The sequence below is a fragment of the Lycium barbarum genome, chromosome 10 (genome assembly GCF_019175385.1).
Source record: "Lycium barbarum isolate Lr01 chromosome 10, ASM1917538v2, whole genome shotgun sequence".
In the NCBI taxonomy this organism is placed as follows: domain Eukaryota; kingdom Viridiplantae; phylum Streptophyta; class Magnoliopsida; order Solanales; family Solanaceae; genus Lycium; species Lycium barbarum.
In genome coordinates this window covers 8,313,252-8,379,487 of record NC_083346.1, presented here as the reverse complement: position 1 = coordinate 8,379,487, position 66,236 = coordinate 8,313,252, and the positions used below count along the sequence as shown (strand labels likewise).

The 66,236-nt window shown below is 37.0% G+C and overlaps 3 protein-coding genes and 1 long non-coding RNA gene across 5 annotated transcripts in view; 2 read left to right on the top strand and 2 right to left on the bottom strand.

Annotated features, from left to right (window-relative positions):
• Positions 1–1,165: 1,165 nt before the first annotated feature.
• LOC132613725 (uncharacterized) lies at positions 1,166–3,608 on the bottom strand. Its single transcript, XM_060327919.1, has 6 exons — positions 3,189–3,608; positions 2,864–3,108; positions 2,312–2,521; positions 2,128–2,220; positions 1,486–2,040; positions 1,166–1,335 (listed from the first exon to the last, which is right to left on the bottom strand). Exons 1-5 carry the CDS (start codon positions 3,517–3,519, stop codon positions 1,897–1,899), a joined length of 1,023 nt encoding a protein of 340 aa, XP_060183902.1. The 5' UTR covers positions 3,520–3,608; the 3' UTR covers positions 1,166–1,335; positions 1,486–1,896.
• Positions 3,609–7,337: 3,729 nt separating this feature from the next.
• Positions 7,338–10,896, top strand: LOC132613723 (uncharacterized). Its single transcript, XM_060327918.1, has 4 exons — positions 7,338–9,638; positions 9,729–10,035; positions 10,414–10,468; positions 10,758–10,896. Exons 1-2 carry the CDS (start codon positions 7,375–7,377, stop codon positions 9,892–9,894), a joined length of 2,430 nt encoding a protein of 809 aa, XP_060183901.1. The 5' UTR covers positions 7,338–7,374; the 3' UTR covers positions 9,895–10,035; positions 10,414–10,468; positions 10,758–10,896.
• A 14,466-nt stretch (positions 10,897–25,362) lies between these two features.
• On the top strand, positions 25,363–52,423 carry LOC132612683 (TATA-binding protein-associated factor BTAF1-like). Its single transcript, XM_060326794.1, has 22 exons — positions 25,363–25,790; positions 26,372–26,504; positions 27,786–27,854; positions 28,736–28,947; positions 29,503–29,728; positions 29,923–30,093; positions 31,260–31,751; positions 31,855–32,191; positions 32,229–32,314; positions 32,444–32,563; positions 32,641–33,123; positions 34,936–35,474; positions 36,780–37,272; positions 37,353–37,421; positions 38,453–38,557; positions 38,641–38,865; positions 38,930–39,190; positions 39,271–39,320; positions 50,124–50,233; positions 50,307–50,389; positions 51,572–51,781; positions 51,883–52,423. The coding sequence occupies exons 1-22, from the start codon at positions 25,399–25,401 to the stop codon at positions 52,051–52,053; spliced, it is 5,037 nt and encodes a 1,678-aa protein (XP_060182777.1). The 5' UTR covers positions 25,363–25,398; the 3' UTR covers positions 52,054–52,423.
• Positions 52,424–59,359: 6,936 nt separating this feature from the next.
• LOC132615701 (uncharacterized) overlaps positions 59,360–66,236 on the bottom strand; it is a 7,526-nt gene continuing 649 nt past the window's right edge. The window contains exons 2-4 of one of the 2 annotated variants that reach the window (XR_009572801.1): positions 65,955–66,001; positions 60,688–64,749; positions 59,360–60,347 (exon numbers count right to left, since the gene is read on the bottom strand). This is a non-coding gene — a long non-coding RNA (uncharacterized LOC132615701). Of the gene's footprint in view, positions 64,750–65,954; positions 66,002–66,236 lie in introns of both variants that reach the window. The other variant, XR_009572800.1, reaches the window with a different exon arrangement.

The following is a 66,236-nucleotide window of genomic DNA, read 5'->3' as shown; positions in this document are numbered from 1 at the left end:
TTACCAGTAAGTACTGCACAATTGTACCCCCTATGGGTAAACATCCTTACTTGGACCTTGAATTACCTGTTCATCTCCTGCGCATTCGAAACGTACGTAATTCGAGAGGAAGAGAAGTTACTTATCGCTCTAAGCTTCATGGCACGATCTAGAGTAGAGAGAAATGAGACAATCCTGAATGTCTTGGTGGTCAACTGTTTATATGTATGGGGCCCTCACACATATAAAAGTGACCCCACTGGACACGGTTTCATAGACTCCCTAAAGACACTTGAACCTAGGCTCTGATACCAAGCTTTGTCACGCCCCGAACACTACAACACAAAGCATCTATTGCTACAGAATACGCTGTAGCTAAAGATGAAATTTTCCGTGGCTAAACACTTTAGCCACGTTTTTTTGTTCCGTAGCATTCGTAGCAAAATGTAGCGTAGCTAAAAGTTAGCTACAAACTTTACATGATCCGTGGCTAAGCACTTGTACTAATTGCTACGAGTTTTTTTGTGTTGTAGCTGCGAAGATAGAAAATTCCTGCCACGGAAAATATACTCATAGCAAGCAACTTTAATCTTTTGCCACGACGAACAAATTTTGTAGTTGTCTTCATACTGTAGCCACAAGGTATTTTATTGTAGCAAAAGATTTAATTTGTTTGCCACCAAACTCAAATTTGATGGCTATTTCTATAGCTTAGTTTCGTGGCAATAGCAGTCATATTTAGTTACGAACTAAACAATTCATAGCTATGAGTTAAAGTATTTGCCACAAATATTAGCATATTGTAGCTATGAAGCCGTACCTTTAGCTATGAAATAAATAGCATTATAGCTAAAAAAAACCTTCATTTGCTACGAAAATTGTAAATTTGTAGCAATGTTAGGAGTATATGTCTAGCTATAAACTCAAAAGTTCATAGCTAAAAGTGTATACTTTTTGTCACAAGAGACAAAATTGTAGCAAAAGATTTTTTTCATTTGCTACGGAAATAAAAATGTGCATCCATATTCTCATTTGTGTGGCAATTATATGTACGTTTAGCTACGAATCCAAAAATTTCATAGCTACTAATTGAAATATTTGCCACGACATTGTTAGCCAATATAATGTAGCTGAGAATTCATTTTCAACATGAAATTTATAGACAATATCGTAGCAATATGTCTTCAATCGTGTATAAATGCAATACATTAGAAAAAAGATGTAACAAAGGTTCAACAATGTCATCCAAAATAGTGAAACATCACTTTATTCAAACATATCAATATACTTTTGCAAGAGAAAAAAATAATTCTTCATGTCCCCATCGATTTTGATGCTTCCATACTACTCCGCAAGCTGCAATAACAATTAAGAAAACAAATAAAAAAATGATACAATAAAGTATTCGTTTAAAAATTAAGCTTTGTTTCTTAATATGAATATTTTATAAAGAGATCACATATTTATTGGATTAGTAATATTAAAATATAAAAATAAGCTACTTACGGTTAGATTTGCATAATTTGATTGTCGGCCTTGAGCTGCAACCAACATTTGAAATTTTGCTGCCCATTGTTTCTCCAACTTTGCTATCCTATTATCCGTTTCTTTCTTCATTTCTTCAATTTGCTCCTTAGCTTCCCTTTTAACTTCTTCCACACGCTCGTTCGATTCTTTTCTTGTCGATTCTAATTGCTTTATGAGTTGTACCTTCGTTGGTCTACCCCCGAAATATTCACTAATATTTTTTCCTGGGCCATATGCACGAAGATATCCATTTTTTTCTGCCCCAAGTACTTTTTCAAAGATATCATCATCATTTAAAGAAATTTCTCCTTTTTCTTGCTGCTTTTTAAATTGGCCAAATTGATCCTACAATAAAAAAAAGTCAATCAAACATCTATGCATATATATATTTTAAGGAGATAAAGAGGAAAGCCAACACGTTGAAATTACAATAGCATCTTGTTGAAAAGCATCAACTTGTTTTCCTTTTTTTCTCTTGCGAGATTCCATGAAAACTTCAACACGAGAAGGAGTTTTTCCATCTTTTTTCTCCGCCTGTGAAAATAATAATCATTATCATTAGTTAAATTTTGATAATGAAATATGATTTTTCTAACTTTGTTCTAAATATTAGATGTGTACCATTTCGTGTCTAAGTCTCACATAGCTTTTAGTTCCAATATATGGAGGCAATGAACGTTTCGATCTATTCGTCTTGTTCTGCATGCTTTTTTTCTGAACAAAAGTTGATAAACAAACAATAATTAATATTAGTTTCTATACCACAAAATAATTTAAAAAACAGTAAACTAATTAATTCAAATACCTGAAAGTCAGCATCACTCCAAAGGTTGACCAAATATTTCCATTCATCAGCGTTAACAAGTTTAGGCTTGTTTCGCAAGCAAAGTTGATAAGTTGTCTTTGAATCGAAATACCTGCTTTTCATCTTGTGCCTATAACCTCTGTAGATGTCACTCATATGACCAAGAATTGCGCCTTTTCTTCCCTCAGAAACATCGAAATTAAATTTTTCCTATAAAAAAAATACAATTTTAGTAATCTCTGGGAACACCATATAGACTTACCTCTGGGATTCGCTAATATTATGTCATAAACATTCCTTGCTTTTAGAACTGTCGGCTTTGCCAATTTGCCAAATGTTTATCAAGTGTATGTTATACTTGCGAAATCATTCAACTATCCTGCTCTACTGCAATTCTACTTCTCACCACACATGAGGATATAGCAAATACCATTTTCATTGTTGAATCAGTAAAACATTCAACAACAACGAACATGGCAACTAATAAGTGGCATGTTCTAACAACTATCAACCATAAAAAATTAAAGAAAAAATATAAATTTTATTTCTTACCAAGATGATGTCCCACATATGGTCGATCTTTTCTTCCTCAATCTCTTTCCAACCACTTACTTTTAAGGGGCAACAAATTCGATTTCTAACTGTTTGCCCCAAAAACCAAGTAAATTGAGTTGCATTCTTGCCAATAGCTTGATCATCATCATCAAATTCTACAGGCAATTTTTCACCCTCCTGTAAGTTGATTATTTTTATGCATCGGGTAGGCCCTCTAGTTTTTCTTTTCACAACGTTTGAGCCTAAAATTGAAGATTAAATAGATAACGTCAAGTAAAAATATTGATAGAAGCAAAAAAAATCAATAAAAAATAAAAGGTACCTGTTGAATTTGCTGATTCGAGCTCTTCCACAAATACTTCATTGACCTCTTCTGATGCATTTTCTCTAGAACTATTTTCTTCGGTACTCATAAAAATATCACAATCTTTTGATAGCGCATAAATCTCGATAGACTTCTCCTTATGCCTTTTATAACTAACTAGCATGTTCCTAACATCCGAATCATCACGACATTCGACTAACCCTTCGTAATCACTAACAACTCTATCACCTCTCAGATAAAAGAACTTATCTCCCTCAAAAACATCGAAGTTGCAATTCTTTTTTAAATCAGCCAATAAATCAAAGTAACTAATAAAATCAATGTCCATGTTTGTTTTTATCAAATTCCCGTTTACATATTTTCTAGAAGGCGAGAATACAAAATAACCACCATAATGGTAGCTAATTTCAATCTCACTTAGCGTGTCCACACTTCCTACAAAATTATTGAACATGAGTTAGCTATATATGATTAAACAAAACGCAAATTCATCTAATTGAAAGGAATAATAATAATAATAATAATAATAATAATAATAATAATAATAATAATAATAATAATGAATTCAATTTGTACCCGGATAAACAAGTTCTTCAACATGTTGTGTGGGCAAATTTTCTTTAACCGGCGCTGTTTGAGCACTTTTAGGAGGTTTCATATTACCATTATCAGTCAACCGACTAGTTTTTTTCCGAAGACCATTCCTACCCATGTCTGGCTGTAAACAAAATTTTGTTAGGCGCAAAAATACTTTGAAGTTTCAGCAAATAATTTCAATGGTAATATGTTTACACTTTGAAGTTCCAGCAAATAATTTCCGGGTGGCAGGATATCAATTTCAATCTCACGTCCCCCACAAACCCATACTTTTTCTTCTATATATTATGGCATATTAAAGACCAAGACATACTTAGTGAGCAGACCCAATGCACCATAGCAGTTATCACCAATTACCACATAAAAAGAATATCAATACGACTTGCATTGATATCAGTATCATAAGGAAAAGAATATCAATGCCACATAAAAAGAATACCATACGACTTATATCAATATCATAAGGAAAAAGAAACCAACAAAGAAAAGGATATCTTTTTTTTCGAAATCGTCATGTGTTAATACGACTTACATTGATGGAGGACTTTGTGATCTTACTTCCAAAGCATCGTATTAACTTGATTCGAAAGATGGATGGTTATTATGATGAGACTATTAATCTACTACTCTAGATTCAAAATTGATAGAGACGGCGAAAGCTATGACTTAGATTTCTTTCTGTAATCTGTTGCCTACATATTATGCTATGGAATCATTATTTTCACTTGGAAAAAAAAAAACAAAGAAAAGGATATACAATTACCTTACTGTGCCTTGAAAACAAAAGTTGAAACTAGGAAAATTGGAGATGGAGAAGTGACGTGATTTTCTTTCTTTCTATCTCTAAAGTGCTTAATCTTTTAGGGTTTTGGCGTCTCTAATAAAAAAAGAAATCTATAATTTAGGCATAAAAATTAAGAGGGAAATAATTTGGAGGGAACTTTTTTGTTTTTGTTTTTGTTTTTGTTTTCAAAATTTCACCACAACTCTTTTAATTTTTAATTTCGTAAATTAGAGAAAATTATTGTGAATTCATCATGTTTCCCTTATAATAGACAGAACACTTAAAAAAACGTTAGCCAAAAAATTTCTTAATAAAAAATATATTGTTGTTTAGACACAATTGCCTATTTATTTAAATACTATTTTAAACTTACAATTACAATAAAATCTCGTTAAAGTAAGTCGAATCGAACTAAATATGAGCATCTAATCGATAAAGTTAATGTTCCAAATTCCAATAATAGAGTTAATGTTAAATTGAATTAAATAGGACGATCAACACCTAATTACACTAGATCGATAAAGTATTGTCTTGATCGAACAGGTCTGACTCAATAATAATTCTCGAAGCACTTGATCAAGATGAACTCGAGTGAGACCATCCCACAACCACCCAAACAAAAATTTAAAACTCTTTTAAAAAAAAAAACTCTTTTTTTTAAGGGGCTAAAGAAAATATTTTCCAAATTTGGAATTGCCAGGGAGGGGAGGGGGGGGGGGGGGTGATGTAAAAAGTCAAAGAAAAAATTAATTCTTTTCGAGGGTGGGCACGCGGTGGGGGGGGGGGGGGTGTGGTGCGGGTTGGTAGGAATGGTTGGTAGAATGTCATTTGCAGGATTGGTTTCCATACTTTCATTAGGGAAGTAATTTTCCTCGTTCTTAAAAAACTTGTTTTCTTAGAGAAAATATTTCCCAAATTTGGGGGGAAGGGTGGTGTTGTGGGTGGGGTGAGTTGGGTGATGGGGGAGTTTGGCGGTGGGAATGGTTGGTACAATGCCACTTGTAGGACTTGGTTTTCCTACTTTCTTTAGGGAACGATGCATGTATATGCATCAAACGATGAACAACTCTAATTACACTAAAATGTATTATTTCGAGTCAAATAACAATTTTTGGAGTACATGAGTATGAAGCTTGAGCTGGATTTAGCTAATATTTAGATATTATCTATTTAAATATTTAAAACTTACACTTACAAGTATGGTTGTGTAAAGTTAAATCGAATCGAACTATATATGAACATTTAATTACATTAGATCGATAAAGATATTATTCCAATAACAGAGGTCCGAGTCAAATAACATGAATTCTTGAAGCACTTGTTCCAGATGAAGTTTGAGCAACCTTAGTGAAGTTAATTTGTTGCTTAAATCCAATATAAGTAGTCAGTTAAATATATTAGATATAATCTAACTATTTATTGAATTATATTTAAAATTTACAAGTAAACCATGTAAATTGAATTAAATAAAACGATCGACACCCAATTACACTAGATCGATAAATGTATTGTCCACGTCGAATATGTGCGAGTCAAATAAGAATTCTCGAAGCACTTTATGAAGATGAACTTGAGCAAGACTTATAGTTTGTTTGGCTAAACTTCTAAAATTAGCTTATTTTGAAATGTGCTTTTCAAAAATGTACATTTGGCGAAAAGTAGTTTGTGTTTGACCAATTAATTTAAAAACACTTTTGAGGAGCAATTAGTGTTTGACCAAGCTTTTAAAAAGTGTTTCTAAGTATATTTTTCTCAAAAATGCTTTTCGAAAAAAGTGTTTTTGGGCAGAAGCTATTTTTTTAGCTTCTGAAAATTAGTTTCTGCTACTCTTTAGAAGCAGTTATTTTCTTCCAAAAGCGTGGCCAAACACCTCACTTTTTAAAAATAAGCACTTAAGGGAAAAAAAAATTAGCTTGGTCAAATAGGCTCTTAGTGAAATTCAATATAATTACTTAATCAAAGATAATTAAATATAATTACTATTTATTTAAATTATATTTGAAACTTATGAGTATGCAAAAATTGAGTTGAATGGCATCGAACAATGAACACCAATAATTACACTAAAAATGTACTTTTCAATAGAATTGGTTCAAGTCAAATAAGTAACTAATTGAGGACCCAACCCTTCTCCCTTATTTTAATTTACTCTCTCACCCAGAATCCCCAAAACATATTTGTGCGCTCTCCCTCACCTCTGCGGACCACACTTCTCACCAACAATCCCCAAAGCCATTAAGGTATGTATTCCTCCAGCTTTCTCTCTATTTGTTTTGCTTTGTCTTATCACACTTGCTGATAATTTTATTCCCTTGGCACAAATTCCACTCCCTATTTTCCCATGAACCCCTTCTAATGTATCCTTTCTCGTCGATGTCTAGTACTATTTTTTATTGTTGTTTGGTGTCTAAGATTGGTGATATTAGAATCCTCAATCAGAAAAGCAGAAAGTAAAAGGTTCGCTATTAGCCATGATTGGAGTTCTGTCAATAAGGTGTTTGGGATAATGCCTGAGCTTTCATTCTGGTTATATGACTATGTTTAGGTGCCTAATATATTGAACACTTGTTAGAACCATTTATAAGTAATTCAAAACCATAATACACTTGGTAGAACGACATCTAAGGTATGATAAGTAAATACAGATATAGCACCAAGATGTGAAATTTAGTGAATTGGGTTGAAATACTAGGATGTTTGAGGCAATCATGTTCTGCTTTGCTGAACTCTTGAAAGTTCGTGAGTTTTTTATGCATCTTGATCTTAATCTTAATCTTTTTTTTCTTTGTAGGAAATTTGAAAATGGACAAAACTTGGATGCGTTGTGAAGATAGATTGAGCGATACTTATGTAAACGGAGTTGACAGTTTTCTGGAATTTGCTTTTAAGCACTCGGAACTAGAAGGTGCAATTCCTTGTCCTTGTAAGAAATGCAACAATGTTTTCCACTGTCCTAGAGGTGAAGTCAGGGATCATTTAATAATTAATGGGATAGTCAAGGGATACACGCGGTGGCTTTATCATGGAGAATTTGCACCTAAAGAGAAAAACACTAACAGTGAAGTAAGACCAGAAAAAGTAAGAAAAGAGCGAGGTGATGATATATTTGAAATGATTTACGATGTTGCTGGCCCTGAAATCATGGATGATTCCAGTGGGAAGTTTCAACATGGTGATGCTTCCGAGCCTACTTCAAAATTTTTCAAATTATTGGAGGATGCTGCACAACAACTTTATCCTGGTTGTGAGACATTCTCCAAGCTGTCACTGATTGTGGAACTATTCCAAATCAAGTGTCTTTTTGGGATAAGTGATAAAGCAACTGATAGCATACTGAAGTTAATTAAGCGAGCACTTCCTTCTGGTGAAACTTTACCAGAGACATTCTATGGAGCAAAGCAATTGATTAGAAATTTAGGCCTTCGTTATGAAAAAATACATGCTTGCGAGAATGACTGCATGTTATTCTGGAAACATAATGCAAAAGCTGAATCTTGCTCGGTTTGTGGTGAGTCTAGGTGGAAATCAGTTGAAGGTCAAAAAACTAATGGCGGTGCTCAAGGAAAGACCAAGAACAAAGTTCCTCAAAATTTTTTACGTTACTTCCCCTTGAAACCAAGATTGCAAAGGTTGTTTCTGTCATCAGAAATTGCTTCAGACATGAGATGGCATCATGATCAGCGTTTGAAAGATGGGGTTCTTAGACATCCAGCAGACTCAGAGGCGTGGAAACATTTCGATTCATCTAATCCAGGCTTTGCTAGAGATCCTCGTAATGTTAGACTTGGATTAGCATCTGACGGGATAAATCCTTTTGGTAACTTAAGTGTTTCTCATAGCACTTGGCCAGTGATTATTACTGTATATAACTTACCCCCTTGGATGTGCATGAAGCCACCATATTGCTTCTTGTCTTTGTTGATACCTGGCCCTAAAGCTCCTGGAAATGATATCGATGTGTACTTAGAACCATTGGTAGAAGAGTTGCGAGAGTTATGGTATTATGGAGTCGATACATATGATGCTTCGAGAAGAGAGAATTTTTGTATGCGGGCAGCACTCTTATGGACTATAAATGATTTTCCAGCTTATGCCTACTTGTCTGGATGGAGTACGAAGGGAGCTTTGGCTTGTCCTTCATGCAACAAAGAGACTCCTTCTACTCGATTAAAGTATGGTCGTAAGTTTTCTTACATGGGTGCTCGTAGGTTTCTATCATCTAATCATAAATGGCGGCGGAATAAACGTGATTTTAATGGAGAAGTAGAAAAACGATCTGCTCCTAAAGCTCTCTCTGGAGATGATGTTTTAAACCAGTTGTCCAGTTTGGAAGACGTGAAATTTGGTAAGACCCAAAAAAAACAAAAATACGAAAAAAGTAAAGGGATTCATAACTGGAGGAAGAAAAGCATTTTTTTCAAACTTCCTTACTGGAAAAATAATTTAATACGCCACAATTTAGATGTGATGCATATTGAAAAAAATGTTTGTGATAATATCATTGGGACATTATTAGATATAGAAGGAAAGGCAAAAGATAATTTGAATGCTCGTCGTGATTTGAAGGAAATGGGTATAAGGAAAGATTTGCACGCAACTCAAAAGGATGGAAAATGGTATTATCCAGCGGCATGCTATTCTTTATCACCAGATAAGAAGTCTAAAGTATGCAAGTTCTTGAAAATGGTTAAGGTTCCAGATGGTTATTCTTCCAATGTATCACGGTGGGTGAAGTTAAAGGATCGTAAAGTTTATGGAATGAAGAGTCACGATTCTCATATTCTGTTGGAACAGTTGCTTCCTCTTGCAATTCGCGGAGTCGTGCCAAACAATGTCTATGATGCTATCACCGAGTTAAGTATTTTCTTCAGAGAGTTGTGTTCAAAAACATTAAGGGTTGATGTTTTGGATCAACTTGCAGCTCAAATTCCAATAACATTATCCAAATTAGAAAAAATATTTCTACCAACATTTTTTGACGTGATGGTGCACTTGGTCATTCATCTCCCAACAGAAGCTAAGGTTGCTGGACCTGTACAAAACAGGTGGATGTACCCAATGGAGCGGTATGTTTTTAATATTATAATTTTAATTTAAAGTTATGTGACTTGTTAATTTATCATGCTAAGCAATTTAACTGTGTGTTTATCATGTAGATTAATGGGCAAATGGAAATGTTACGTTCGTAATAGAAATCAGCCTGAAGGATCTATTGCAGAGGGGTATATTGTTGAAGAAAGTCTAATATTTTGTTCAAGATATTTACATTGTGGCGCGAATGGATATAATCGAATGGACAAAAATTACGAAGGATCATGTTGAGTCATACAGTGGATTATCAATATTTGAACAAAAGGGTTGTCCGTTATTAAGAGATACATCCAAAAATCTTGAAGAGTTTGAGCAAAAACAAGCTCATCTTTATGTCTTGAGAAATTGTGAAGAAGTTCAACCATTTCTACGGTATGTTTCATTATATTATTGTGTTCACTAGTCTCCCGTCTCAAATTATTTGTTATGTTTCTTTTCCACACGCCATAATATTAATTTTGGGATGTTTTGACTATTTTACCCTTATTTATGTCTTAAGAGGGGTAATCTCTTTTCATTGAATATTTATTCTATTTATATGTCATCTCCCCATAACTGAGGTGTTTGTGTTTGTAATCTTCAAAAACAATTACTATTAACGGTAAAATGGGAAAAAATAATAATTTTTGTCTTGAACTTCTAAAATGACAAATAATTTGAGACAACTATTTTTAGAAATCACGACAAATAATTTGAGACGGAGGGAGTATTTGTTAGCTTTTCTCAAGTCTTATGGTTATGTTTAAACAGAGAGTATGAGCAGAACAATCGGGACATGAACTTCGATGATTGGCTTTCCAATCGAGTAAGTTTTTATTTTTACTTTGAATTCAATCTTTTTTTTTTTTGGTAAATACCTTTCTGGACAAAGTCCCGAACTTAGTGCAACATATGAACTCTCAAGACCCAAGGTCTTTCTACTCTTTCAGCTAATCTACTTAGTCAACTAGGAGATACATCAAAGTGTTGGACATAAACTTCTTTGGATACCCATGCCATGAATTTCTTCCAGATAGCTCCAGCTACTAAATACTCAAAGAACAGGTGTTGAATTCAATTTGTAATACTTATTTATTCATTTATTTTTTGTACAGATTGTACAAATGCGCAGAGAAGGGAATTCACTTGCAAGTTGTGAATTGTATTCTTTGGCTAGAGGCCCTTTTAATGGAGTTCAAAGATTCAAGGGTTATGAAATAAATGGTTTCAGGTTTCACACTAAACTACTTGAGGAAAATAGGGTGAAGCAAAATAGTGGGGTTTTAGTAAGAGGAGTAGTGAATGGTCAAAATATTAATTACTATGGTGTTCTAACTGAAATAGTAGAACTTCAATACTTCAAAAGTAAGCGGGTTGTTTTGTTTAAATGTGACTGGTGGGACGCTGATCACATAGGAAGAGGAGTGAAAATAGATAAACATGGTGTTGTTAGTGTCAATACTAAGCGAAAACTAGCAACAAATGAACCATTTGTGCTTGCATCTCAAGCAGAACAAGTTTTTTATATCAAGGATAATCTTCATCCAAATTGGTCAATTGTCTTGAGTGGTCATTCTACTTATTTTACTGGAGCTGTTGTAGGTGAAGATACTTTTCAACAAGATGCTTGTAATGATTTCTTGTGTACATTTGAGGAAGATGAAGACTTTATAAACTGGGGAAGAAATGATCTTGATGTTATCAGCACTGATGTTGCTTTAGCTGATGATATTATTGACGACATCGAATCGGAGCCTGAAACCGATGATGAAGATTTGTTATTGTGAACATTTGAAAATCTTATATGGATATGGCTTATACTAAATTGATGTTAACAAGTTAACTTGTTTCTTGAGGGATGATGTTTATTTCTTTATTATATTGAGTTATTCTGATTGAATATGAGTTAATATTTAGTAATGTTGAGTTGATAATTTTGATTGGATTGAGTTGAAATGTTATTTTCTACCGGGTGTATGTTGATGGATTATTCAGTTACAGGGGAAACTTTGTCGATTTTTTTGTCAGATCAATAGACTAAAGTAATAGCCAGTCTGACATTATCCGTTTGTTGAATTGAATGACGTTCGAGTCTTGATAATGATATTGATTTTTGGTGAGGCTAGTTATTCATGTCATCTCGTGTTGGCATTTTGTCATTTTAACAATGTATTTTGTGCTTCCTTATGTAATGTGCAGGTATATATGGTGATAATTTTTTTTCAAAATAATTTTGGTAATGACATTGATTTTTGGTGATTGTTGTAATTCATTTTGCCATGTATTGACATCTTTTCATTTAAAAAGACAATGTATTATTTTCTTCCTTGTGTAATGTGAAGGTATAATTTTTTGAAAATGGTAACAGAATGTGCATGTATTATATCTGTAACTTCTGGAGAATGGTGAATGAAAAAGCTAATAGAAACATTGAAAATTCTAAGCTACAAGTATATTTCTGCAGCCATTTAATTTAATGTGTTTATTATGATTGTATTCATACTATTTTTATGGTAACTACAAGTGTAGGAAATCAAATTATTTAATTTGGCTAAAAGATTAGTATTGCTACAACAAAATTCAATTCGTGCTAAATAATACTAATTATTAGCTATGAAATTTTATCATAACAATAAATCTGTGGCTATATGATTCTGTCATGACAAGTAACTATATCTATTAAGCCAATTATTGTCACGAATTTTAGTACTCAAAGTAAAAATATTTATCTTGTTGGAATATTTTATTTTAAGTATTTTTTTATGGCTAAAAGGTTACAATTGCTACAATAAATTTCAACACGTGGCGAAAATTAATAATTAGCTACGAAATTTTACTATAACAAAAATTCTATAGCTATATTGTGTAACTATTGCCACAATCTTTTATAACTTGAAGCAACTATATTTATTTAGCTACAACATTTTGTTTCAAATAATTTGTTGTGGCTAAAAGGTTACTATTACTACAGTAAGTTTCAATCCGTAGCAAAAATTTATAATTAGCTACGAAATTTCTTTTTAGCAAAATATTCGTGGTTATATCATTTAGCTATTGCCACAAATTTTATAGCATGAAGCAAAATTATTGATTTAGCTACAATATTTTGTTTCAAATAATTTATTGTGGCTAAAAGGTTACTATTGCTACAGTAACCTTTATCGCGTGGCAAAAACTTATGATTAGCTATAAGAGTTTATCGTAGCAATAAAGTTGTAGCTATTTCGGTAACTATTGCCACGATAGTTAGCAATTATGGCAAAAATGAGAAATTAGCTTTGTCAATTTGATTTTCGTGGCAAAGAAATTTTACGAATTTGTAAATAGCTACGGAATTCAAATTTTTGTGGCTATTAATAGGCAATAGCTACGCTTTTTAAATACGTAGCTTAGATTTCGTAGCTATAGATACACTGTGTTGTAGTGGAACCATGGCCTGGACGTAACACGGCACTCGGTGCCTGACTGCATGTGACCGAGCGAACCACATGGCTTGCTGAATCATCATGATACATAACATATGCGGAATATAACGTGAATGCATAATGAGCCTTTATAAAAACATGGTAAGTCATAATACTTAATAAAATACTTGTTTAAGCATGAGTGAGCCAAAATGGCTATACGACTCCAAATGTCTGACATGACATAACTGACTTGTCTAGTCTATGAAACTTCTATCATGAGTCTAACTGGAAAACATACTTACTGGAACAAGGCCCCCAGCATACCTTTAGATGCATAATTAATCATAAAACAAAAGTTGACTAAACCCCGAATGAGATGGGGCTCACCAATAAGCTGATACGAATGTTGTCCTACGGAGCACATGTGTCGTCCTGTATATCAGTACCTGCATCGTGAAATGCAGGCCCCCGAGCAATAAAATGGGACGTCAGCACATTGAATGTACTGGTATGTAAAGCAACCGAAAGAAACAACATGGGATATGGAAAAACATGATAAGAGCTGAAACTGAAAAACTTGGACATGAACATGAGTGCATACATATACATATAAAACATGGTAAAAATATCATAAGTAGGGAGAGCAATAACTTATAACCGATCCATGGTCTGGTGCTTGCGTCCCGCCAGCAGAACACTCAGTCCTTGCCAGGGAACATGAGATTTAATAAAATATGAAAGGATCCAGTCATTATGAGAGATCGTCCGGGACATGGGTGGAGCGATCCTCATCCTACGGTGGCTACGTAGTTTCAGGCTATCTGAAGCCCTCCTCGGTAATTAATGCAACTCCCAAAACATGAACATGTAAAATAGTGGCACTTGCTGCCCATGGTATATCATGAATCGTAACTTGCTTGTACATAGTATTCATGATCATAACTTGCTTGTACATGGTTTTCATGAATCATAACTTGCTTGTACATGGTTTTCATGAATCATAACTTGCTTGTACATGGTTTTCATAAATCATAACTTGCTTGTACATGGTTTTCATGAATCATAACTTGCTTGTACATGGTTTTCATAAATCGTAACTTGCTTGTACATGGTTTTCATAAATCATAACTTGCTTGTACATGGTTTTCATAAATCATAACTTGTAAATATAGTTTCATAAGATAACTTGTCATCGTCTTGCAAAACATGTTTTTGATGCATGAGTAATAACAATAGTTCATAATCATATATTTGTAATTGACTTGGAAACACGCTTGTAACTTGCAAACTAAAATCATTAAGTTTCATATGAACATAATGAGAACACATGAGGAAGAATTCATGATTTATGAATTCAGCTAGGGTTCCTAATAACCGTAATGGAAGATTAGGAATACAACAACGAATATAGATACAAAATTCATGTACATAAATACTTAAATACGGGCTACCAATATGTTGGATTTAGTGCCCTAAGATTTGAACTTCATGGATATCAAGGAAACGAAGCATAGGGAAGAACATAGAGATTCCCTCATGTGGATGGAAGTTCTACATACCTTAGTTGCTCCAAAACTTGAATTAAAGACTTGGATTTTGAAAAAGATTTCCTAAATCTTGATTCTTGAATCTTGAGATGGGTTTTCTTGAAAACCCTAGATTAGGAATGATTATTTCTTGTTTAGATTACAAGGATATATGTTAGAATTGAGTTGGAATAATTGGAATGGACTTACCTTGGTGTTCTTCATGTTGGAGGAGAGTAGGAGGTCGTTCTAGGGTTTGAGGGAATGAAAAATAATGACTTGAACTGATATAAACGAACATATAATGTTTTGGAAAATGCAGTTTACGTCCAGCACTGTGCTGGCCGTATTTCAAGTTTACGGGCCGTAAACTGCAATACGGTCCGTATTCTGCCATATGGACTGCACTGTCTCTCTTCAGTAAAATGGCCATAACTCTTTGCACAAATGTCCGTTTGACCCCCGTAAGATACCGTTGGAAAGGTATTTCAATGCTCTACAACTTTTATCAAGGAAGTTTTCCCAAATTCCAAACACGTTTTGAAATACGGGCCGTAAAGTGAAATACGGTCCGTATTTAACCATATGACCTCAAAATGTCAAATTCCAGAATGTTCAGAAATTCTTGGTTTCAGTTTACGGGCACTGTTCATGGTCGTAAATTGAAATACGACCACTGTTCATGGGCGTAAACCACCATATCACAACTTAACGGAAAAATTTCAATTCCCACATTCTTTATCTGATGTTCTAAGTCTAGGATCGTGGTAAAAACTTTCATTAAAAGTACGGGGTGTTACAATAACTTGTAAATATAGTTTCATAAGATAACTTGTCATAGTCTTGCAAAACATGTTTTTGATGCATGAGTAATAACAATAGTTCATAATCATATATATATACTTGACTTGAAAACATGTGTCACGACCCAGCCCCGTGGGCCGCGACTGGTGCCCTATCTGGACACCCAAACAGACTTACGTACCAGATTGACATATCAAAGGTTTGTTCAAACTTAACATACATCATTTTAATCAAATACTGAAAACAAATATCATCTTAAGCGGTCGCCCGTACGGACACATTATATCAAATCCAGTAGGCTGGCGGAATGGACATCGCCCAGATACACACACATGTATAACAAATGGGCCGTTTTGGCCATAATAGTAAACGGGGCTGCATTAAGACGCAGATCATAATCACAAACAAACAAACATGACCCATGACCCACATAGATGACTACAGGCCTCTACAAACCATAACAGAAACATATGACGGGACAGGGCCCTGCCGTACCCCTGAACAAATATATACATATGTAACAAACTAAGATATATACCAAAAGGTAGGCTCCGAAATAAGAGAAGCACTCCAAACAGCAGAAGAGGGTGTCCTAAACTGGTGGGTCACCAAACTGTGCTTCTGTACCTGCGGGCATGAAACGCAGCCCCCCGAAGAAAGGGGGTCAGTACGAAATATGTACTGAGTATGCAAAGCAGAAACTACAAAATCAAACCTGAGGCATAAACGAAATAGTAGTACAGAACATAAGTAAAAAATCCAACATATCAAAATGTTTACTTTTAAAATATAAGTCATGCATAAGGTACAGAAGAATATGGTCGCCCGCCCGTCAATGGCGCCATAACACAGCATAACACCAGAAGGTTTCAAATCTCCGTATCCCCGTCACATATCACAACACAGCATAACGCCATACACAGCATAACACCAAATATAAGTGGAACCCGACCCTCTTTAGCGAGTAGCTCGGTGAACCATGAACACAGCATAACACCGGAGTATATCAAAGTGCGCACGACAACAGAACCGGCCCGGGAACCGGCGAAAGATATAACAGAACGCACGAGCAGAGTCATGAGTAACCATATGCATAAAATCATTATCATAGACTCAAATATAAGTAAATGACCATACTTGAAATTCGAAATGATAATCATACCAAATTCTTTCAAAAGTCGTCCGAATTACATAAAGGAAAGTCGCGGGACCCACGGACGGGTATTGACCCGAGCCAGGCCCGCCTATGGAAAACATACTTATCATACGCCATACAAACTTCTACGAACATATCAAAGCAATCCGAGCCTTTATGTGGAAGATACGGCGTTTCGTAGTTACAGAATTTCTTAAAACAACTTTTTGTACAACATATGGAATTCAATTACTTTGAAGACATAATGGTTCATATTTCATCACATCATACATAAGAGTGCCAAGAAATATATATGGATCATAACGTGCTCGGATTTCGAATTTGGAATTTCCTCGAGGCTCGTGATATAGCCTATTGAAAACTAAGACATGCCAAAAGAAAGAAGGGTTGCGCTTTACATACCTTACGTCGTTCAAGAGCTTAGTCCAGCCAAGAACTTCCACAATTAATATGATAAACCTTATATGCCAAGAAATGATCTTCTTCCACCTTACTTTTCTTCGAAGAAAGTCCGAATTCATTAACACGACAAAATAAAACCAACCTCCGTGCTTGAATTTACAAAAAAAAAACTAAGCTGATCCACTGGAACAACATTGCTATTTCTCATTCCTCTTATGAAACCAATATATGTAATTAACGTAAAACGTGGGATCCCAAATATTTGTTGCACTTCATTGCTGCTTCCCAAAGGAGAAAGAGAAAAGAAATTCCTGGATCATTCTTGTTTATTACAGAAGGTAGCTAAGATATATATATATATATATATATATATATCGATATCTTATCAAAAAAGATAAGATGGACATGAATTAAATAATATAGGTTTGGTGGTGGATACATATTCATTGTTCTGATAACAATACATATTTCAAGGAAAGTTAGGCACCTTGCACTTAATAAAATATGCTAATAAAAGTTACTTCATGAACAAAGGACACCTAAGCTCCTCTAATATCTCCCCACTAAATAATATGATCATGGTTAATTAATTTCCCACTTCGCTAATGTTTCCACACTAATTGCAATTAATTAGTAAACTGAGTACTAATAAAATCGGGATTAAAAATCCTTGTCTCATATCTCAAAATTAATCTTGTCCTTAAACTTATTTACGAATAATTAAATGTATAAAAATACGGGATGTTATGGAGTCAGATGGAAACTTATCAGAAAAAGATTATTGCTGGCCAAATTTCTTAATTATAAAGAATGAATAAGTAGTGATGATGTCTAATACATGTCCAAAATCCATGTGGTAACGTGGATGATATGCCACCCCTCCAATTATTTTAATATAAAAGTAAGATCATAAGATGTAATCTCATACACTAATATTTTAATATTTCTTTGAAATACATAAACTTTCAAAACTTTTGTTATTGAAATATCATATCAACTTAAGACATACAGGTATTTCACAAAAACTAATACATCTAGAAATTATGTTTGTCAAATTATAATCTTTTCTCAACCTAATATCAAGAGTACAAATTTTGTACTATCAATTCTCATAATGGAAAAAAATAACTTTCTATAAGAGAAAATAATTTATATTCTCATAACAAATAAAATCTCATTTATAAATGTCCTCACTCAGCACATATAATCTAAAACGTATTCGAGAAGTAGTAACAGTAATAGCTATAGAAAATCATACTTTTCAAATATTTATTAAAATGAGTTTACTTAAAAAAAAATACCAAAGGCAAATGAGCTTAAAACTTTAACTGATCTTTTACCCTTTACACGTGCCACTTGTTGGCCAAACTTTTATAGTATTCACGCCTAGGCTGCCACAATAGCACTTTGTGCATGCCACAATTGAAGATACGACCCACTCCATAATAATATAGTGTAATAGGATTACACATAAGGCCCACTTCATGCTTACTATACATTTAATTCTCAAAACGTGTCCTAGGTCTAAGTAAAAATAATAATTTGTGTCTATATGTAATAGGATGTCACATAGACCTTCACTTGTCCACTTTGTTTCCCAACATGATTAGATGTTAATATCTTGTCCCCAATTTACTTAAATATCAACCACTTTTAACATAATTTATATACTCATTATCATAATTATGTGGTAGAATTTTAGTCCATAGCCTCTTTGTACATGCACCGAGTATTATTCTCAATCACCGTCGTTACACTTGTTAAGTCCTAATTTATTTCCGCACTCCACTTCTTGTATATACTGAATTCTTAATTTTCCTGCTTCAATATGACTAAATTCTCCAGGTTTGGGTAAATGTGCTCATGTTGGACGGTTAAATTTCCTGATCCAAAATTCAGGATATTATGGCTTGGATCGTATTTTATTCAAATAAATTTTCAAACCTCGACGAAACTTATTTTCTTCGATTTGTTTAACCTCAAATCCTTACGGTACATGCGTACCGTCACTTTAACCACCTATAAGCTTGGGGGATAACCTCGTGTCCGTTACTAATATCATTTAACTCGCACGCTTTCCGACGTACGAAAATACAGGATATAACATTCTTCCCTCCTTTAGAACATTCGTCCTCGAATGTTAAACTAGTCCAGCATAAGTATACTGGTTATGACGATTTTATAACAAATCAATTACTCTGAGGAAGATCTAAACCCATGGCAGACCAAAGATATGTCTTTGCTCGAAAACCAACCCTAAACAACTTTATTTTATTACTTTATCTTTGTTTATTTATCATGTACCCTGAACTAACTTTATTAATTTAACCTAATGTTCTTCCAAAATCATACGTTCCTATACTGGATCTGGGAGTGTTTAATTATTTGGAAAAGGGTCAAACATATCCCTCAATTCTTTATCTTATTCTCTGTATATTTACAACCTTTTGACTACACTACACATTATGTTCATACTAATAACATCATTTATTACCCACTAATATACAACAAACGTATTTTATATTATTTCATTTTAACACACATCCATTATCATGTCACAATAATTTGTCATACTTTTCATTACTTCCTTTGTTATTCTTCTACGTGCGGCATCATTATATTATAATCTCTATATTGTATTTCTTCTGTGCAACATCTCTTTTTATCCTTATTCCTGCATGCGCCACTATTGTACTCATACTCTTTCATTTCTTGTCATCTTTTCATATATTAACCTTCAAAACATATTATGAACTTATATCCCATTCTCTTCCTTTTTTCTATTTCTGGAAAAATTTGGGCAGAGTTTCCTCTGTACTTCTTACTATCCCAGAACCTGCACGCAGGAAATACCAACAATGCCTCACAGGGCCAACATATATACGTATATATCGTATCGTATCATAGCCACACAGGGCTAACAATTTCAAGGAAAAGTATGAAGATGTCGAGACTTACCTCACATGTCCAACTCAAACGGCACCTATTACACTTTCCTATTTACTTTCCCTTTCAATCTTCAACTTTATATTTCAATCGTACTTCAAATACCTTACTCGACATACATCTTTCATACCATTGCTTACTCGTGTACTGTGTAGCTTCCAATATCATCAGTCATTTTCTTCTGTCGATGCCGTGCTTCAGCTGAAATCAAGGGTTAGTAAAAGGAATTTCATTTCCTATGGCTGGGCTCTATCGCACGGTCTAAGATCGAAAGAAAGGTAACACCCTAAATGTCCTGTAGCCTCCTGTTTATAGATGTGGTGCACAACACACCGATAAACAAGACTCTACTAGACACGGCCTGTAGACATTCCGAGGACAAACCGCTCTGATACCACTTCTGTCACGACCCAGCCCCGTGGGCCGCGACTGGTGCCCTATCTGGACACCCAAACAGACTTACGTACCAGATTGACATATCAAAGGTTTGTTCAAACTTAACATACATCATTTTAATCAAATACTGAAAACAAATATCATCTTAAGCGGTCGCCCGTACGGACACATTATATCAAATCCAGTAGGCTGGCGGAATGGACATCGCCCAGATACACACACATGTATAACAAATGGGCCGTTTTGGCCATAATAGTAAACGGGGCTGCATTAAGACGCAGATCATAATCACAAACAAACAAACATGACCCATGACCCACATAGATGACTACAGGCCTCTACAAACCATAACAGAAACATATGACGGGACAGGGCCCTGCCGTACCCCTGAACAAATATATACATATGTAACAAACTAAGATATATACCAAAAGGTAGGCTCCGAAATAAGAGAAGCACTCCAAACAGCAGAAGAGGGTGTCCTAAACTGGTGGGTCACCAAACTGTGCTTCTGTACCTGCGGGCATGAAACGCAGCCCCCCGAAGAAAGGGGGTCAGTACGAAATATGTACTGAGTATGCAAAGCAGAAACTACAAAATCAAACCTGAGGCATAAACGAAATAGTAGTACAGAACATAAGTAAAAAATCCAACATATCAAAATGTTTACTTTTAAAATATAAGTCATGCATAAGGTACAGAAGAATATGGTCGCCCGCCCGTCAATGGCGCCATAACACAGCATAACACCAGAAGGTTTCAAATCTCCGTATCCCCGTCACATATCACAACACAGCATAACGCCATACACAGCATAACACCAAATATAAGTGGAACCCGACCCTCTTTAGCGAGTAGCTCGGTGAACCATGAACACAGCATAACACCGGAGTATATCAAAGTGCGCACGACAACAGAACCGGCCCGGGAACCGGCGAAAGATATAACAGAACGCACGAGCAGAGTCATGAGTAACCATATGCATAAAATCATTATCATAGACTCAAATATAAGTAAATGACCATACTTGAAATTCGAAATGATAATCATACCAAATTCTTTCAAAAGTCGTCCGAATTACATAAAGGAAAGTCGCGGGACCCACGGACGGGTATTGACCCGAGCCAGGCCCGCCTATGGAAAACATACTTATCATACGCCATACAAACTTCTACGAACATATCAAAGCAATCCGAGCCTTTATGTGGAAGATACGGCGTTTCGTAGTTACAGAATTTCTTAAAACAACTTTTTGTACAACATATGGAATTCAATTACTTTGAAGACATAATGGTTCATATTTCATCACATCATACATAAGAGTGCCAAGAAATATATATGGATCATAACGTGCTCGGATTTCGAATTTGGAATTTCCTCGAGGCTCGTGATATAGCCTATTGAAAACTAAGACATGCCAAAAGAAAGAAGGGTTGCGCTTTACATACCTTACGTCGTTCAAGAGCTTAGTCCAGCCAAGAACTTCCACAATTAATATGATAAACCTTATATGCCAAGAAATGATCTTCTTCCACCTTACTTTTCTTCGAAGAAAGTCCGAATTCATTAACACGACAAAATAAAACCAACCTCCGTGCTTGAATTTACAAAAAAAAAACTAAGCTGATCCACTGGAACAACATTGCTATTTCTCATTCCTCTTATGAAACCAATATATGTAATTAACGTAAAACGTGGGATCCCAAATATTTGTTGCACTTCATTGCTGCTTCCCAAAGGAGAAAGAGAAAAGAAATTCCTGGATCATTCTTGTTTATTACAGAAGGTAGCTAAGATATATATATATATATATATATATATATATATATCGATATCTTATCAAAAAAGATAAGATGGACATGAATTAAATAATATAGGTTTGGTGGTGGATACATATTCATTGTTCTGATAACAATACATATTTCAAGGAAAGTTAGGCACCTTGCACTTAATAAAATATGCTAATAAAAGTTACTTCATGAACAAAGGACACCTAAGCTCCTCTAATATCTCCCCACTAAATAATATGATCATGGTTAATTAATTTCCCACTTCGCTAATGTTTCCACACTAATTGCAATTAATTAGTAAACTGAGTACTAATAAAATCGGGATTAAAAATCCTTGTCTCATATCTCAAAATTAATCTTGTCCTTAAACTTATTTACGAATAATTAAATGTATAAAAATACGGGATGTTATGGAGTCAGATGGAAACTTATCAGAAAAAGATTATTGCTGGCCAAATTTCTTAATTATAAAGAATGAATAAGTAGTGATGATGTCTAATACATGTCCAAAATCCATGTGGTAACGTGGATGATATGCCACCCCTCCAATTATTTTAATATAAAAGTAAGATCATAAGATGTAATCTCATACACTAATATTTTAATATTTCTTTGAAATACATAAACTTTCAAAACTTTTGTTATTGAAATATCATATCAACTTAAGACATACAGGTATTTCACAAAAACTAATACATCTAGAAATTATGTTTGTCAAATTATAATCTTTTCTCAACCTAATATCAAGAGTACAAATTTTGTACTATCAATTCTCATAATGGAAAAAAATAACTTTCTATAAGAGAAAATAATTTATATTCTCATAACAAATAAAATCTCATTTATAAATGTCCTCACTCAGCACATATAATCTAAAACGTATTCGAGAAGTAGTAACAGTAATAGCTATAGAAAATCATACTTTTCAAATATTTATTAAAATGAGTTTACTTAAAAAAAAATACCAAAGGCAAATGAGCTTAAAACTTTAACTGATCTTTTACCCTTTACACGTGCCACTTGTTGGCCAAACTTTTATAGTATTCACGCCTAGGCTGCCACAATAGCACTTTGTGCATGCCACAATTGAAGATACGACCCACTCCATAATAATATAGTGTAATAGGATTACACATAAGGCCCACTTCATGCTTACTATACATTTAATTCTCAAAACGTGTCCTAGGTCTAAGTAAAAATAATAATTTGTGTCTATATGTAATAGGATGTCACATAGACCTTCACTTGTCCACTTTGTTTCCCAACATGATTAGATGTTAATATCTTGTCCCCAATTTACTTAAATATCAACCACTTTTAACATAATTTATATACTCATTATCATAATTATGTGGTAGAATTTTAGTCCATAGCCTCTTTGTACATGCACCGAGTATTATTCTCAATCACCGTCGTTACACTTGTTAAGTCCTAATTTATTTCCGCACTCCACTTCTTGTATATACTGAATTCTTAATTTTCCTGCTTCAATATGACTAAATTCTCCAGGTTTGGGTAAATGTGCTCATGTTGGACGGTTAAATTTCCTGATCCAAAATTCAGGATATTATGGCTTGGATCGTATTTTATTCAAATAAATTTTCAAACCTCGACGAAACTTATTTTCTTCGATTTGTTTAACCTCAAATCCTTACGGTACATGCGTACCGTCACTTTAACCACCTATAAGCTTGGGGGATAACCTCGTGTCCGTTACTAATATCATTTAACTCGCACGCTTTCCGACGTACGAAAATACAGGATATAACAACATGCTTGTAACTTGCTGGATGAAATCATAAAGTTTCATATAAACATAATGAGAACACATGAGGAAGAATTCATGATTCATGGATTTAGCTAAGATTCCTAATATCCGTAATGGAAGATTAGGAATACAATAACGAACATAGATACAAAATTCATGTACATACATACATAATTACGGGCTACCAATATGTTGGGTTTAATGCCCTAGGATTTGAACTTCATATATTTTACGAAGCGAATCATGGGGAAGAACGTAGAGATTCCCACATGTGGATGGAAGTTCTACATACCTTAACTTTCCGTTTTTGAGCGTATCACAATGTCCTTCAACCCCTTCAACTTCAATCTATAGCAATACAAGTCATAGGGATCCTATATTAGCAACAATATCCATGTTTTGTTCATCTAAGCATTTTATCAAACACTTAGTGGGCATGAAGCTCTATAACCCTCATTAATGGTGTTTTCTTCACCCAATCTCCATTCTTTTACTTCTAGCTAATGCTAAAATCTCAATTAGATGTAATTAACATCATTCTTCATCACCCATATGAATACAACAATCCCAAATCAACAATTCAACAACTCTAGCATAGTTCATATAATTCTCTTCATCCAACCCAAATATTATTCTCCCAAGAATTCATCAATTCACAACTATAAATGATTAGGGATAAAAACATTACCTTTTTGAAGTCCAATCCTCTTGAATTCGGGTTCTAGGGTTTCCACATCCAACAAAAATGTTCCAATCCTAACTCTATGGATTAGAAGAGTTTTACTCAAGTTAGAAAGGGATTAGGGACTTAAATTCAACTTAGAATCATGATAAAAACTTACCTTGGAAGATCTTGAGGTTTGGGATTTGTTGTCTCTGAGTTTAGAGAGAATTTTCGTGAATGGGGTGTTGGGGAAATAAACCCCAACCCCAAATATAACAAGAAAACGCGTAAACCCGACTTTTGACCCGAAAACGTACTTAACGGACCAAACGACGGTTCAAACGACGAACCGTCGATCAGATCGACGGAGCGTCGATATGCTCCGTCGAATTGGTCAAATTTCCAGTGAACAATGCACAATCGACGGTTCAAAGGACGAACCGTCGATCAGATCGACGAACCGTCGATCAGATCGACGAAACGTCGATCTTCCCGTCGAAGTCACCTATTTTCCAGCGAAGACAGGCTTCAGTAAAACGGGCATAACTCTTTGCAAAGATGTCCGTTTGACCTCCATAATATACCGTTGGAAAGCTATTTCAAAGGACTACAACTTTAATCAAGGATGTTTTCCCAAATTCCAAATTAATAATGGGGTTATAATCGTTGGAAGTATGACCTTCTATAAACTCTCTTACAAACATGTTCCGTAGAGTGGTTTTCAACTTTGCTTTGCCCAAAGACATTTCTTATGACTTAATTGGTTTTCAAAACACTTCCTATAATCCTCATATTGGTTCCATTATATTATCATCTTATGAGTCAAACTTTCGTCCGAAGTTACGAGGTGTTACAATGCAAGTTCCACCTGATGAGTTAGAGTCAGTTTCCAAGAAAATGAAGTTTGAACCTGAAGTTGCATCGTATTTGGCAATGGATCCAATGGTCTGTACCAGCATGGATGGTGATCCTGGCAGTGTTAGTGTAAAAGTGGAAGGTGCTGGATTGAGTTTGGCGGTTGAACAGGCAAATGGTGAATTTAGCATTGGTTCTGTTAAGCCGGAGACTCAATCTCATCTCAGTGGTGGAAGCCTGGGTAATGATATGTCAGAGGAGAAGGGAGGTGGCGTGGATAAGACTTCGATGGAAAAGATGGGTAATCTAGAAAATCTTCCTGACAATTGTGAGCTGGTGAACTTGGTTAAATTGGCTAGGCACTCTTGGCTCAAGAATTGTGAATTTCTTCAGGATTGTGCTATTCGTTTCTTGTGTGTCTTATCATTGGATCGGTATGGTCTCCTCTCTTTGGTTTGATATCTTTGAGTTTAGCTTTGTTCTCAATCCCCCATCCAAAAGAAATAAAAATGAAAGAGAGAAAAATAATCCAGAAGAAAAAGAAAAGGAAGACAGCATTTAATTAATCTACAGACATTGAGAAATGTTTTGGAATACCAAACAGGAACAAAAGCTGCCTAACGATTACACTATTGTACTCTTTCTGGTAGACTGCTCTTGGTTCAATTTTCTGAGGCTTATAGCAATGTGCTTTCCCTTTTCAATTTTTTGTATTCTCCCCTTTTCTGCCTTTTCCAAGATATTTCTTTAGCTGTCTGTATCTCAACTTTATTTTATTACTGGTTGCCCTGCCTGATTCCATAATTCCTGATGTGAAGGTTTTTTTTCTCTTTAGGTTACTGACCCCCCATTTCACTTCTTTTGCCGTTGACTGTTAAGGAATGGAACTTTGTTGTATTACTGCTTGCCTTTCATCTGTTGATTCCATAGTTTTCGATATGAATGGTTATTTTTCTGTAGGTTACTGATATACCCCACCCATCCTCCACTTTTTTGCTTTTTCTGTCATTGACAGTTTTGGAGACTATGTATCGGATCAAGTTGTGGCTCCTGTTCGTGAGACTTGCGCACAAGCTTTAGGCGCTGTGCTTAAGTACATGCATCCTACTCTAGTTCACGAGACACTGAATATCTTGTTACAGATGCAGGTAAATATGACCCGAGCGCAGCCTTTTGTGGTATGGCTTTTAAGATTTTTAACTTCCATCACAAGTTGATACTCTCCTTTCCCTCTAGCTAGTAGTCTCCAGTTGAGATGGATTAGTATGGTTGCTGTACTTCTTACAATTCACTTTCATTTGAACGAATTAATGAGCATTGTAAATCCTTACCATATCTTGCATTACTTCCTTTGCTTCGTTTATCCAATTCACTGTGTCTTGGAATGCTAGTAAGTGTTTGATTTAGGTAAAAAGATAGTTTCTCCTATTGTATTAACTTCTAACTGGAAATCTCAATTATTCCTTCTGCCATGTCTGATAGTGCAAGTAAAGCAATAGCATCTGCAAAACTTAACGTCATGGTCTCTTCTGTCAAATAGTGTAAAGATAGAACTGCGTGAAGAGAGTGGGCTAATATAAAAATTTCGGTCTTCTTTTGCACAGTGACGACCTCTCTCTTTTCTATTCCTCAACCAAAAAGCTTCAGCCCAACATGTGGGCCCATCTAGTATTAGACAACACGCAATTTGATCTTCGTTGATCATGCTAAGTTTGCTATAGACCTTAACTTTTAGAGGTTAATCGTATGTACCTCCCTTGAGGTTTGCCTAATTAAAGGTGTTGTGGAGTCAATAGTTCAACGGCATAGAGAGGAATTTTGAGTCTTTGCTGCCACTTGCCACCCACACAAGTATTTTTTTTTGATGTACTTGGTTCTGGAAAGAAATCTGGCTTGCTTGAGGGTGTGCTAAAAGACCTCAGTTAATATAAGTCTCTTCTCTATTAACCAGTTTAAGACTTTTTTTGATCAAGAAAGTGTATTTTCATTCATAAAAATGGCCATATACAAGGGGTATACCAAAAAGGTAAAGGATCTACAAAAATACATGATTCTCTACAAACTCCACCCAGTCATCTATACAATAAGGGACTTTCTGAGTGCACCAAAAGAAAATAATGGAACGGAGACTACTCAACTGAGAAAAGCTCGACTCTACCCCTTTCAAACGTTCTCCTATTTCTATCTCCCCAAACAACCCGCATTAGCGCAAGAGGGACAATGTTCCAAGCCCTTCGGCTTCTCCTTCTTCTTCCGCTCTTCCAACTGAACATCAACCAGTTTAAGACTTTAAAAGTTTAATATCATCCGAAGTTTCATATTTTAAGTTCAACAATGGTATTCAATTTGGGACAGGCACGTTGTTGATTTGTGTCCCTTTCAGAATAGGTTTTGACAACTGTTTTAATTAGCTGTTCTGGGATTTTCAGCGTAGACCGGAATGGGAGATTCGTCATGGGAGTCTTTTGGGGATCAAGTATCTAGTTGCCGTGCGGCAGGTAAACCTTATTTTATTGGATGGTTTGCGTAGCTGGATTTTTCTGCTGGATTCTTGCCTTAAATAATCTAATCTGATTGTTATATGCAATTTGATTTTAAACTATTTGTGTAGTGAAGTTGTTCGTGCTCGAGTTTTGAGTCATTGGAATTTCTTTTCTTGAACTGTCACCTAGTAACATTGTTAGCTTACGAACAGAAAAACAAGGCTAGTGGGAAAATCTTGTGTTTGAGTGAGTAGACGAACAAAAGGTTGAAGTTGGGTTGTTGGTTGCTACTTGTAGCTGTAGTTAGTCTTATCTTGGTCGATGAAATAACTAGGAATAGGATGATTATGAAATTATTTCTTCCTATTAATTTTCTTCTGATCTTTTTTAACAGGAATTATGATTTGTCTAAAGAAGATGTATAATGCTATTTTTTACGTCCTTTAAGAGAATCAGAAAATGAACTAACTCAATCTCCAGCATGTTACTTTTGTCTTCTATTTATTGGATCTAAAGTTGCTTTGGTGATGTGGACTGCATGGTATTTTCCCTGGATTGATAATACAGGGTCTTTCAGAAACAACCTCTCTACCTCCCAAGGTAGGGGTAAGGTCTGCGTACAATCTACCCTCCCCAGACCCCACTTGTGGGATTACACTAGGTATGTTGTTGTTGTTGTTGTTGTTGTTGTTTTCCTTAGAATACAATCAAGGGTTGAAGAAGTATTACTTGTTAGCTGGTTTTAGTCCTGCAGAGTTGGCAGTGTGGTCTCATATGTTATCCACAGAAGTTTCCAGTTCAACTCCTTTTGTTTACTCATTTTAGTATTCTTGTTGCATGTACATTCTACCGACTATGCTGTTTTTGTTCCTAATTTGATTCTCCCATGAGAACAGGAGATGCTTACTGAGTTGCTTGGCTGTGTTCTCCCGGCATGTAAAGCTGGGCTCGAAGATCCTGATGATGATGTGAGAGCTGTTGCAGCAGATGCATTATTACCCACTGCAGCGTCTGTTGTTGCTTTAAACGGTCAGCTGTTGCATTCTATAGTCATGTTGCTTTGGGATATTTTGCTTGACTTGGATGATCTAAGTCCATCTACGAGCAGGTAATTTTTATTTTTTCACAAGGTCCCTTCAACTTTGAGTTACAAACTTGCTCAACTTGGTGAATTTTATTCCTCACGTGCAATTGTTTCTTCTCTGCAAGCTTTTAGCCTTCAATATCTCATATCAGTCGTTCACTTTATTGTTTGGTCAAGATATTATTCCAACTATGTAAAAAAGGAAGAAGAAGATAACTTGTATTTAATTGGTCGTAGGCAATAACAGGAGTGCTCCTAACACCTAGTTTGATGATGGCCTTTTTGTTTGGGTCATTCATTCCCCTCAAATTCCAACTGATGATTTTAGAATCCTTCAACACATTTCTTTTTCCCCTCCCATTTGCCCCGACCTGTGTCTCATATCCCTGCTGTCCGCTTCCTTATTTCTCCTCCCCCTTCCTTAATGATTGTGGTTAATGATGAGCTGCCTTGTGTGGCAGGATCTTTAGGCAGTAGAGTTTCTCAGCCTTTCCCACTATCTCATTTGTTCATAAATTTGAATTTCCAGATCACCCCCAAAAGTTTATCTTGATCTTCTCTGTGCCTTTGATAATGCAGTGTGATGAATCTGTTGGCAGAGATCTACTCTCAGGAGCAAATGATTCCCAAAGCTTTTGGGGAGAAAAAAATTTTTGATCTCAATGAAATTGATCGACAAGATGACCTTGGGGAAGGGATATGGTCTTCAGAAAATCCTTATATGCTATCAACATTGGCGCCAAGATTATGGCCTTTCATGAGACATAGTATCACTTCAGTCCGTTATTCAGCTATCCGGACTTTGGTAATCTTCCCTGTTTGATCCTTTTTTTATTTGCTATTAAAATATTGGACTGTTATTAGTTGTATACATCGCCGTAGGAAGGTCTTATCTGTTTGTATTTTGATAGATTTGTTTTTGCATAAATTGGTTTTATATAGTGCAAGTGCGCCCGAGTATAGAAGATATATAGCTGATATTTAAATTTTCTTTTACAGGAGCGATTGCTTGAAGCCGAATATAAGAGGAGCATTGCTGAGTCATCTAGCTCTTTCTGGCCTCCATTTATTTTGGGTGATACACTCAGGATTGTTTTCCAGAATTTGCTGCTTGAATCAAATGAGGAGATCGTGCAGTGCTCAGGCAGGGTTTGGAGGATCCTTCTCCAGGTTTGTTATGTATACCTGTTCGTCCCAAGTAAACCCAAGATCAGCATTTCACTTTTCACAGTGCTATATTGTATTGCGTCAACACAAAAATTCTGTAAATGAATATGATTGTGCATTATTGTCTTAATTGATATCTGATATTTGAATCAGAGATGTTCTAGCAGATTGTACCATGAAAAGAATCCTTATAATTTTTCTTATTATATCATGAAAATAATAGGAGCATTCTCTAAGATGACATGTCTGGAGGTGATTGGGATTTGGGATACAGAGGGATACTATCCTATGTTGGTAGAACAGATTTTTCTAAGATGACATATCTGGAGGTGATTATAAGTCTGGTATTCAGCTATTTAGTTAGTTGCTAGAGATTCTGGTAGGTTGTATTTAGTTGGATGGAAGAATTGAGGTGGCTGGATATTTAATTTCCTTATCTAGAAAGTGGAGTCATTCATTTGATGGTTTTAATCCGATTTCATCTGAAAATGAATTCCTGTCTCTACAAAGTTTCTGACCCTCTTCCCTTATATTCTCTTGGTGTAAACAGAAAATCCCTAGTTGTATAGCTGATTGGGTGGAGCTTGTAGAGAATCATATCTTTTTGTAGATTCTTTACCTTTTTGGTATATCCCCTGTATATGGCCAGTTTGGCCATGTTTATGAATGACAATTAAAAAAAATTTCTGACCCTCTTCTCTATCTATTAAGTATGAATTTTCTCTGTAGAGCCTGCTTATTTGTTTCCTTTTGTGTCATTTGAGATATAATTTGATGTGAATTCTGTATTCAGATTCAAAGCGCTCATCCGTTGGGCTTTGATGTACTAAAGAGGAAAAACAGTAGTTTGGAATCGTCCCTCTAGTTAATTGTTACTCCTTTCAGTGAAATTTCACATCTCTCTTTCACTTTTTCGCCATGTTATTTAGGAAGCATCAACTTATCCAGGGAAAGAATATGCTAGCTTCATATAATTGGCTAAAAGATTAAGTAGGGCTACAATGTTATTATTTAATGTAGGCTAAATAGGGATCTGAAGTACACCTTTGGTGTATTTTCTTTGTTGATAATAGATATATATGTTAACTGTTAAAAAAAAAAAAAAGGCATCAGAAGACAGGATTGCTGCTTCTGAATCATTAACCTTGAGCAAGTCATTTTATTGTTAGCTGAGAAAATTGGTCTTAGTTATTGATCTTCTTATATTTGAGATATCTATTTCAATTGCTGTTAGTGCCCCGGTGGAAGACTTGGAATCTGCTTCAAAGGCATATTTTTCTTCCTGGTTGGAGTTAGCAACTACTCCATATGGTTCATCATTGGATACTGCAAAAATGTTTTGGCCTGTAGCTCTTCCTCGCAAAAGCCACTTCAAAGCAGCTGCAAAGATGCGAGCTGTGAAATCGGAAAACAATTCCCTTAAAAGCATATGCTCAGATTCAGGTGAAGGCACTACTGTGGTGGAGAAAAGTGGAGAGGTTTCCACCATCAGTGGAAAGATTGTGGTTGGTGCTGATGTCGACATGTCGGTCACGTATACACGCGTTGTTACTGCTACAGTCTTGGGCGTTTTAGCTTCTAGGTTGCGTGAAGGTTCTTTGCAATTTTTTATTGACCCCTTATGGAAGGCGCTTACCTCTCTATCTGGAGTTCAACGTGAGGTAGATAATCTTAAACAAGTGTTCAGCATTGGTCTTCATATTTTGCCTTTATATCTCCCCTTCTATATGCCAAATTTAAACTGGAGTTTTGATGGTGAATCAGGTAGCTTCAATGGTGCTTATTTCTTGGTTTAAAGAACTGAAAACCAGGAACATTTTGGATATGGATGGGGTCGTTGCTGGCATCTCTAGTAATTTTAGGAGCTGGTTGTTGGATTTATTAGGCTGCACTAATCCTGCTTTTCCTACAAAAGATTCTCTTCTTCCTTACATTGAACTCTCAAGAACATATGATAAAATGCGCAATGAAGCTCGTCAACTGTACCTTGTGACCGAGTCATCTGACATGTTTAAAGATTTGTTATCATCCACCCCGGTTGACCTGGATAATCTCAGTGCGGATGATGCAATGAATTTTGCATCTAAACTTCAATTTTCAAGTATTAATACTGGGGGGGGGGGGGGGGGGGGGGGAAGAATCTGCTGAGCAGAACAGTCTGGACGAACTAGAAACATTCAAACAGAGGCTTTCGACCACTTCTGGGTATTTGAAATGCGTCCAGGTATGTTTTTGGGTTGATTCTTTAAACATGGTATCTGATTAACCGGTTAAGTGTATTAGCTTTAGTCTTCTGCTGATTTATCATATCATTTTTTCTAACTTCCAAGTCTTTTCCTTTGACAACTTGCAGAATAATTTGCATGTTACTGTCTCTTCTTTACTGGCTGCTGCTGTTGTCTGGATGAATGAGCTTCCCGTGAAACTGAATCCAATTATTTTACCTTTGATGGCTTCTATTAAGAGAGAACAGGTAAGTGGATAATGTTTGAAATTTCCTGAACAGAGAGCACTTGCTATTTGTATGTTCATAATTGTTCATTTTTGAAGGAGGAGATATTACAAAGTAAGGCGGCTGAGGCTCTTGCAGAGCTTATCTATCGTTGTATGGGACGGAAGCCTGGACCAAATGATAAGTTAATTAAGAACCTCTGTAGTTTGACATGCATGGATCCTTGTGAGACACCTCAAACCGGAATTTTGAATTCTATAGAAATAATTGAAGAGCAAGATCTTCTATCCTCAGGAAGTAGCAGTAATAGACACAAATCAAAAGTTCATATGCTCTCCCCTGGTGAAGATCGTTCAAAGGTTGAGGGCTTCATCAGTAGACGTGGATCTGAACTTGCCTTGAAGTTCTTATGTGAAAAATTGGGTGGATCCTTGTTTGAAAAGCTACCTAAGCTGTGGGACTGCCTAGTGGAAGTTCTTAAGCCTTGTAATCTTGGAGGCATGACTGCAGAAGATGAAAGGCTTATTACTCAAGCTATTGAGTTGGTTAAGGATCCTCAGAACTTGATTAACAATATCCAGGTCAGTCCCAATGGTCGTAATTCTTCGATTCTTGCACTTTTTGATAATTACATGTTTATTGCAAATGCAACCAAAAAGGGAATAAATACGGTATGTAAGAAGTATGCACAAAAGTAGGCTAAAATGGCTTCCCATGAATTTTTTTTTTCATCCATTTGGGTGGATGGATGGATGGATGTCTGATCTGATGTTCTGGGGGCTATGCAAAAGATGCAGAAGTTTTGTCCCTATTCTCCAATGGTGCGCAAGTGCCAATGGAGCTACCTCCCATGCTCTATTTCTTTTATTTGCTATCATTGAAGATCATTTGCAAGCAAGAGGGGATACTTGTACTGTCTTATACTTTTATTGCTAAACAGCGATTGGACCAGAGAATGCGATTGTAGTAGGAAATGATTCTTTTTGTGAAGCTACCCTTTATTCTGATCTCAGTCCTCTGTACCTTCTGTTAGGTAACTATGCCATGCTGAGTCCTCTTCTTTTTGTAAAAAAATATCAACAACTCTTTGTTGATGTTAATTACCTGTAGAAAGCAGATTTTTTTTATAGGTTATATCAAAATCTCTAATTTTTTCTGGGATTTTCTCTTTCCTAGAGATTATTATGGGTATAACTCACAATTATTTCTTGGGCGGTAGGACTTTGTTACAAATATTGGGCTTCAATAACGAAAGTAAGAAAATGTTGTTTGGTTGGGATTTATAGGAGCTTTTTAGTTTCTTTGTGGTGATTCTTAGCTGTATTATCATTTCCACTTTATTAACTCCTGAAGGATATTTATTTTAGTAAGCAAAAAAACCTCATGTCGGAGGAATAGAAAGGAGGAGAACCAACAATCAAGCTCAAATGTTGGAAGTGAAGGAGGAGATGGAGCTCTCTTATCTTTAAAATGCTCTTATATACCCGCTGATCCTTGAAGGCCCAACACTTCCTCATTATGTTTGTCCTGCTTACTATCTAAATTCTTCTCCGTCCAAAAAAGAAGAACGAAAATTCTTCTCCGTCCAAAATCCTATATATGTTTTCTAGTACTTCTCATGTAGCTTATGAATTTATCCGTTTTTTAAAACTTAAAATTGATAGTTGTTTGAATCTAGAGAAACATTGCTTATTTCATTTGTGAAGATTGAATCATGTCATCTCTTTTGCGATGGAGTGAGTGCAAGTTGCTCGTACAGGTAACAGTAGCAGAGGTGTAACTACTCTGCCATTAAGGTCGAGCAGTTTGATCACATGCTTACAGAAGCCAATTTACAAGTGTTGTTGCTTAACTGACATTGGCTTGGGGTTTTTTGCTGGAAAGAAAACAAAAGGCGAATGAATAATGCACCTAAGACATTATATATTTGTTACCTTTGGGAAGCAACAACTGCAAGTTTTAGCAAGAGTCAATTCATCAGAAATGTACTCTCTCTGACCCAATTTATATGGTACTGTTTGATTGGGCTCGGAGTTTAAGAAAGAAAGAAAGACTTCTGAACTTGTGGTCTAAAACAAGCCATAAATATTTGCATGGCTATTATCACATCTCATTTAGGTAAAATGGGAAGTTTAGAGTTAAATTGTTTCTAGATATGGAAAAATGACATTCTTTCTGGGACAAACTAAAAAGGAAAGTGTGCCAACATAAAATGGGACAGAGGGAAGAGTATATGATAATTAGCATTTGCCATAACCTAGCTTGTTATTGTTTCATATGTTATTCATGAAGACATGATTAGTTTCAGTACTCTATTTCAGTTGGATGCTTTCTTTCTTTCCTTGACTTAAGCATTGTCTCTGTCTTCTTACTCTTTTTCCTTCGAGTGACAGGTAGTCCGTTCTATTGCACCACTGCTGGATGAGACATTAAGACCGAAACTCCTCACTCTCCTTCCATGCATTTTCAGATGTGTTCGTCATTCACATATAGCTGTGAGATTAGCTGCATCTAGATGTATTACAACCTTGGCCAAGTCAATGGCATTGGATGTGATGGGTTCAGTTATTGAGAATGTTGTGCCTATGTTAGGTGACGTTACATCTGTACATTCTAAACAAGGAGCTGGCATGCTTGTCAGTTTGCTTGTCCAGGGACTTGGTATCGAGCTGGTTCCATATGCTCCCCTTTTGGTAGTTCCCCTTCTGAGGTGTATGAGTGATTCAGATCATTCTGTCAGACAGAGTGTGACACATAGTTTTGCCACCCTTGTGCCTCTACTTCCATTAGCACGTGGTGTTTCTCCTCCTGTTGGTCTCAGTGAACACCTATCAAGAAGTCAAGAAGATGTTAAATTTTTGGAGCAGCTAATTGACAACTCTCATATTGACGATTGCATGCTCTCAACTGAACTAAAGGTGACATTGAGAAGGTACTACTTAGCCACTGATTGTCTCTCAAGTGTCTGCAATGTGATATTATGATGAGCTGATTTTCTTAAAAACTAAAATCTCGGTCTCCCGCTTCCGAGATCGATATGTTCCTCTTTCTCCTACCTTCTTTTTCCTTGTTTTGGTTTCTCTTTATCCATATAACTAGGGTTGGTGGAACCAAAATCGCCATCTATCATCAGGCTTTAAGATTCATTTTCTTGTTGTGAGATGATTAGCATTGGAATGTGCCAGAAGAAATAGTTGAAAGTATATCATGCGCATGAATGTGGGCAACATGCACTATGGGGAAGGGGGGAGGGTGGCAAGAGTCTGTCTTAGGATATCTATCAATAAGGTATGCTTTCTGTGTTTGAGATGCTGCAATTACATGAACAGTATGCCATGAATAACACAAGCACCTACCTTGCTTTAAATGGTCTCTGTGCCTGCTTTTATATTCACTACACCGTTGAAGCCAAGACAAGATAATTCATGCTACGTGAATTGCCCTCTGGATAGAGCTTATTGGAGATTGTGTCACGAGCTTACCATACACATGCTACGTGAATTACCCTCTGGATAGAGCTTATTGGAGATTGTGTTGCGAGCTTACCATACTCGAATTTTTTTGTACACCAATGGCTGAAGACATACTATTCTAAGTGACCAGCTGCACGTTTGTAGCCCGAAGCATAAACTCCATGCTTAACGATAACGAAGAAAATTGAAAAGATATAATGGACAGCATATTGCGCTTAAACATCTACATACTACAAGTACTTTTATTCATATTGTCCATAGTCCATCTGTTTCTAAACTGCCACACAACTTAATCACATAGTTGCAGAAAAACATAAATATGTCCTGCAAGATGTGTTCTTTTGAGGAACATGATAGGTCATTTCTAGTCACTGCTGCTGCTATATCTGCGTGGAAACTAGGGAAGAGATGCAAAAAACACAAAGTTTAACATTGCTGATCTGTCTTGTTTGGTTTGCCTAATAAATAAAGAGGAAGAAAATTGCTTTTCTTGGGCCCTGTTGGTGAATGTAGAAATAAAAATGACGACTTCCTCCTTTTCTCTCAAATCCAAGCGAAGGAGAATTTCTATTAAGCTCAATTTCTCTTTATTTGCATTAGTCTCCTTGTGGGACATCCATTTAACCTTGGTGCCTTATTTGAAACGCATAGAGTATTCCTTAAGCCAAGCCCCAAAGAAAGAGGGAAAGAATGGAACTTCAATTTGCGCTTGAGAACGTTTTAGTAGTTGTTTTTTGGTCTAAGATTCTCTCTTATGCTTTCAGGTACCAACAAGAAGGTATAAACTGGTTGGCATTTTTGAAGCGCTTTAGTCTTCATGGGATATTATGTGATGACATGGGCCTTGGTAAAACCCTTCAAGCATCAGCAATTGTGGCATCTGATGTAGCAGAGCACATTGCTCTAAATAGTTCCCCGGAACTACCTCCATCCTTGATAATATGCCCGTCAACCCTTGTTGGCCACTGGGTTTATGAAATAGAGAAGTTTATTGACGGTTCTTTGCTTACCACCCTCCAGTATGTTGGTTCTGCACAAGAACGCATTTCTCTACGGTCTCAGTTTAAGCAGCATAATGTTATTGTGACATCATATGATGTCATCCGCAAAGATGTTGATTATCTTAGACAGCTGTTTTGGAACTATTGCATTCTAGATGAGGGACATATCATAAAGAATTCTAAGTCGAAAATAACAGTTGCTGTTAAACAATTGAAGGCACAACACCGCCTCATTCTGAGTGGAACACCAATACAGGTGTGTTAGTAGTTCAACCACAATTGAATATTTACAACAGCTCATTGGGTGCTTAACAATGAATCTGACTTACATTGCAGAATAACGTGTTGGATCTGTGGTCACTCTTTGACTTCCTTATGCCAGGGTTTCTTGGAACTGAAAGACAAGTGAGTTACACCATTTAAGTTTTCTTGCCAGTTTAGTCAGTTGGTAAATTGCACTTTTTGTGTAGTTCATATGTTGTTCAATGTGTCTAATAATTAAATGCTCTTGTTCGATTTGTGCCTCCTAAAAGTTGGATTTAGGTGAGAGGTATGCACAGGGAAACTGTCATACTACTTTCCATCTCTTCTAGTCATGAATTAACCTGCCCTCTTCTTCCCTTCAACTATCTCGATTTTACTTACATAACAAATTGAATTGAGATTAACTGGCATCGAATTCTTTAGTCCTTTAGGATCCTTTACTTATAAGGGTCTGCGTTATGCAGGGTGAGAGCTCCGTTCATTCTGACTGCACGTGTCTCGTCAAGCTCTTTAGACACTTCTAGAAGCTTGATTATGTCTGTTTGAAAAATTCATTAGTAGATAGCAACATAAAATCCTAGGAGTGCAAATGGTAGACATGGAAGCAAACAACAATTATTATAATATGATGTTTCTAACTAGGACAGGGGTTTAATTTGGGGTAGCAGTTGGCTCTTTGCGAATGAATCCAATTATTCTTATTAAAACGAGTTTCTTTACATTTTTTTTTAAAAGTAAAAATTTGCAAATGGTAGACATGGAAGCAAACAACAATTATTATAATATGCGATGTTTCTAACCAGGACATGGGTTTAATTTGGGGTAGCAGTTGGCTCTTTGCGAATGAATCCAATTATTCTTAGTAAAACGAGTTTCTTTACAATTTTTTTTTTAAAAAAATAAAAAAATAAAAAGGCCATAACAGAACCAATAAAAAGAAGATTGCAAGTAGGGTATTCCCTGGAAACTGTTATTCATGGTTGTCATATGAAGCATTGTAATCTTTCCCATTTGGTACTGTAAGTGGGATTTTCCTATCATTTTGATTATGGGCATCATACGTTTCTTTCAGCATTTATTGTGGATGCTTTAGTGAAACTTTATTGTTCAGTTACAAATTTCTTATCGATCCAAAGTTGTTACGACACTTCATTTATTTGTTAACTTAACAGTTTCATGCCTCCTACGGGAAACCACTACTAGCTGCCAGAGATCCCAAATGTTCAGCCAAGGATGCTGAAGCAGGTGTGCTTGCTATGGAAGCATTGCACAAGCAGGTGGGTTCTTTCTACTTGCATATGGCCTTCTCAGTTCTTTTTACTTCTCATCTAGACTCAAACTGAAAGGTTTTCCTTGACAGGTGATGCCTTTTCTCCTTCGCCGGACTAAAGATGAAGTCTTATCTGATTTGCCAGAGAAAATTATTCAGGATAGATACTGTGACCTGAGTCCTGTTCAGCTAAAACTCTATGAACAATTTTCTGGTTCACATGTAAGACAAGAAATTTCCAGCATGGTGAAGCACAATGAATCAGATGCAAGTCAAAAAAACGATTTGCCAAAAGCATCTTCTCATGTATTCCAGGTAAGTTGAGAATAGTTGTGATTATCTCTTTTGTGGTTGTTGTCTAATATCTCTGTTGTTTCAGGCACTTCAATACTTGCTTAAACTTTGTAGTCACCCTTTGCTCGTGTTTGGGGAGAGTGTTTCAGAATCCCTCTCATCTATTGTGTCAGATCTCTTCTCTCCTGGTGCTGACATTGTTTCAGAACTCCATCAACTCCACCACTCTCCCAAATTAGTCGCCTTGCAGGAGATCCTTTCGGAGTGTGGAATTGGTGTTGATTCAGGTTCTGAAGGCCCTATTGGTGTAGGACAGCACAGAGTCCTGATATTTGCACAGCATAAGGTAATGCCTTGAACTTTTCAAGTTACTTTGTGATTGATTCTGTTCCTGTATTGGCCTGGAATTTAACCCGAACCTTGCAGGCCTTGTTGGATATCATTGAGAGAGACTTGTTTCAAAATCATATGAGAAAGTAAGAATTGTTCTTTCTTGTTTTTTTAATTTTCGTAACTTCCTTTTGAAGTAAATTGAACCTGCCTATATTTCCATTTCCAATTAATATCTGTGACCTTTATTTTCAGAGGTTGAGGCATCTTGTAATGTATTTCTTGGGTTATCATGTGGACGGCCTCTTGGTTGTCATGATTAGGTTTTTGGATATTAGGGGCTTGTATGTTGTGAACCATCTATGTTGCAATTATGTTTACATAAACAGATTGGTTATATATTGACTAAACTTTTTTCTTTTGAGAAAGCAAGATTAGTTCATTCTGTAGTTTTTTGAGTTACTCGGACTTGGGTGCCGGTGTCCGATACGGGTGCAGATCTAGAGGTCGGATCCTTCATGATCTAAATTTTAAGATTCGGGGATATGGATCCAGGTATGGATACGGGTACGGGGATTCGGCTAAAAATAGAATTATAAAACCTAAATTATGAGATATTATGTGGAAAACATGAGGAGAAAATATTGATCAAAAGGAGAATACCGGAAGGAGATAAAAGGAAAAGGAGTGACAAAGAAATATCAATATACAAGGTATTCCATTTTCTTCAAGTCCATCTCAGCTTTTGTTTGGATTATAAAAATCATTGAATCTGTCCGGAATTTCTCCGTTGATTTTGGTCAAAGTACCCAAAAGCGGTTGACCAGATCGGGTACGGATCCCACACCCACAGCCCACCCATACCCATGTCGTCTTGACATGGGTGCGGCACCGAAAGTGAAGAGTCCGAGTAACTTAGGTTTTTTCGCATTTCACCTTGTAGAACTGGTATTCAGTTGGATATTAGTACATTAATCTATTCTTACATAAATTTTGGAACTTATACCTCTAGTTGTTCTCTAAATTTTAGAACACAGAATATGAAATTAGAAGCCACATAATATTTTGCAGTATTTTGAGTCAACAAGTTGTATATGTTCTCAACTGTTTTCTAGCCCAGAATTTTAGGATAAACAATTTTGGATGGGAGGACTAGCATGTAGTAGCATTTCATGTACTTCCAGTCTGCATATTTCTCTTTTGAAAGATTTTACCACTACCTGCTTTGATATTGCTTTATCCTGAGCCGAGGGTCTATCGGAAACAGCCTCTTTACCTCCCAAGGTCGGGGCAAGGTCTGCGTACACTCTACCCCCCAGATCCCGCTTGTGGGATTTCGATGTTTTTGTTGCAAGGATTTCACCATTCCAAATATTTCTCTTTTTGAAGGTAGATAATGTTTTTCCTGAGATAGGTGATAGGTGAAGCCGACGACGAGAATTTTGAATAGTCAGAAAAGAGTAGTAGTACTTTCATAATAGTCTTGTCCACAAGCAAAACAATCAACTTACCGCTTTTGATGTCCCACGATTCTGCTAGTTTAGGAACAAAAGAGCCTGAACATAACCCGAGCTTTTAAAAAATTTACTAGACAGCGTATGCCCATGCGCCAAACACTTTGGATTATAGTGTAGCTATGCGTATGTAGTTGTGTTTGGATAGTGATAATATATACTCCCTCTATTTCAATTTATGTGAAACTATTTCCTTATTAGTCCGTGCCAAAAAGAATGACTTCTTTCTAAATTTGGAAACAATTTACTTTTATGCAATGATTTATAGCCACACAAAATATATGTGACTTATTTAACACCACAAGTTTAAAAGTCTTCTCTACTTTCTTAAATTGCGTGCCCAATCAAATGAGTTCACATAAATTGAAACGGAGGGAGTATATTTTATATTGCTAATAAACATACATAAGTTGGCACTGTTTTTATGCATATATATATATATATATATATGTTCAGAATACGATTAATATAACATTGTAGTTTGTGCTCCGTATCCAAAACTTTATTATATTAGTGTTTGCTACGAATACAAAGTTGGCAAAAATTTATTAATACTGTGAGGACCCACAGCTGGGCGCTAACCATACTGTGAACCCCTGGGTACAGCTGGGCGCTAACCATACTGACCCCATGAACATGCGTACATACATACATACATGACATGACATACTGAGGTATTGTATGAGCAAGAATCACAGACAGTTCGCACACGCTGCAGCGCTTCGAACCCGTGACCTCTCCCCTTTTGTTCTCCCGAAGGAGACGACTCTTACCAATTGAGCTGCAGTTAGCGCCCAGCTGTGGGTCCTCACAAAAAAGGCGACTTGTGTTTGAGGATCCGCAGGTGTAACCCATGCATGCTGCGGGTTGCCCTCCATGACTTGCTCATGTACACTGCATTATTGTAGGCAGGAAATCACACCAGTTCGCTGCGTGCTGCAGCACTTCGAACCCGTGACCTCAAGCTCTTTGTCCCCCGAATGAGCGCCTCTTACCAATTGAGCTTTTTATTGATATACAGGACGACACATCTGCTCAGTAGGACAACATTCGTATCAGCTTATTGGTGAGCCCCATCTCATTCGGAGTTTAGTTAACTTTTGTTTTATGATTAATTATGCATCTAAAGGTATGCTGGGGGCCTTGTCCCAGTAAGTATGTTTTTCAGTCAGACTCATGATAGAGGTTTCATAGACTAGACAAGTCAGTTATGCTATGTCAGACATTCGGAGTCGTATAGCCATTTTTGGCTCATTCATGTTATTTCCGCACTCATGTTTAAACAAGTATTTTATTAAGCATTATGACTTACCACGTTTTATAAAGGCTCATTATGCATTCACGTTATATTTCCGCTCATGTATGCCTCATGATAGTTCAGCAGGCCATGTGGTTCACTCGGTCACATGCAGTCAGGCACCGAGTGCCGTGTTACGTCCAGGCCATGGTTCGGGGCGTGACAAAGCTTGGTATCAGAGCCTAGGTTCAAGTGTCTTAGGGAGTCTATGAAACTGTGTCCAGTGGGGTCACTTTTATATGTGTGTGCGCGCCACACATATAAACAGTTGACCACCAAGACATTCAGGATTGTCTCATTTCTTTCTACTCTAAATCGTGCCATGAAGCTTAGAGCAATAAGAAACTTATCTTCCTCTCGAATTACGTAAGTTTCGAATGCGCAGGAGATGAACAGAAAATTCAAGGTCCAAGTAAGGATGTTTACCCATAGGGGGTACAATTGTGCAGTACTTACTGGTAACGAATGAGACTTCAAGTGCTATTGAAAGTGGAATACAATGTAAGTTGCCCGAGAAGGGGTGTAGTGGAATGAATGGTATGTTGAATGATAATGATGTTCTTGAGAAAGGTAAAGCATGGAGGATCTCAAGGGAGTGGTGGTAGACAGTTTTCTACTGGAAGTCATCAGGACCCACTCCATCTGCAGTTAAAGATTGAAAGGGAAAATAAACAGGAAAGTGTAGCAGGTACAGTTTGAGTTGGACATATGAGGTAAGTTCATCATTTCTATACTGTTGTCAAAATTGGGAGCCCTGTGTGGCTACGATATGATATGATATATGTATATATGTTGGCCTTGTGAGGCATTGTTGGTATTTCCTGCGTGCAGGTTTTGGGATAGTAAGAAATACAGAGGAAACTCTGCCAAAATTTTCCTAGAAATAGAAGGAGAATAAGATATAAGTTCGTAATATATCTGGGAAAGCCATGTCAACAGTAATGATAAGATTTGACTAAGTTACGAGTACGGCTGACCTTGAGAAATATAATTTGATTTCCTATTCAGATGAACACCTTGAGTGGGTGGCAGTTCGGATACATCCGAATGTGTGTTAGAAACCAAGGGCTTAAGTTAAGTTCAGAGTAGAGTGATTAGTGGAAGAAGAAATCAGCTAAGCCGTAAAAGAGCAAACTACAGAAGAATAGCCTTTCAGAGTTGTCAAAAAGGGGTTGTCCTAATATTTACAATGTGAGCAGAGTTAAGTCGTTAAGATGGAGTATGCCAGTTACGAATACAGTAGCAACCTGTTCATGTAAGTAAATTTAGTTTTTCCCCATGAGGAATTGCTCAGATATGAGTCAAAAAAAAATCGTCAGTGTTGTAGAGTACAAAGAAATTACAGAAGATAAGGAATGTTAATTGCAATCCCATCAGAAGGGAAGAATTTATAAGTATAAGATGTTAGCCTTGGTCTAAGGGGGAGATGCATACATCGCTAGTAAGTCCAGCGAGATAATTGAAGACCTGAATGGTTAGTATGAGACATGAAGAACCTCAGTTCAGTTAAGTTGGCATAATGAGATAGTATCCATAAGGAATATGCCTCATCTTAGAGGAAACCCGAAGTGAGTAGAATGGTCGTCGAACGAATCGTGTCAAGATCAATTACTATCGATTAGGCGATCACAGAAAAGCTATGAGATCATGTCCAGTTATGTGTCATAACGGTAGTGCCATTGCACAAGACTCTAATCTCTAAGGTGCTTGTAAAAGACTTAGCGTACAACTGTACTATGAGTATTTTAGGAAGTATCTCAAAAAAAAAAAAAAAAAATCAAGTATGGGAAGTACAGCTCAGGATTTAGGAAGACAAGAGAACTAAGGTGAAAGAATTTCACTACTTCTCCAAGCTAGGAATTTGACTTTCAGACTCCGAAGTGGGTGGAGTTATTGCCCAGAACATGGCATTCCTGCTTAGTCATTGAAGTTAAAGAGAAGCAGTTTGGTGATTCCTACTTGTTGCAGATGAAAGAGGGGATTCACAAATAGAAAGCCTTAGCTTTTGAACAGGAGGGAGATAATGGTACCTTGAGATATCGAGGCAGATTATGCGTTCCAGATGTTGATGGGCTTAGAGAGCGAATCATGTTAGAAGCTCACAACTCCAGGTATTCCATTTACCCAGGTTCCACTAAGGTGTATCATGATATCAAGGAGATTTACTGGTGGAACGATATGAAGAGGGATGTGGCAGATTTTGTAGCTAAGTGCCTGAATTGTCAGCAGGTGAAAGTCGAACACCAGAGGCCTGGTGGCTTGGCTCAGAATGTTGGGATTCCTGTCTGGAAATGAGAAATGATCAATATGGGCTTTGTATCAGGTTCACCTCGTTCAGCTAGGAGGTATGATTTAATTTCGGTGATTGTGGACAGACTTACGAAGTCAGCGCACTTCTTGCCAGTTAAGACCACAGATTGAACAAGAAGATTATGCCAAGTCATATGTTAATGAAATTTTCGGATTGTATGGGACCCTAGTGTCCATTATTTCAGATTTTAGTGCTCAGTTCACAGCGAACTTCTGAAAATCCTTTCAGAAAGGATTTGGGTACGGAGGTGAACCTTAGCACAACCTTTCATCCTCAGACAAATGGTCAGACAGATACGCTATTCAGATCTCATGTTATGATATTCATGTTAGTTCAATACTCAGATATTTATGTCAGCTTAGTACTCAGGTATCAATCCAGTACTCACGTATTCATGCCAGCTCAGTATTCAGCTAATCCAGTATTCAGTTAGCTCAGTATTCAGTCAGCCAGTCTTCAGTCAGTTCAATAGACATTCAATTTAGTATCTCAACAGTTTAATACTCATGTATTCATTTAGTTCAGTAACCATGTGTCCTTGATTTCAATGGTAATTGGGATGATCACCTGTCTCTCATTGAGTTTTCATATAATAATAATTATCAAGCTAGTATTGGGATGGCTCCATTTGAAGCTCTGTATGGGCGAAGGTGCAGATCACCAATTGGTTGGTTAGAAATTGGTGAAGCAGAGTTGCTAGGACCAGGTTTGGTTTATCAAGCTATGGAGAAAGTCAAGTTGATACAGAAGCGTTTGAAAATGACGCAGAATTTCCAGAAATTTTACACAAATGTGAGACAGAAGAGATTTATGATGGAGCACCAAGATTTTGAGGTATGTAAGTTTTCTTTTCATGCTTTTGGTCGTGTGTGGCCAATGTATAGTGCTATTGTGATGTCGCCCTGTGAGGCAATGATATTATGGGCTGTTGTGACAGGTTGGTAGTGCCATATTACAGGGGAAACTCTGGCGAAATTTTTGTAGAATCCCGAATGTTATCATTTGAGGACATATGTTCCAACAGAGGCGGAGAATGTTACACCTAGGAAATTTCTCCGTTAGCATACCGCGAATAGACCGACAAAGGGTATGACGTATACGACATGTTGATGAGTAAGGAGTAATATTTAATGATTCTAAATGAGATTTCAAAGACATTTGAGGTAGGAGACGAAAGTTGTTAAGGAAAGAAAGGTATATGTTGTGTGTCGGGCAAGGATTACGAGTATCGACATAATGATGGCTTAATGACATCTTGGAGAAGAGTTATAATGTCCCTTATGTATTCCTGCCTCACGTTTCACGTTCGATTTCATGTATTCGCTATTCATGTCTCATGTTTGGGCACTAATGTTTTCATGAAACTATGTCATGTCAGTTTTCATGCCCCATGTCATGCTATGTCTCATGTTCCACGCTCATGTCAGCTATCCAGTGCCCATGTTCATGTCTCAGTATCCACGTTTCCATGTAACCATGTCATGTTAGTTCAGTCTCCATGTTTCATGTCATGTTTCCTTCACATTCATGTAATCAAGCCATGTCTAGCCATATTCTTAACCATGACCCATCATTCGAGGACGAATGATCCCAAGGGGGAGATATTGTAACACCCCGCATTTTGGGACTGAGTTTAAGCTCATATCATTAGAGTTCTAGTGGAAACATGTAAGGTTTGAACGTTTTGCGAAAATGGTTGATAGGCCTATTTCGGGCAGCGATAACTCCTTGATCGGTTTGGAATTTTGGAAGGTACTATCAATGAAGTTGTAGTATGTAGAAATAACTTTCTAACGATATAAGGATCAAGCCAATCAGAGATCGGAGCAAGGAGATATGATCGTCTCAATATGGCTAATAGTAAGGCACTTGAAATCCTATAGAATCGGCTAAGTTTTTGATACGTCTGTCTTCCAGTCAAATTGCATGAAAACCCGTTGGGAATTTGAGAAAACTTCCTTGATGAAAGTTGTAGCCCTTTGAAATATCTTTCCAACGGTATCTTACAGGGGTCAAATGGACATCTGTGCAAAGGGTTATGCCCATTTTACTTAAGCCTGTTCGCTGGAAATTCTGCCAGCGTAACGGTGACGTTACGGGCCGTATTTCGTGTTACGGTCCGTAACAGTGGACCGTAACGTCCCGAAAATTTCCAGAACCTCACTGGAAATTTTCACCAAGGTACGGTACCAAGTTACGGTCCGTACCTCGTGTTACGGGACCGTAACAGTGACCGTATCTTGGTCCGTATATACGTTTCGGGTCACCTGACTTCGGGAGGCCATAACCCTATCATAACTTGGGAATTTGGGAAAACGCAAAGAACGAAAGTTGTAGATAATTGAAAAACCTATCCAACCATAGGTTGTGGGTTCACAGGAGACGTCGGGATAAGGAGATATGGACGTTTTAAGACAGCAAGGTCTCAACCCGTTTTCAAGTTGGGTCAACCCATTTTCCCCTTGGTATATAAAGAAAATATTACCCTAACAGCCCAGTTTTCCTCCAAAACTTAGAATTTAGAGAGAGGAAGTGAGAGAGAAGGGAAACTAGAGAGAGAAAGTAGAGAATCAACCAAGTTTAAGGCCCCGAATCCCAAAGCTCGTGAAGGAAAAAGTGTAGTACAAGTCGTTGTCGTCATTTTAAGCCCAAGATCGGACTTGGGGGTGTTGATTTCGTGATTACTACTCTTGAAAGGTAATATTTCTACTCCCTAATCCTTTATGGTTTTGAATTGATGAATTCTTGGGAGAATAATAATTGGGTTGTTGAAGAGAATTATATGAACTATGCTAGGATTGTTGGATTGTTGATGTGGGATTGTTGGATTCATATGTGTGATGAAGAATGATGTTAATTACACCTAATTGAGATTGTAGATTTGGCTAGAAGTAAAAGAATGGGGATTTGGTGAAGAAAGCACCATTAATGAGGGTCATAGAGCTTCATGCCCACTAAGTGTTTGATAAAATGCTTAGATGAACAAAACATGGATATTGTTGCTAATATAGAATCCCTATGACTTGTATTGCTATAGATTGAAGTTGAAGGGATTGAAGAACATTGTGATACGCTCAAAAGCGGGAAGTTAAGGTATGTAGAACTTCCATCCACATGTGGGAATCTCTACGTTCTTCCCCATGATCCGTTTCGTAAAAATCTATGAAGTTCAAATCCTAGGGAATTAAATCCAACATATTGGTAGCCCGTAATTATGTATGTATGTACACGAATTTCGTATCTATGTTCGTTATTGTATTCCTAATCTTCCATTATTGATATTAGGAATCCCAACTTAATCCATGAATCATGAATTCCTCCTCATGTGTTCTCATTACGTTCATATGAAACTTTATGATTTTATCTAGCAAGTTACAAGCATGTTTTCAAGTCAATTATATATATGATTTCGAAATATTCTTATTACTCATGAATCAAGAACATGTTTGCAAGATTATGACAAGTTATCTTATGAAACTATTTTACAAGATTATTTCATGAAACCATGTTTACAAAATTATTGCATGAAACCATGTTTACAAGTTATTTCGTGAAATCATGATTACAAGACAAGTACAAGTTAATTCACGAAACCATGTTACAAGTTATTTCGTGGAATCATGATTACAAGTTAATTCACGAAAATCATGGGCTTCTTAGCCAATTATATTATGTTCATGTTTTTGGGAGTTGCACGAATTACCGAGAAGGCTCAGATAGCCTAAAACTATGTAGCCACCATAGGACAAGGATCGCTCCGCCCAGTTAGGACGATACCTTAATTTCACACTGAATGGTTCCATCAGGTACGTTATTACCTTATACCCTGGCAAGGTATAGGGGCTCTGCTGGTCCGGCGAGGTACCAGACTCCACGTATCCACGTGGTGATATCATGTTGTCGGTTTATGAAATGCTCTCCCCACTTATCATGTTTTACTCATGTTATATATATATATGTACTCATGCTCATGCTCATGCTCATGTTTATGTCCAAGTTTTCAGTTTCAGTTCTTATCATGTTATTCCATGTCCCATGTTGTTTCTTCCGGTTGCTTTACATACCAGTACATTCAATGTGCTGACGTCCCCTTTTTATTGCCCGGGGGCCTGCATTTCACGATGCAGGTATTGATATACAGGACGACACATCTGCTCAGTAGGACAACATTCGTATCAGCTTATTGGTGAGCCCCATCTCATTCGGAGTTTAGTTAACTTTTGTTTTATGATTAATTATGCATCTAAAGGTATGCTGGGGGCCTTGTCCCAGTAAGTATGTTTTTCAGTCAGACTCATGATAGAGGTTTCATAGACTAGACAAGTCAGTTATGCTATGTCAGACATTCGGAGTCGTATAGCCATTTTTGGCTCATTCATGTTATTTCCGCACTCATGTTTAAACAAGTATTTTATTAAGTATTATGACTTACCACGTTTTATAAAGGCTCATTATGCATTCACGTTATATTTCCACTCATGTATGTCTCATGATAGTTCAGCAGGCCATGTGGTTCGCTCGGTCACATGCAGTCAGGCACCGAGTGTCGTGTTACGTCCAGGCCATGGTTCGGGGCGTGACAAATACTTTTTAAAAGAGAAGACTTGTTTAAAAGGAAACTATTTTCCTCTCTTTGAGATAAAACAATAGCAATATTTAAGCATTAGTTGATACTTTGAATTTTAATTCGATTAATTTAAAGGTGTAAAATATTCTATTGTTAATGTATGTAGATTGGACCTAAACAATACTTATTATTTTTTATCAAATTTTGATTTGGATAATTCTAATTCAAATTATTAAATTAATCTGAAATTCTAATTTAAATTATTAAATTAATCTTACATGTTTAAAACGAAACAAAGTAGAAATTTGATTTTCTATTTAAACGAAGAACTACTATTTTTTAATTTTTGGTAAATATTCTTAGTCTTTTGCACGGTTTTGTAAGGAAACGTCAATTAGAATTATAATTTGACTAATTTACCTTATTAATTATTTGATCTCCATTTAATATTATTTTTTCTTTTGTGACATTAATCTCTTTTCACATTTATTAGAGTAAGAATAAAAATGAAAAAGTAATTAAATTCTATCTTGTTTTAAAATATAAATATTTTAAGTATATTTATTTTAGTAAACGTAACAAATAAATGACATGGCGGAATAGCAAATACTACAGTTAAATATCTAGATTAGATCTCAGGCTAATATAAGAAATGAAAGGAAATTGTATGATTTGGCTACTTAACCTTTTGAAGAAAAGCAATAATATGGAGTCCATGTTTTTTGCTGTACAATAATTTCATTTGCTCCCACTAATGGGTTGATACGCATGTGACAATGAATCCACCATTATTGACTTAATGGGGATACTTTGGGAATTACATGAATATTGTTTGATTTTTAATATGGGGTGCACATTTTTTTTTTTTGACATTGCTTTTTTTTTAATATGGGGTCCACTTTTTTGTTTTTTTAATATTGCTTGGTATTTTTAGTGTGGGGCCCATGCTTCTAGTAGTAAAATGTATTTTTGAAATGACAATTCAATCTTTATTCTTGGTTACCCAATGTTGGGCCCCGTGTTATATTGTAGGGGAGAAAGGTGTTAGAATATCCTACATCCGATAGCAATTCCAAGCTATCGACTTTCACAATTATTAGTTTTGCTAGCGCTCCTGCGAAAGCCTTGGAACCACGAAAACAGATGGTAGAGGATCAGGGATGCACCTATTTTAACTGAAGGCTGTCTTGAAGTATTTGAGTCGGTTCCTTTTGGTTTGACATTCAGTAGCTAAAGAGATTTTACCCCTTTGTTGAGCAGTGTTACTTACTTGAGGCTGGATGGATCGGTTGAACCAGAAAAGCGCTTTGACATTGTGAAAGCCTTCAATTCGGATCCTACTATAGACGCTTTACTGCTTACTACACATGGTATGATTTTACATTTTGACATGGTTTCTGTAGAGTGGAAGACTTTGTGCTCATTTACGATTACTTCTTGCAGTTGGTGGGCTTGGTTTGAACCTGACATCAGCTGATACCCTTGTGTTCATGGAGCATGACTGGAATCCAATGCGAGATCACCAGGTATAGAGAATTAGCCCTTTCTTTGCAGTTTTTCCCCCCTTTTCTGAATATGGTCCCGAACCATAGGCTGCATAATTCTTTGGATCATTTTAGGCTTTTTAAAGATAAACTGTACTGATAATGTTTAGGTTTTAGTTTCCTTTTTTCGGTTTGGGGGGTGGGGGGAACTTTGCATGGTGGGTGGGGGTTGGAGAATTCTCTCTCTCCCTCTCTCTCCAACTAATTTTGAATCTTTTGTTGGGGTTATGCGTTTCTTGCCTCTTCCTTGACTTTGTTTTGCCGCTTCAGTGGTCATCAACCCTGGATGATTGAAAGTAGGGAGAGAGTTTGTTCAGGTTCTTATTTTAGTTGTTCAGCTTCTTAGTAGGCAAGACTAAGTCTGCAATAAAGTATGGGAGGTTATTTGCTATCCATCCATATCCCCACTTGGTACCTGATGCTGGTGGGAGGTGGCAATCCCGCGGAATTAGTTGAGGTGCGCGCAAGCCGCCCCGGACACCACGGTTATCTCAACAAAAAGAAAAGAAGAACGACTTATGGAGCATACACAATAATTTGGTAAATGTACACCCAATTCAATCACAACATTGAGAACAAGATTAATAGAATAAGTAATAAATTTAAAAGAACCCAAGGGTGTGGCCTAGAGGCCATTGAAGTGGGTTGAGAATCATGAGGTATCGGGTTCAAATTCCAACCAAGGCAAAAACAGTTAGCCAGTGCATGTACTGGTGAGAGATAGCAGATACGCCGTGGAATTAGTCGAGGTGCACACAAGCTGGCCCAGACACTACGGTTATAAATAACATAAAAATCAAAAAGAACACCTGTTAAATTTTTCGAACAAATGAGCACTATAAGATGTTTCATTTGTAGTTTCTGTAGAATTGGTCTTAATTGATGCTGATAAGTTTTGGTGTTACTTTTGAGAATTTAGTACCTAAATATTAAGACAATGTGGATATATTTGCCAAATTTATGGTTATCTTGGGTATTTTGATTTACTTCTTGCAGATAATACATATCTGTGTTGGGTTGTTGGATGTGGAGTTGATATATTGCAAGTAATTGATGTTCTTCTGCTGTGTTTATTTTTGTCCAGCATTCTTGTTGAATCTTCTCATGTCCTGCTTGCTCAAGATGATATGGAAAGGTGCATAACTTCTTTATATCCTTTTGTAGGCTATGGATCGAGCTCACAGGTTGGGCCAGCGAAAAGTTGTAAATGTTCACCGTCTCATCATGCGAGGAACCTTGGAAGAAAAAGTAATGAGTCTCCAAAGGTTCAAAGTGTCAGTTGCCAATGCAGTGATCAATGCAGACAATGCAAGTTTGAAAACGATGAATACAGATCAGTTACTTGATCTATTTACTTCGGCAGAAAGCAAAAAGGTGATTTAACTCTCAGCTTTGAATCTATAGTCTTTCTCTTGATTTCTTTAGAGTTTGAGATGCATGCATGCTATTTAACTTACAAATGCTGATATTCTCAGGGAGCCGGTAGATCCAAAAGAACTGATGAAAATTCTGATGTGGACTCAATCTTGCCACGTAATGGGAAGGGATTGAAAGCCATTCTCGGAGGATTGGAGGAGCTTTGGGATCAGTCACAATACACGGAGGAGTATAACCTGGGCCAGTTCTTAGCAAAGCTTAATGGTTAATTATCTAAGCTTCTCTGTGTGCCTTCTGCATACCTTGCATTGGAGTATGCTGATCAAGGTAGGGATGAGATCTAGCTACGCGTTCCATGTACAAAGTGTACATTCTTTGAGTCAGCCCACAATTTTGATGATTAGAGGTAGTTCCGTTTTTCCTCTTTTATTTTGTTTTCGTCTTCTTTTTCTCGTGATAATTCTAGACAGGCAATTACATTTTTGGACTCCATTAACATAGAATAGTTTATAGCGGAGCCCAGTTGTGGGATGGCACAGATGATGCCTCTGTTAGGAAAGCTGACATTGTAAATCATGGATGATGTAAATACATTCAGCTTTTCTATATTAATGCAAATCGAAATGAATATTGGTTTCATTATGAATTTATGACCTGCGCTTCCTTCAAAATTTTTTAAATCTCATTTTCATGTAGTTGCTCCTCCAACAACATTTTCGATTGCTCTTTCAACTGTATATAACTGAATTAAAACCACAAAAAGATTGGAATTGCGCTAGATAATTAGCTAGGGAAGCAAGATTATCAGCTTCTAAGGGTGTGTTCGGTATGGAGGAAAATGGTTTCCTCTCGAAAATGTTTTCCTAGAAAATAAGTGAATCATGTTCGTTTGAGTAGTGAAAAATAAGTGAATTTTTTACTTATTTTCTCATGTTCGTTTGGTTGATAGAAAATGTTTTACGAAAAATACTCATCCAAGCCTCATCAACTCCAACTCAACCCCATACCTCCCACCCTGACCCCACCTCACCCACTCCCCACTCCCACCCACCCACCTACGCCCCCCCCCCTCCCTTTCCAAAAAAAAATTTCTTTTGATTTTTTTTGTTTTTGTTTTTTGCACCCACCACCCCGAACCCTCACTAACTCCAACTCAACCCCATACCCCTTCCCCCCAAACCCCAACATTTTTTTTGAAGTTTTTTTATTGTCTTTTGCGGTTTCTACACCCGCAGACACCTTTACCCAATTAAAAAAAATCTTTTCACCACCCACCCCCATGCCCCCCCCCCCCCAAATATCCCATGAGCCCCTCCAAAAGTTTTAATTTTTAACCACGCAATGTTTAAATTTTTTAATTGTCAACTTTTTTCAATTTTTTTGGAGGGGGGGTGGGGTGGGGGTTGGGGGGGGGGGGGCTTCGTAGGGGTAGGGGTGCAAAAAAAAAAGTGAGAACCTTTTTTTCAAAAAAAATAATTTTTGTGCGGGGGGGGGGGGGGGGGGGGGGGGGGGGCGTGGTCCGGGGTGGTGTAGGGTGCTGGTGGGGTGAGGGTGCAAAAAAAAAAGTCAGAACCTTTTTTTCAAAAAAAAAAATTCTTTTTTTTTTGGGGGGGGGGGGGGCGAGGGTGGGGTAGGGTGCTGGTGGGGGTGGGGGCGCAAGAAAAATGTCAAAACCTTTTTTTTTCAAAAAAATATAATTTTTTTGTGGGAGGGAGGGTGGGGAGTGCGGGGTAGGGGTGTCGGGGTGCGGTCGGGGTGCAAAAAAAAAGTCAACCTTTTTTTCAAAAAAAAATATTTTTTTGTCAGAGGGGGGTTACAGGGGTGGGGTAGTGTCACACCCCGACTTTACTGGGGTGTGATGGGCACCCGACCCCATATCCGGAGCCGAGCGAACCCGCTGACTCTTATTACGTACTTAATTTTTTTTTTGAACCTCTAAATCAAGTATACATAATAGAGTTTACTGAAATATTCTTTTGTTGTTTTCAAATCAAATAAAGTCTGTAACTTTGAAATACTTATATCATAATACAAACTGACTCCCGATACTCACGACTTTGTCTGCAAAGTCTCTAACTTCAAACAGAACATCATAGCATAGTAAGCTGACTCGGCTACACTCCAGGGCCAAATGGAGCTCGCCAACTTCGCTGGAACGTCTTCTATAATAGCTTCAACTCGTCTGGGTGTACCTGCGCGGCATGAAACGCATCCCCCGAAGAAAAATAGGTCAGTACGAGCAATGTACTGAGTATGTAAGGCATGAATAATAACATATGAGGAATACATAGCATGGATAATAACACAAAGGAAACATAGAGCATATGATGAGATGAAGGAGTAACCTGTATGTGTGAATGCCCTTTTGGCGGTACCATGCATGCTTAGTACTGCGGAACGCGCAGCCCGATCCATATGTGCATATACTATAACATATTGCTGCGGAACGTGCAGCCCGATCCATATGTGCATATAATACTTTACTTTCTTGGAAAAACATCTCTTTTCATATATATAGAAAATAGAACATATCATATTGCCGAGGCGTCGACTCCGATCCATTTAGCCATATATCTCGCGTCCGGGTATCCCGCGTCCGGGACGATATCATGTCATATAATGCCAACTGATCAGGTGGGTACGCGTATATAACGCTCTGGCCCTTTTTCCCATATACATATACGTGTGTCATGTACATATATCAGCGTCCATAGCGCTCTGGCCTCTTTTTTTCCCATATACATATACATATACATATATCATGTCCAGGTGTCGTATACATACATCATATAAACAGCATGCATAAGAGCCTGAAGAGGGTTATGTATCTATCGGAGTGACGTAAGGTCGGTAACCTCCGATTACATTATGGAATAACCATGGTCTCTTTGTCTCACCTTGAAGGAACGATAATTATAAGGCGAAACTATCAATAAAGGGTAGCGTTAAGAGAAAACACATAATAAAATCATAAACCTCATAAGGCGTCAATTTATATTCGTGGAAGTCTTTAGGAAGTAGAGTCATATTCAAGGAATAAAGTTGAAGATCAAGAACTACTCTATATTCTCATATTCATATTGAATCCATAACTTGAGATTTGCAACCATGAAACCTTATTCATCATAATCATTATAGACATATTCTCATTTTTGACAAGATCGTTTTCATTACAAGACATGTCCGTCGTCATAATTATGAAAGCTTACAAAATCATAAACCCTTGTTTTGAAACAGTGTAGACATTTTTGAAAAATATTTACGGGTCATCAGGGATAGAATCATGCCTTAGAATCCAAAACATCTAACTTTTGAAAACAAGGAAAATATGGGAACATTTACAAAATTATAGCGCAGGAATCATGCCTTTGAAAGAAAGGGGCAAGCCTTAACATACCTGTTCCACGTCCTATTAGCTACGCTTATGTGTCCGAGCTTGTAAGTCTACATTTAAGATAATTCACACTAATGTTAGCCTTTTCATCGTACACTTGTACCATACTTCAAATTATACTATTTTATATTCTGCCGAAAATCGAGCAGCATCTCCCCTGTTTATATGCCTAGCCCGAATTTTAATTCAGCAACCAACAACAACAACAATAATACCAACAATCAATTTAAGACATATTCTAACATTAGTAACCTTCTTCTCTACATAATTCATCGACACTCAATTCACTACATATTTTCAAGCTAATTCCAATGCTCACATATTCATTACTAATTCAAGATCATTCAACACAGTTCAAAAGCATTTCAAACGATCTACACAATATTCCAACGATCACATCAACATCATATTCCACCCGAAACCTTTACAAATGCGACAAGACTACAACGTCGCATTTTCTTCTTCCAATTTCATAAAGTATATCAACAGCAACACCATCATAATATCGATTACTACCCCATACATAAAAAAAAATCAGCCTACTAACACAAAAACAACGTGGTCAAAATAGTCCATAAACCCAACATGAACTTCAACATATATTGAAACTCCTTCCCACAACTTCCTTCATCCAAAAATTTGTACAAACTTTGAAATAAAATGGAATCTTACCTCAAGAGCTCAAGAACACTTTAATTTCAAGATTACTTCACTACGAGGTAATCTTTGACGTGCAAGGATCCGGTAGAATCAATGTTTAAATCGGAAAATCATAAAAGAAATAACCGTGTTTAAGCTTGAAATTAAATGCACCTTATGAATTCTTTAACAATAATCCGTATAGAATAACTTTGAAATTGATGTGCTTTAGTTACAAAAGGGGAAAGAAAACGAGGTTCAGCAACTTTATGTTGCTCTTTCCATATGTACGAAGATATGTGTATATATGCATCATAGAAAAATACGTGGAACAAAATGGTAGGCTTCACTTAAACTATGGATTTATTTTTATTTTAATACCATGAGTCACAATAAGTGTACTTAGCTTTGTGCACGTGTATCACACTTTACGCTTAGCATTTTGGTCCTTATCCATATATTATTATTTTAGTATTATGAAAAATATCCCCTTAGTTATCCAATCTTCTAATGTGATAAATATATCATCAATAAATTATACGTACTTTATAAAATCAAAACATATACTAATATTTCATAAAGATCAAGACATGGATAAAATTCCATCTTGTCAAATTCTAAATTTCCCCAAGCTAATATCAAGAGTACAAATTTTTGTATCATTCATTTTTTTTTAAAAGATAATTTTCTTTTCTTATGAGAAAATAATTTCTATTCTTATAATAAAAATCTCATTTATAAATCTCCTCATGTAATATATATAATATAAAGAATTGTCTGGAAAGAAAAGTAGTAATATCAATAACTATATAAAATCATATTTATCACACCCTTTACAAAAATATTTCACTTAAAAGGAAATACCATATCAAAATAATATCTAACGGCATCAAGGTTGTCAAACTGACAAGGTCTCACAATAACACTATCATAAACCCTCTATGACCTCATGAATGATCTTAATACTTTCAAACTTGTATGGGTTTAATATGATGCATCCCAGCATATGAAAAATACGAGATGTAACGAAAAATACGGGATATAACATCTTCTCCCCCTTTAGAACATTCGTCCTCGAATGTTCAACTGACCTTAGGGGGGTTTCGTAATACTTCAGGGAGGTTTCTTTCTTTCCTTCAAAATTTTTCAAACGTTACAATTGCTATCTTCTTGTCTTCCATTTACTTACTTTTCTTTTCTTTCCAAATATCGTTGTATCAGAATCTTCTAACCTTATTGTAGTGAGATCAGTATCAGTTTATTTTATAACATCTATACCACACCCTTTACTTGTCTCTTGAATTTCGTTCAGCTAATGTCTTTTACATCTCGCAACACTGGATGCTGGGGCCCACCGCCGATTGGTACAGTCATAAACGGGATATAATATGCATACTTATGCATTTAGTACCATTTTGCTCACAAAACATTTTCAAACGCTTATTCAAACTTACTCTTATCCCAGAACTGTATTACGCTTCCTTCTTTTTCACCGGCCGATTCCACCTTAACCTACCCGACCTCTTTAAGGTTTCTAATTACTCCGCATACTCTAATTTCCTTTAGGTTACCCCAAATTCCCTTTTGTCTCTTATAACTAAATTTGTGGAAATTTTGTTACACTTCCCAGGGGATCACTGTCACGACCCAACCCCGTGGGCCGCGACTGGTACCCTAACTGGGTACCCGTACATACCTACCTGACCGAATTTCGTACCATACAGATTTTTTTTTTTTAAAACAGATGTTACAGAAGTACGCCGATACAGATACGGCACGCGCGCAAACATATATATGTATATACCTGAACATGCAGACATTTACAGATAAGCTGATAAGGCTAACATACAGACGAAACCCGTAACCCACACATCTATCTATAGGCCTCTACAGACATACAGAATCATATGACGGGACAGGGCCCCGCCGTACCCAGAACTTCCATACATACAGAACATACGGAAAACAGAAGATATATATACCAAAGTACATGCTCCGAAGCAAAAGGAGCTCTTTAAGATAGCAGAACCTGTGCCCTAGACTGGCGGCGTGTCACCGAGTGCGCCTGTACCTGCGGGCATGTAACGCAGCCCCCGAAGAACGGGGGTCAGTACGAAAAATGTACCGAGTATGTAAAGCAGAAACACAACAGATACAACCATAGTCTGAACCGGAATCACAGAAATATAACGGACAGAATCATAAATCAGACGGACGGACAGAGTCATGATACATACAGACATACAGAATCGTGGTCCATACAGATAAACAGAATCATGGTTCGGACAGACAGACGGAATCATAATCCGGACAGACGAGCAGAATCAGGATCCATACGGACATACAGAATCAGAATCCATACGGACATACAGAATCAGAATCCATACGGACATACAGACATAGTCGTAATTCAGACGGACAGACAGAATTATGCATGCAGAGTAGTGCAGAGTCATACTGAACCATATAGAATCATACAGAGGCATGTGCTTATATACATACTGATGACACATGCATACAGACATACAGATCCCGGCCCTGTCTGGGGGCGCGGTAAACAGAACCCGGCCCTCTTAGTACGGGACGCGGTGGACAGACAGAATCAGATCAGATCATATGCCATCCTGGCCGACATCCCCATACACAGATCATAGTATCATACAAACATACAGATCCCGGCCCGTACGCCGAGGGATGCGGTGAACAATGCAGAGAAATATGCACGATAACAGAACCTGGCCCGGGACGCAGTGAAGGAATGCATTGAGACAGCCACGAACAGATCCATGAGTAACCACATACATACAGACTCACATACAGACTCAATCAGATTGAAGGGTGCCAAACGGCAAGTCAAAATCAGAGTATACGGATAGTATGCATAGTACGCGCCTATATCCTACTTGGGAAGGCACGACAGATTATTATCAGAATCAGATTCTCAGATGTTCAGAAATCATTTTGTAAGAATTTCATAAAAATAGTTGTATCATGATCAAAATAATAGTTCAGATGGTTTCTGAGAAAATCAGACAAAACGGAAGTATTTAAAGTATTACAGAAGATATTGGGCCTTGCGTGTCACGCCCCGAACCATGGCCTGGACGTAACACGGCACTCGGTGCCTGACTACATGTGACCGAGCGAACCACATGACTTGTTGAATCATCATGATGCATAACATAAACGGAATATAACGTGAATGCATGATGAGCCTTTATAAAACATAATAAGTCATAATACTTAATAAAGTACTTGTTTAAACATGAGTGAGCCAAAATGGCTATGCGACTTCAATTATCTGACATGACATAACTGTCTGTTCTAGTCTATGAAACCTCTATCATGAGTCTGACTGAAAAACATACTTACTGGGACAAGGCCCCCAACATACCTTTAGATGCATAACTAATCATAAGATAAAAGTTGACTTAACCCCGAATGAGATGGGGCTCACAAATAAGCTGATACGAATGCTGTCCTACTGAGCAGATGTGTCATCATGTATATCAGTACCTGCATCGTGAAATGCAGGCCCCCGGGCAATAAAAAGGGGACGTCAGCACATTGAATGTACTGGTATGTAAAGCAATCGAAAGAAACAACATGGAACATGGAATAACATAGTAAGAACTGAAACTGAAAACTTGGACATGAACATGAGCATGAGCATGAGTACAAAATCATGAAATTTAAAACTGAAACTGAGTACTGGAAGCATGAGATAGTCTGTAGTAATCTGTAATAATCTGTAATAATCTGTAATAATCTGTAATACCGACATAAACCACCACGGGGAGGAGCGTGGAGTCTGATCTCTGCCCGATCAGCTAAGCCAACTCGTACCTTGCCGGGGCACGAGACATGAACATAACATGAATGGATCCAAATCCCTCAATGGGGAACATATAAAGGAATCGTCCTACTGGGCGGAGCGATTCTTATCCTACGTTGGCATACGTAGTTTCAGGCTATCTGAGCCTTCTCGGTATTATTACAACTCCCGAACATGAAAATAATATAGTTGGCTAAGAAGCCCATGACTTTCGTGAATTAACTTGTACTTGTCTTGAAATCATGATTTCACGAAAGGACTTGTAAACATATTTTCATGAAATAACTTGTAAACTTGATCATGAGAAATACCATAATGCATCATACGTTTGTAGCTGACTTGAAAACATGCTTGTAATTTGTAAAATAACATTTTACAATTTCATATAAACATCATGAGAACACATGAGGAAGAATTCATGATTCATGGATTAAGCTAGGATTCCTAATGTCCGAAATGGAGGTTTAGGAACACAATAACGAACATATATACGGAATTCATGTACATACATACATACATAATTACGGGCTACCAATACATTGGGTTTAATGCCCTAGGAGTTGAACTTCATAGAATTTACTAAACGGATCATGGGGAAGAACATAGAAGTTCCCACATGTGGATGGAAGTTCTACATACCTTAACCTTCCGCTTTTGGGCGTATCACAATGTCCTTCACCCCCTTCAACTTCAATCTATAGCATACAAGTCATAGTGATTCTATATTAGCAACAATATCCATGTTTTGTTCATCTAAGCATTTTATCAAACACTTAGTGGGCATGAAGCTCTATAACCCCCATTAATGGTGTTTTCTTCACCAAATCCCCATTCTTTTACTTCTAACAATTTCTACAGTCTCAATTAGATGCAATTAACATCATTCTTCATAATCCATATGAATACAACAATCCCAAGTCATCAATCCAACAATTCTAACATAGTTCATATAATCATCTTCAACAAACCCAATTATTATACTCCCAAGAATTCATCAATTCATAACTATAAATGATTGGGGAGTAGAAATATTACCTTTTGGGTAGTCACCACGAAATCAACACCCCCAAGTCCGATCTTGGGCTTAAAATGACGACAACGACTTGTACTACACTTTTTCCTTCACGAGCTTTGGGATTCGGGGCCTTAAACTTGGTTGATTTTCTACTTTCTCTCTCTAATTTCCCTTCTCTCTCACTTCCTCTCTCTAAAATCTGAGTTTTGGAGGAAAAATGGGCTGTTAGGGTAATATTTTCTTTATATACCAAGGGGAAAATGGGTTGACCCAACTTGAAAACGGGTTGGGACCTATCTGTCTTAAAACGTCCATATCTCCTTATCCCGAAGTCTCCTGTGAACCCACAACCTATGGTTGGACAGGTTTTTCAATTATCTACAACTTTCGTTCTTTGAGTTTTCCCAAATTCCCAAGTTATGATAGGGTTATGGCCTCCCGAAGTCAGGTGACCCGAAACGTATATACGGACCAAGATACGGTCACTGTTACGGTCCCGTAACACGAGATACGGACCGTAACTTGGTACCGTATCTTGGTGAAAATTTCCAGTGAGTTTCTGGAAATTTTCGGGACGTTACGGTCCACTGTTACGGACCGTAACACGAAATACGGCCCGTAACGTCGCCGTTACGCTGGCAGAATTTCCAGCGAACAGGCTTCAGTAAAATGGGCATAACTCTTTGCACAGATGTCCGTTTGACCCCCGTAAGATACCGTTGGAAAGCTATTTCAAAGGGCTACAACTTTCGTCAAGGACGTTTTCTCAAATTCCCAACGGATTTTCATGAAATTTGACTGGAAGTCAGACGTATCAAAAACTTAGCCGATTCTATAGGATTTCAAGTGCCTTACTATTAGCCATATTGAGACGATCATATCTCCTTGCTCCGATCTCTGATTGGCTTGATCCTTATATCGTTAGAAAGGTATTTCTACATACTACAACTTTATTGATAGTACCTTCCAAAATTCCAAACCGATCAAGGAGTTATCGCTGCCCGAAATAAGCCTATCAACCATTTTCGCAAAACGTTCAAACCTTCCATGTTTCCACTAGAACTCTAATGATATGAGCTTAAACTCAGTCCTAAAATGCGGGGTGTTACATTGCGGGCCCGCCTCGGACCAACTCGAGGAAACATATGTAATTTACCGACAATAGACCTTATGAGGTCGTTCGTAATCGTTTGGAAGTGTTCCGACTCCGTTTAGGGAAGTTTTGTACAAAAACTCACTTTAAAGGCAATTTGTAAGAAAATAGCTTCAATTGAATGGAAGGAATTGGAGCGGTTTTCCGTCTCGAATTCCGGGGAACGGAGTCGTACTTAAGGCTCGCGGCCGAGCCTATCACATCCAGAACATGCCTAGGAACAAAGGGAAATGCTTCACATACCTCGATAGCGCCTTACGCTCGCTTGGCGTCAATCCCAATTTCGTCCAAAATCTAGAAATGGTCAAGTTACCATTTGTTAGTTTCAAACTTTTCAATAATCCAACTTTACACAAGTTTGCCTACCGAAATTTCGGCAGCATTTCCTCTGTATATAAGACATCCCCGAGACTTAGCTCGGCTCAATTCACTACACAACAACCCAGAACAACAGCAAAAACAACAACAGACATTAAAACACACACTAAGGCATCACTAGCCATCGTTTCGGCATAACGACACATCTTTCGTTTCAAACTTACATTTCCAAACCAAACTTGTTATTTTGATATTCATCACCCACCAAATTCATTACAACATACATCGGAAGCATCCATACCATTTTCACCCAATATTCATAAGGTATGCGAACATTCAAACTTTCCATTAAGCCACTACTTTTCCAATTTTTCCTAACCTTCAACATACAAGTTCATTATACATTTCCATCTTCCAAATTCATCCACAATAATCATAATTTCCCTCTTGATACTTTCATTTCCATTTTTACATAAACCATAACAAAGTTGTATGTTTTCCTACAACAACTTAATAACCATTAAGTTCCTTCACTCTCCTCACATAATCCATGATTAAAACAACCAAAATATTAATTCAAATCAGTCCATCAATTTCAATTAAAACAGCCCCTCACCCATAAATTTCAACAAAACAACAAACGAGTTTATAATGCTGTTTTCTCCGTTCTAATTCGTTAAAACTCTAAATAAACACTTTAATAACATAAAAGGAATTTTATAAATACCTTATCAGAAGATCCACCACGAAAATTTCATCCCCCAAGACCAATATTTATCTCAAATTGAAGGCAACGCAACGTACAACGTTTTTCTCTTCATGAGCTTCGGGATTCGGAGCTCGGATTTTGATCAAAATGACATTCTTAGCCTTGAAGTTTTCTCTCTCTCTCTAATGGAATTTTCTGGATCTTTTCTGATCTGAAATGTGGAGGAGGGGGCTGAAAACTCCCTTAAATAATAAGGAAATGGGCCTGACCCGGATTGGAATCGGGTTGGGCCCATTTCACTGCCCAGCTTGACCTTTCCGTCTTAAAATGTCCATATCTCCTTGTACCGACGTCGCCTGGGAGCTCACGACCTACCGTTGGAAAGCTATTTCAATTATCTACAACTTTTATTTCTGGGCGTTTCCCAAATTCCAAACTTACAATGCCGGTTTTGACCCTACAAGTCAGGTCATCCGAAAACGTTTTCTTAAAAATATTCGTTTGGAGGGCTTCCACTTTGATTTGGCCCCAGGGCCCTTCACGGGTTGTGTTTAACTTTACATATACGATTCATATAACTTTTCACATGTCCCAAAAAAAATATTGATGTGTGGGCCCCACCTCAGCTTACAAATAATTCGACATTCGAAAATGCAGGATATAACAGTCACCCATCCCAAAATTGCTCCCATCTGAGCACGCTTAATCCTCGAAACTTCACTGGAATTCGGTGCCTTAATACTGATATTTTCGCGTCCGCTTCCTCACATGACCTTTATTACGTGTTCTGAAGCAAACTGAAGTCTTACTGGCTCCGGGACATTTTCGTAACACGTCCTTTCTTTTGCAATTACTATTTTACCCTTTTTGATTTCCAATGTTCACCTTTCACTTACGTGCATAACTATCTTTCGCCCTGGATTCCCAGATTCCTGATGGTAACAATTACACTTTCGTCGTCGTTACTTATGGATATCCGATTATCAGCCAGTCCGGACTACTAATCGTCTTTCTCACAATTTTTCTTCATGCCGTGTCCAAATCCGTGGCTCCTCTAAGCGGCACATCTCACTTATTGTCTGTTTACGATGTTTCCTTTCCACGTTTTTTTTTCCTATTAAACATACCTAGCAATTCTGACAGAATCTCCTTTACCATTCTTATTATTTACAGTCCGTATGCAGTAGATATCGACAAGACCTCACAGAACATACGGCTATATAACACGTTCTAGCTATCTAGAGCTTCCAGTTTCAGATAACAGAACAAATATCCAGACTTACCTTTGTGACTTGCCATATCATCACTCGCTTTCTTCCGTCGATACTAGGCATTTGCGGAATTCAACGATTAGTATAAGGAGTCTTATTTCCTATGACTTGGCTCTATCGCACGATCAAAGACAGAAAGAAGGTCAACAGTCCCTAGATGCCCCGCAGCCTCCTGTTTATAAATCTGGCCGGCTTCACACCCATAAACAGGACTCTACTAGACACGACTTTGCAAACAACCCTTAGACCGACCTACTTTGATACCACTTTGTCACACCCCGACTTTACTGGGGTGTGATGGGCACCCGACCCCATATCCGGAGCCGAGCGAACCCGCTGACTCTTATTACGTACTTAATTTTTTTTTTGAACCTCTAAATCAAGTATACATAATAGAGTTTACTGAAATATTCTTTTGTTGTTTTCAAATCAAATAAAGTCTGTAACTTTGAAATACTTATATCATAATACAAACTGACTCCCGATACCCACGACTTTGTCTGCAAAGTCTCTAACTTCAAACAGAACATCATAGCATAGTAAGCTGACTCGGCTACACTCCAGGGCCAAATGGAGCTCGCCAACTTCGCTGGAACGTCTTCTATAATAGCTTCAACTCGTCTGGGTGTACCTGCGCGGCATGAAACGCAGCCCCCGAAGAAAAATAGGTCAGTACGAGCAATGTACTGAGTATGTAAGGCATGAATAATAACATATGAGGAATACATAGCATGGATAATAACACAAAGGAAACATAGAGCATATGATGAGATGAAGGAGTAACCTGTATGTGTGAATGCCCTTTTGGCGGTACCATGCATGCTTCGTACTGCGGAACGCGCAGCCCGATCCATATGTGCATATACTATAACATATTGCTGCGGAACGTGCAGCCCGATCCATATGTGCATATAATACTTTACTTTCTTGGAAAAACATCTCTTTTCATATATATAGAAAATAGAACATATCATATTGCCGAGGCGTCGACTCCGATCCATTTAGCCATATATCCCGCGTCCGGGTATCCCGCGTCCGGGACGATATCATGTCATATAATGCCAACTGATCAGGTGGGTACGCGTATATAACGCTCTGGCCCTTTTTCCCATATACATATACGTGTGTCATGTACATATATCAGCGTCCATAGCGCTCTGGCCTCTTTTTTTCCCATATACATATACATATACATATATCATGTCCAGGTGTCGTATACATACATCATATAAACAGCATGCATAAGAGCCTGAAGAGGGTTATGTATCTATCGGAGTGACGTAAGGTCGGTAACCTCCGATTACATTATGGAATAACCATGGTCTCTTTGTCTCACCTTGAAGGAACGATAATTATAAGGCGAAACTATCAATAATGGGTAGCGTTAAGAGAAAACACATAATAAAATCATAAACCTCATAAGGCGTCAATTTATATTCGTGGAAGTCTTTAGGAAGTAGAGTCATATTCAAGGAATAAAGTTGAAGATCAAGAACTACTCTATATTCTCATATTCATATTGAATCCATAACTTGAGATTTGCAACCATGAAACCATATTCATCATAATCATTATAGACATATTCTCATTTTTGACAAGATCGTTTTCATTACAAGACATGTCCGTCGTCATAATTATGAAAGCTTACAAAATCATAAACCCTTGTTTTGAAACAGTGTAGACATTTTTAAAAAATATTTACGGGTCATCAGGGATAGAATCATGCCTTAGAATCCAAAACATCTAACTTTTGAAAACAAGGAAAATATGGGAACATTTACAAAATTATAGCACAGGAATCATGCCTTTGAAAGAAAGGGGCAAGCCTTAACATACCTGTTCCACGTCCTATTAGCTACGCTTATGTGTCCGAGCTTGTAAGTCTACATTTAAGATAATTCACACTAATGTTAGCCTTTTCATCGTACACTTGTACCATACTTCAAATTATACTATTTTATATTCTGCCGAAAATCGAGCAGCATCTCCCCTGTTTATATGCCTAGCCCGAATTTTAATTCAGCAACCAACAACAACAACAATAATACCAACAATCAATTTAAGACATATTCTAACATTAGTAACCTTCTTCTCTACATAATTCATCGACACTCAATT

Excerpts from the sequence above, each read along its gene's own strand:
- LOC132613725 (XM_060327919.1), bottom strand. The coding sequence starts at position 3,519 with ATGGACATTGATTTTATTAGTTACTTTGATTTATTGGCTGATTTAAAA. Across the intron at positions 3,109-3,188 it reads CGAATCAGCAAATTCAACAG|GCTCAAACGTTGTGAAAAGA; the intron begins GTACCTTTTATT and ends CTTCAATTTTAG. Across the intron at positions 2,522-2,863 it reads ATATGTGGGACATCATCTTG|GAAAAATTTAATTTCGATGT; the intron begins GTAAGAAATAAA and ends TTTTTTTTATAG.
- LOC132613723 (XM_060327918.1), top strand. The coding sequence starts at position 7,375 with ATGGACAAAACTTGGATGCGTTGTGAAGATAGATTGAGCGATACTTAT. Across the intron at positions 9,639-9,728 it reads TGGATGTACCCAATGGAGCG|ATTAATGGGCAAATGGAAAT; the intron begins GTATGTTTTTAA and ends TTTATCATGTAG.
- LOC132612683 (XM_060326794.1), top strand. The coding sequence starts at position 25,399 with ATGAAGTTTGAACCTGAAGTTGCATCGTATTTGGCAATGGATCCAATG. Across the intron at positions 27,855-28,735 it reads ATCTAGTTGCCGTGCGGCAG|GAGATGCTTACTGAGTTGCT; the intron begins GTAAACCTTATT and ends CCATGAGAACAG. Across the intron at positions 38,558-38,640 it reads TGGAAGCATTGCACAAGCAG|GTGATGCCTTTTCTCCTTCG; the intron begins GTGGGTTCTTTC and ends TTTCCTTGACAG.